The sequence below is a fragment of the Camelus bactrianus genome, chromosome 19 (assembly GCF_048773025.1).
Source record: "Camelus bactrianus isolate YW-2024 breed Bactrian camel chromosome 19, ASM4877302v1, whole genome shotgun sequence".
Classification (NCBI taxonomy): Eukaryota; Metazoa; Chordata; class Mammalia; order Artiodactyla; family Camelidae; genus Camelus; species Camelus bactrianus.
Genome location: NC_133557.1, coordinates 9932052 through 9997201, shown reverse-complemented (window position 1 = coordinate 9997201; position 65150 = coordinate 9932052). Strand labels below are relative to the sequence as shown.

The 65150-nt window shown below is 39.3% G+C and overlaps 2 protein-coding genes, 1 non-coding gene and 1 pseudogene across 3 annotated transcripts; 3 read left to right on the top strand and 1 right to left on the bottom strand.

Moving 5' to 3' along the window:
* Window positions 1-4472: 4472 nt before the first annotated feature.
* DEFB121 (defensin beta 121) lies at window positions 4473-5637 on the top strand. The gene is made up of 2 exons (XM_045521104.2): window positions 4473-4530; window positions 5477-5637. Exons 1-2 carry the CDS (start codon window positions 4473-4475, stop codon window positions 5635-5637), a joined length of 219 nt encoding a protein of 72 aa, XP_045377060.1.
* Window positions 5638-18497: 12860 nt separating this feature from the next.
* DEFB119 (defensin beta 119) lies at window positions 18498-27544 on the top strand. Its single transcript, XM_010960906.3, has 2 exons — window positions 18498-18604; window positions 27294-27544. The coding sequence occupies exons 1-2, from the start codon at window positions 18547-18549 to the stop codon at window positions 27485-27487; spliced, it is 252 nt and encodes an 83-aa protein (XP_010959208.1). The 5' UTR covers window positions 18498-18546; the 3' UTR covers window positions 27488-27544.
* Window positions 27545-56365: 28821 nt separating this feature from the next.
* Window positions 56366-57442, bottom strand: LOC105073639 (E3 ubiquitin-protein ligase RNF14 pseudogene; annotated as a pseudogene).
* On the top strand, window positions 57422-57528 carry LOC123618539 (U6 spliceosomal RNA). The gene has a single exon (XR_006726971.2). It is a non-coding gene; the product is annotated as a U6 spliceosomal RNA (small nuclear RNA).
* Window positions 57529-65150: the final 7622 nt, after the last annotated feature.

The window sequence follows — 65150 nt, the reverse complement described above, 5'->3', positions numbered from 1 at the left end:
TAACCATCCTGCCCTTTGTTGACTGCCCCCATGTTTCTGGCTTTCTGCATTCTAGGCTCATGGTAGGATTCACTTCTTGGTCTTCTTGTGGTTGGATGGGGCCATGCCACCATTGTAGGCAGTGAGTTATGAACTATACATTACTTCCAAGGTCAGGGCATATAACAACCACTTCAAGGCTGTCCACAGCTCTCATTCTCTCTGCCATGGTGATTAGCAACAACTGGTGGCTAGCGAATCAGTCTGTGATCCACAGTGAGAAGATATGGAGCAGCGTCTCTAACAAACCAGCAATGGATATGCAGCATCAGTGTAAATTAAACCTTTGTTCTTTTTTTAAAAAATATTTTTGTTGAGGTATAGTCAGTTTACAATGTGTCAGTTTCTGGTGTACAGCACAATACTTCAGCCATATAGGAACATACATATATTCGTTTCAAATTCTTTTTAAACACAAGTTGCTATGAGATATTGAATATAGTTCCCTGTGCTGTACAGTATAAACTTGTTGTTTATCGGATTTTGTGAATATCCTCCTGTATTTTGAAGCTAGAGACGTTCTGCCAGAGTTCAGTAGGTGTTCTGTGCAATTCAGTGGGTTTGTAGATGTAATTCTCGGTGTATTTGTGGGAGAGGGCGAGCTGTGAGTCTTTCTACTCCACCGTCTTGACTCCTTCCTCTAAACTTTTGTTCTTATAAGCCACCAAGATTCTTTTTTTGGGTTACTGCATCATAACCTACTTTATCCTAATATACTTGGCTGTTAGGGACAGTATCCTATACTGCTCCATATTTCTTATGCTCAGTAGAAAGCCCAATATGTAGTATATGCTTAATCAAGATTCAATTTATTTCGCAAACATTTCTTGAGTGGTTTTGAAAGGACATGGAGTTCATTTATAAACGCTTGCTTTCCTTTTCCTGAAGACAGGAGGACGGGAACCCTCTTAGACACTTCTTCCTCCACTACCTCCCTAGCACCTCAGTCTGCAGTCCACAAGAAACTCAAGATGGCCTGAGTAGTTTCAGATGGGGGCAATTAAACGAGGACATTCTAGGAGGGATGAAAACATCACCTGACATGGTGAGATCAGTGGTTGGTTCCTGGGAAAGAAGACAATGAAATGAAGTATTGAAAGAAAGAGCAACGTCTTGAAAAGTTTAGGTAACAGTAAAGATAAGAAGCTAGGGAAGACATCCTGGGTGGAACAATGAGTGCTAGGAGCAGGGATAAGCTTGGAAACACTCCCTGATAAAATGCTGGGAACCTTCCTTACCATCTTTCACTAGAGCTCGAACAGAATTACATTGTATACACTCCAGACACAGAGGGTGAGATCTGTCCTTGAGCTTGGATTCTGAGTAAGCACTCTGAGTCTTAGACCTGAGACCCAAAGTTTTGAAAACTTCAACCTTGATTTGAAAAAGCATAGTAAGCAGAGAGATCTCTGAATCACTGACAATCCTTGTCCTTTTTTTTTTTTTTAAATTGAATATTGACTATGTTGACAAGGAAGGAGAGCCAGGGGAGATTTAGGGAGGAAAGAAGTTAACTGTCAAATGCTCCAAGAAATCAAGGAAGGTGAAAATTCATAGTTAATAACATCAGGGGCTTCCTGCAGGCCAGGCACTGCTCTGTGTGCTTTACAAGTATTACCTCATTTAATCTTCATGGTAAACCTCTGAGGTCAGTAATATTGTCTCCTTATTAGAGAGGACAAAACTGAGGTTCAGAGACATTAATTGGCTTGTTCAAAGTCACATGGCTAATAAGTGGCAAAATTTGAACCCAGATATGTGTGTCTTCAAAGCTTATGTTTTCATTACCCCACACAGCCTCTGATGAGAGACTGTCAAACATCACTTCAAGTAACTTCACAAAAACCCCAAAAAACCCAGCTCACCCATTGCCATTGCTAATCACATTTAGCACCAGAAGCCAGAGTTGGAATGTAATAGAAAGTCAGTAAATCTCCAAGCCTTATTTGAATCAGTTAGTATCATTTTCTTTCCCCACTTCCCTCCAATATCTCCTGCCCCTAAAAACTATAAAGAAGTGAAATATAGAGGTATTCACTTTCCTTTGATGCAAGAAGCAGGGAAAAACCAGGGGTTGGTGGCAGAAATCTGAAAAAGGAATGGGAAGGGTCCCAGGCAAGATGTAATGACTCCACTGGATGCATAAGGAAGTTCGTTTTCTAGGCTAGGCACACTCCTACTGGGGAGGCTTATGGTCCACACTGGGTCAAAACAAGAGTCAACGGCCAGGCAGGAGACAGATGCAGAGTTTTCTGAATCTCAGACACCACCTTGTCTTGCACGAGGCTAGAGAAAGCAGTAGGACCCACTTCAGGCTCAGGGAGAGGTAAATAGTGTGGAGTGAAGGACCGCAGCACTGCAGGAGCCTTTTTAAAGGGATCAAGCACATCGGATTGGCCTCAGGGCCAGGTTTCTGATTACACCTTCAGCATGGGGACTTTGGGCTCCTGCATATTTCACAGCAAAATCCATTCATCAGTGGACTTCCTGCAACCTTGTCTGGAAAGCACACATTCCCACAGAGATTATCTCTAATCTACTCATTTCCCCCCCACCCCCGCTCTGCTTGCATAATTTTCTTTGCTCCTTTTCTTTTCTTACTTTATAGGCATTCACCTCACTCATCAAGTGTATATGACTTCACGCTTGGCAAAACAGAAAAGCTCAGATTTGTAGATATCAGCAAGGGAGGTAGTTATATTGTTTCCTATCCTTTTACAGTGGTTTCTCTCTATTAGCTAATGAATCAGATCCTTTTTCCCCAGTCAGATTATTTACTTGGAGAGCTTTGAATGAGAGCCACGGCAAAATAGTTGGTTTCAGCAGAAATGAGGAAGTGGAGATGCTGAAGCTTAAGAATGGCGGACACCCCAGAGATGGAGATGACTGTCTATGGCTCAGGTGTGGGGGAGTTCCTTTTTAGCTTGTGAAGCTAAACGAAATGAAAAGACGACTTACAGATTGGGAGAAAATGTAAACAATGAGACTGACAAAGGCTTAATTTTTAGAATATACAACAGCTCATACAATTCAATTAAAAAAAACAAACAAACCAAATAACCCAGGCAAAAACATGGGCAGAAGATCTAAATAGACATTTCTCCAAAGAAGACATATAGATGGCCAACAGGCACAGGAAAAGATGCTCAGCATCACTAATCATCAGGGAAATGCAAATTAAAGCCATGGGATAACACCTCACACCTGTCAGAATGGCTATCATCAAAAAGAACATAAATAACAAATGTTGGCAAGGATGTAGAGAAAAGGGAGCCCTTGTACACTGGTGGTGGGAATGTAAATTGGTGCGGCTACTGTAGAAAACACTACGAATTGTCTCAAAAAATTAAAAACAGAACTACCACAGTGGGAGGGTACAGCTCAGTGGTAGAGTGCATGCTTAGCATGCACAGGGTCCTGGGTTCAATCCCCAGTACCTCCATTAAAAAAAAAAAAAACAAACCTAATTACCTTCCCCCAATTAAAAAAATAATAATAAAGTAAAAAAAAAAATCACCTACCATATGACCTAGCAATTCCACTCCTGGCTATACATCTGAAAAAAACCAAAAATATTAATTCAAAAAAATCTATGCACCCCAATGTTCATAGCAGCATTATTTACAATTGCCAAGATATGCAAGCAACCTAAGCATCTATCACAGGTGAATGGATAAAAAAAGAGGCAGTGTGTGTACACACTAAATACCACTCAGCCGTAAAAAAGAATGAAAATTTGCTATTTGTAGCAACGTGGATGGACTAGGAGGGCATTATACTAAATGAAATAAATCAGACATGGAAAGACACTTACTGCATGATATCACTTATATGTAGAATCTAAAAAAATACAGCAAACTAGTAACTATAACAAAAAAGAAGCGGACTCAGAGATACAGAGAACAAGCTAATGTTTACAGGTGGGGAGGGTGGGGAGGGGCAATACAGGGGTGGGGGAGTGGAGGCACAGACTACTGGGTATAAGACAGGCTCAAGGCTGTATTGTACAACACTGGGAATATAGCCAACATTCTGTAATAACTGTAAATGGAAGGTAACCTTTTAAAATTGTATGAAAAATAAAACTTAAAAAAATTAAAAAATAGTAAAAGCATTTCCCCCTTCTTGGCTCCCCAGTTACATTATAAAACTCTTCAAAGGCAAGACTGTGTCTTCTCTTTAACTTCTCTTCCCCATCTCCTGGCCTCCCCTGGAAGCGCAGAGGAGGGTGGTGTGTCCAACAGCCATTCAACCAGTGTGGTTGATTACTTGTCTACCTAATTGTAGATGACTGTTCCCTTGCTGGTTCACTGATCATGGCTCTGCCACGCTCCCTGGGGCAATAAATACCAGTCTGGACTGCCCAGAATGGAGACCTCTGTCTGTCTTGCCAGCCTAGAAGCCTCCTATCTCTACCTGAGCCCTCATCATTCATGAAATTCCTTCTTCTGATTTTGACTGTTACCCTGCTCCTGGCCCAGGTCACCCCAGGTAACCAGGATCTCTCCCAAGGGAGAGTGGGTCAGGGAACCTGATGCATATTCAGGAAACTCTGGGAGCTCTAACAGCTTGGGCTGGGAGAATGGCCTTTGGATAGCTCTCCAGCCAAGGGGACGTTTGCATTCCCTAGTACTGATTTTTCTAGTGTCATTGGGTGACCACTCTAACCTCTTTCTGGTTGGCTCTGGTGAAGCTGAATATGATAATGGAATGGCAGGAGGGTACATGGAGGAGACAGACCTGGACATAGACTATAGGGGAAATGGGAGCTTTTCCAAGAACATTCCTTGGGGGAATTTGAATTTTGATCGATTGTTGCCTCTATAGAAATGGTTCCTGAATTTCTGATTGAGGATTCGGATTCCACTCTCAATGTATCTGTGCTACTTTAGGTTGTAGGTTCCCCAGAGCAATGATTCCTAATTATCTTGGCTTGTGAAGACCAGTAAAAAGCCCTGGGATGTTGTGGAGAAGAGTTTTACAGATACTCAAGAAGACTTGAGGATGTCCTGATGGGTGTATTTCAGATTCCTGTCCTCTTTTGTTGATAGGGTCAGAAAAAGGTTCCCAAAGGCAAAGGGAAAGGATTAATACCTGAGCACCTGTGTACCTTATAATATGCGGGAGATGAAACCCTGGAGAGAGGATCCCCTCTTGCCTGCCCAGAGGGAGCTGGCCAGGGAGGGGAAGCTGCCTAGCAGGTCCCAGGCCATGGAGTGGGGAGAACTTTGGGATTGTGCCTGGGGACACAAGTGGGAAAAGAAAAGATAGTGCCTATAATCTCCCTTAAACCCGGAGGATGTCTTGTGGGGGCTTCTCATGTGCCTCCTAATTTCCCTTATTACTGTCTCTTCTACGGAGCTTTGACTTCCCCCTTCCCCAGCCCTCTGCTTACTTCAAGACTGACCTGCCCTCTCCTTCTTTTTTTAAATTTCAGCCATGAAGTGTTGGAGTAAGCTGGGAAGCTGCAGAACAAAGTGTGAAGAGAATGAACTGTTCTATATATTATGCAGGGATGAGACTATGTGCTGTGTAGATCCCAAGTACGTACCTGAGAAAAAGGGTAAATCCTCAAATGCATCTGGAAGATTGGCATAAACTTCTGTGGCCTGACACCTCATCCAAAGTTGAGTCTATCATCATTGGACCCTACGGTTCTGTGAAATCATTCTTGACTCTACCCTGTTTGTGCCTGGCAGTTCTACCCAGTTATATTATATTTAGAAATATTATATATATATATGTATATATATATAATAAATAAATAATATAAGAAATAATTAAGGAAGAAGGGTGCACACGGGTATTAGGGAGAACAGGATGGACTAGTAGGTGGTCATAACTGCAGTCTTATACATAGCTCCTAGTCTGCTGGCCCACAGCTGCTCCCAGATGGTGTAAATAAGGAATGTTCATTCTATCCATTTGATCTTTGTTTTCTAGGCCAGCACTGCCAATAGAACTTTTTGCAACAGTAGAATTGTTCTACCTTGTTGTCCAATATAGTAACTACTAGCCACTTCTGGCTGTTAAGCACTTGAAGTGTGGCTTGTGTGCCTGGGGAACTGAATTTTTCATTTTATCTACACTTAAATTTATATAGCTAATGTGGCTAGTGGTCACTATATTGGACAGTGTAGCATTACAGTCTAGAGATGTAAGGCTGAGGCAGGCCCTGGGGCTCCATCTTAGGGTATTTTAGGGGAAGTCAAGGAGGCAAGGAAGGACCTGCGATGAATGCAAGAATCTGTTCTTAGCCTGCTGGTTCTCCTTCTCTACTTTCACACCAAAGGCTGCAACTCTCCCCTGATAACACTTGCAGTTTTGTCCTGTTAGAGACTCCAGGATTGTGGAATTCACCCTGGAGAGAGTTGGTATCAGGCCCCGTGTAGATTCATGCTTCATCTCTTTTCTCTCCCCCTTGTCAGGGCTGCATGATATTGAACTGCTAGTTGGTACTTTTCCAGGACTGGTCCTGAACTGAGACAACAGGGGTTTTACTGTATCCAGCTCCATGATTTGGGTCACAGCCCCAAGTGTTCCCAACCCATTGTTACTTATCTGACTAATCAAAGAGAACTTCATTCTTTATCCTGAGTTGGAAAGTTCTGTTTGGAGTCACCTGTCTACTATCTAGTCCCTTCAGTATGAGAACAGTGAACCTGGCCTCAGCCTAGGCAAACCATTTAATTCCCTTCTGTTTTATTTTATCATCTCCAAAACAAGGACTTATCCTACCCAAAGTACAGGGTTATCATGAGAATTAAATGAAACAGGAAAGTGCCCAGTACAGAGTCTAGCATACATTTGATTCCAATAAATGTGAGTTGAATCTAGATTGATCTGACCCCCACCCCAATTTTCTCCTTTTAGACCCTGTATAGAAATACCCTGCCTGTAAAAAATTATAGATCCTCCTTCCCCAATTTGTCCCAACTCCTACTTGCCAGATTGAATCACTCTTAAAAGTAAATGAAGCCATTGATTTCATTACTTTTTCACTCAACCTCTCATCTCAACCTCCTGACTCCACTTCCCCCTGTACTCAGGCTGGATATCATGATTTAGCCCTGTAACAATTCTTCTGCAGAAAATCTCAACGCCCATGTTCCAAGCTGCCTGTTAAATTCCCAATCTGGTGGAATGCGACCGCTTGCTTGGCTTCTCCATATGTATGCTTTAGCAGCTGATTTTTCTAGGAGAAAACTATCTAGCTGGCCTCATCGATTGCATGGGAAACTCAGGGCCTCAAACCTCAAATAGCCCTCAATATTTCTCCACCTGATCTCTTGTTTCTTCTAGGAAGCTTGATTTCTTACTCTTTGAAGTCACTATTCCATGCTTTATCCTGTCTCCTCAATTTTCGATTACTTCTTCTCTCTAAAATATTACTCCTTGATTCATATTTTGAGAAAACTGAAACAATTCCTTCATCTTCTCTTTACTAAGTCTACATATTCTTTCCCCTGGTCCTACACCTCCTGTCTTCCTTTGGTTTATGATGGAACAATGGTGCCTACTCCTGAGAGACCAACCCTTGCTCTTGTCCACATCCCTCCTTTCTCCCTTACTCAGGGACTTCTTCTTCAATTATTCTCTTCACTCTCTCCCTCTCTACTGGACCATTTCTATCATTATACAAAGTTCTAGTACCTCCCATCTTAAAACAAAACATCCCTTAATCCCGCCTCCCTCTCTGGACTATGCCCCATTTCTTTGCAATTCTTTAAAGAAAAATTTCTCAAAATGTTGTCTGCCTTCACTTCTCTAGTTTCTCATTTCCCATCCAGTTTTCAACTCAGTTCAGTTTGGCTTTAACCTTGCCATTGAAACCTGTCTTGTAAAGGTCATTAACTATCTCCAGTGTTGCTAAGCTCAGTAGAGGCACACCGATTTTCTTTTCATTGACTTCTGAGCAGTTGACAGAGGGGCCACTACGTCATATTGAAATGCTTTCTTCTCTTGACTTCTAAGTTACCAGACTTTTAATTTTCCTTTAATTGGCTGGACAATTTCTTTTCAGTCTTCTAGATAGGCTCCTCCTTCCCTCCTTCCCGGTCACCAGGGCTTGTTTCTGGGCTCTTTTCTCTCTATTTTTCCCCCCACTGGGTGCTTTGAATACCTTCCATGTGCAGATCACTTCCAAATTCATATCTCCAACCCCAGACTTTCTTAAACTTCTAGACTGATAGATCTGCCTCCTCAAGTGACATCTCCATTTGGATGCCTAAAGTACCCAGAATGGGACTATTGTTGGGGACCTCACTTCGCCAAACTACCCTCTTATTTCCCTTTTCAGTAAATAGTAACAACACAGACCCAGTTGCTCCAAACCAAGAGGTCATCCTTGGTTCCTTACTTGGCAACATTCCATTCAATTTATCAACAAGTCCTGTGGCTCTACCTTCAAAATATATCTCAAGACCATCCATGCTTTTCCATCTAGTTCAAGCCACTGTTACCTTAATCTGAATTTCTACAGTAGTCTCCTAACTGGTTTCTTGTTTAATCCTCTAATTTTCAATACAGCAGCCAAAAGGTAAATCATGTCCTGTCACTGCTTGGTTTAACACCAAACTATGGCTTCCCGTTTCCCTAACAGTAAAATCCAGACCCCCTTCCATGGCCTGTGAGACTTTGCCTGACCTGGCTTTGCTCACCTCTGTGGCGTCTTCCTTCATCCTCACAGGTCACTCTAGCCTCCTTTCTGTTCCTTCATGTCAACAAGCTCTTTCCTGCCTTAGGGCCTTGTGAATGCCATTCCTTCCGCCTAAGAAAGCCCTTCCTCTGATATCTATGTAGTTGTTTTTGTCCCATCCTCCAGGCCTTAAATTTTTTTTCCTGGACAAATTCTTTATTTTCAGATCAGTAAACTGAAGATTTTTAATATAAAAATCTAAGTAATCTGATTAAAAAAAAAAAATTAAAAGGCCCAGCAACACGGTTACTCATTCTTGAAAAGTGTCAATCTTCTGGAACCTTCTCCAGTTTGCCATAGTCCTCACCACTCCCTAAAGTTTTCCTGGTGCAGAAGTTCAGTATCAGGAGCAGCACTAAAACCCCCCAAATGATGACTGTGGCAGACCATGGTGGTACACCTGGCCTTCCCCCTTCATTTGTGTTACTTGCCTGACCTGCCAGTCACTGAAGGCAAGTGAACTTGAGGCTTCATATTTGCAATTGATGTGTTTCTATGAGGTACTGGGGGGAAGTATCATTTACAAATCAAACTCCATCTGAAACGCATGTGGTTTCCTATTCAGAGGAATCAACTGTCAACTACCTCTTTTTTTACATCAAGTAAGCACTCTTGGTTATTTTTCTATTGCCTTGATAAGAGCTACAGCTTAGCATGTAATTCTGAGAGCTCCATTTGACCTATTGAAATTCTGTAAAAATTTCTTCCTTTCATTATTATGACATTTACTTTTGCACAGGGGAAGCTTGGGTTCAGTGTGATTGCTCTTCCTTTGTGAGTAATCTGTTTGGCTTTCTTTTCCTGGGTGGATAAGATCACATTTCTTAGACAACTTTTATCATAAAAATAAAACTGTTACCAAGACAAGTTGAAGACAGAGTAACATTAAATTAATTTTTGCCAGGGACATGGTGAACTCATTAGAGCTCTAAGATCGAGACTTTTTGTTTTCCACCCTAGCAAGTTTTCCTTTTTGTATATAGTTAAAAAAAATTTTTTATTGATATTTAAATTTCATATAAAGTTTACCCATGCCCATGCTAAGCGATACAGTTCATTGATTTTTGGTTTCAAAACATTTCCATCGTCCCCCATATTTCCTTTGTACTCATTTGCAATTAACCCCAGCTCCCACACCCCAGCCCTGGCCAAGCCTGAACCAGGAATATACTTGCCCCAGTCATGACCTTAACTTTGGGCAGGTACTGGTCCTCCTTAATCACTCATCACTGAGGTCAACACTCACACCAACAATGCCAATGGCCACAGGTGTTCAGGCTTTAAATTTAAATGTTACCCTTGTAGGGAGTGTATAGCTCAATTGGTAGAGTGTATGCTTAGCATACACAAGGTCCTGGGTTCAATCCGCAGTACCTCCTCTAAAAATAAATAAACAAGTAAACCTAATTACCTCCCCCCCCAAATAAATTTAAAAATAAATGAACTTTAAAAAATGTGGCTTTTCTCGACATATTTGACGATGAAACACCTTAAATTTTCCTGGATGTAATGGTTAGCATTCATCAGAGACCAACTTCAGCAGAAAGGGCATTTCTTGGAAGGATAACATGTAGCTCATAGAACTGACTGGAAGTCTAGACAAGTGGACTTGGAAGGACTAAGGGGGAGTGGGCAGCAGAAATAATCTACCAGGATCCCACCACCAGCACTGCCATCCTGGCACTGGACACCAGCACCACACCTGGACTCTCGCCTGAACTGCTCCTGTGGTGGCTCTGTCTGTGGGCCACCGTGTGAGTATTTTCTCCACTTGCCCTGTGGTTTGGATTTAGTCCTCTATTATTCAAAGTTTTTTTTGAGCTCCCAGTTGGCTGAGTCTGGGTTGTGTGCCTGCCTGCTAACACCCAAGGTGGCACCCAAAATATTTGCCTTTAGTGCTTTCTACAGTGGGAAGTCAGCCCTCTTTTCCATCAAGACCCAAAGAATGGAGAATGGTTCCCAGATGGAAAGGGGTTCAGATGCTGAGTGGCCGAAGATGCAGCAAATAATCACTACCATGGAATATTACGCTAAAGCCTTTCCCTTCACCTGGAGTGTTTCTCCTTCCACTTCGACCTTTCTGATTGCCATGGCCAGGACGAGGAAGAGGAAGTGGGGGTGCCCAGGGTGCAACATATAAGGAGGCACTCACTCTCAAGACTGCGCAAGGGTCTCCTTAAATGCTGAACCCCAGGCACCTCCTTCGCTCACCCTAGTCCTGACCTTGCCAACTGCATCCTGCATTTCCCCTTTGTAGCACCCACCACACCTGTACGTACGTTTGTTAAACGTCTGTCTTTGTGATAGGCTGTAATCTCCACGAAGACAGAGACCACGGCCGATTTATTTCCTGCATCCCAGAACAGAATTTGGCACAAACTGGGGATTCAATCAAGATCAGTTTAGCAATTGTCTGACTTAATGACTTGTATGTTTGGCTTCAAATAGGCAGCAGAAATGGCCTCACGAGAAAATTCCATCTTTCAGGGGTTGATTCACATTGGAAAATTGTAAGTGTTTGATATTCAATAACTACGGGATGATATTGAAAATACATTTATAGATGATAAGACAGGACACTTAGCAGGGATGGGTGACAGTCACACCGTCCATCACTGTGGTGCACTGGTCAGCGCTTCCATTACTGCTGAGGAGACTGAAAGGCATGCTTTTGTGAGTCAGGTGACGTCATCTCTGAATATCTGGAGTTCTTGAGGATATCCTGCCTTGCCCCAAGAGTGAAATTATTGCATATTAATGAGTCAGTGATACAAGTGTATTTAGTATTTTTTAAACAAGCACTGTTGATATAGTATGAATTTAATGTAGCAATTATCTGATAATTTCTTTTTCTGTTTTATTTGAAGAAGCATCAGCAAAAAAGAGTAAAAAAGATAATTTTTTCTGCCTAGGTATTGGAAGGAAGGCCAGGATACTTTGTATTCTCCCTTTTCCACTGGGGAATTGACAATGTGTGTGTGTGTGTGTGTGTGTGAGAGAGAGAGAGAGAGAGAGAGAGAGAGAGAGAGAGAGAGAGAGAGTTTGTGCCCTGATGCCAATCCTTTCTCTCCCCCATCCTTATCTTCATTAGGGAGGTCAGGTACAAGAAGGGCAGTTAGACTGGATTGTCTCAGGAATGGGATGAAGGTTTTTTTGCTTCAGGTTCAAGACAGGAGGAGTAGCCTTGTATTTGGGGGTTTTGAATTTCCACAACTGGGAGAAGAGATGGGGTTTGATTTCAAGAGCGTTTGATAAAGCCCCCAGGGTGACAGGTACTCAGATGGGGTTGTAGGCATGGAAGGCAACTACCGTGGACACAACCACTATGACCGTGGTCCTGGGAGAAAAGCAAAGACCTTTATGGCTGGGCTTGTGGTCGGTGGAGAAAGCTACGGTGAGGAGTGATTCTCCAGCTGCCCAGAACTGCCAGGTGAGTGGCCAGCAAAGCCCATCGGCAGTATCCTGAGCATGAGGAAGGAGCAAGAGAAATAAGTATCATCATCATGGAATAAGCATCAGGTCCTTCTTCATTTCCCAGAACCAGAAGGAACAAGTGGAGAAAGTCAGGAAACCCCAGCAATAACTGACCCTGGACATCTCACCAACTTTGAGAGCGGTATCTTGGAGATAAATAAAAAAAGAAAAGAAATCTAGCATTTCCTGAGGCTTGAATGTGGTGGGGACATTCATAACTGGCATGTGACTATATATTTTAATGATTTAGAAGAAATACTTTTACTAGCATCTGTTTCTTTCACAGAACATTGCTTGAAACAAGGCACAGCTGGGGACACCCTGGTGTAGGGGTTTCTCTACCATCCAGACCCTCTTTAATTGTCCCACCCTACTTTCATCTTTCATGTGACCTTGGCCCCTGTATCACCTTTCTTGGAGCCGCAGACCCTCACCTGGATACTTTTCCCACGTTGCTGGGAAAGTGAGGCAATGACGTGAATGCATGCGAGTGAGAGATGCCTACAAAAGACTGATTTTATGGTTCTCCTTTCTATTACCTTCTTGCCCTGTTTTTAACCTCACAGGTTGATGGGAGGAGTAAATAAGGTACAAATCCCTACCCTGAGAACTTGGTAATCAGTACTTCCCTCCTCCTCTGCACTGTGGGATTCAGGCTGTAGAAATGGGTAGTCCCTTCAAGAACTTCAAAGTGTAACTTGTAAAGATTTCAGGGGTGGGTGGTGCCGGTCTCAGAGCCACTGACCGGGCCAGGCTGTACCCATGTGGGAAGCACTACAAAGGCCAAGGCTACAGTCTGTTCTGGTCTTGATGGGTCCCAGGTGATACCATGCAATAACCAGGGGCCGAGTTGGCTCTCTGACCAAAGTCTGCCTCTTTCCCTGTCTCCTGGCTGCTTCGCCCACAGTGGCTTCTGCTTACTGGCCACCTTGGAAGCCCCTGCTCCTTACTCTCCCTTTTCAGCCGCTTCCCTTAGCTTTGGCCCAGAATTCCCAGCTTAACAGAAAAATCACCGTGCAACTGTCATGTTCCAGAGTCATAGAATGTAGGGGCTTGAGGGGAAGAAAGGGACTGAGCTGTACAGAGTTCGGGTCATGGCATTTGATGATCGAAGAACAAACACACATGCACATAGGTACTCAAAAATCCACAGACGTCCCCCCTGACACACACTAATTACACCTCTACACACAAACTATATGTAGATATAAACATACACATATGCACTCAAGTACTCATGTACACAAAATACTTACAAATAACACGTGCACAAAATATACATGAAATATACAATATTTGAGCGTACACTGCTCTGCTCAAATTTATACACATAAACATAAGCACAAAAAACCAAAATGCAATACAAACATAAACCCAGACACCTAAACTTAAATGCGCCATAGCAATTAAACCATCTTTTTCAATTTCTCCTTGTCTCAGTCCAGGCCATTTCTCTGAATCACAGTAGGGCTTCTAAGGTAATCTGTGTATAAAGGATTCATAAGGGGCTTATAAAATATTGCAAAGAGCTGTAATCAGGAAGGGCCTGGCATCTCCAGGCTGGGAACTTCTGGTCTATTACAGTAATGCCAGCAGATACTTACATCACTGTCACTAAGTGTTGGGTATTATTCTAAGGGCTTTATGGGTATTCACTCATTTGATCCTCATTAATAACCCTATGAAGTAAATACTATCATTACCCCGCTGAGGACATAGGTACAGAGTTAATTAAAATTTCCAAGGTAACACAGCTGGAGACTAACTTCAGAATATAGGCTGGTCAACATTTTGCTAAGTTGTCTCATTCCATACTGAGTCCTGCAGATGCTGGGTGACATACTCAAGGACACATGGTAAGGTGCTCAGCCCCCAGTCCTGGACCAAACCAAACCCCCGGCATCTCCATCACACGGCTGGATGGTGCCCCCCACACTCCCTCATCTTGATCAGCTCTACTGTACACCGTGCAGGTCCGGAGAACACCGTGACTGACCTTAAACAATACAGAAGTTCACGGGGCTGTCCAAGTAATAAAGCAACACGCAATCTGAAATAAAAATGTACTTTCGTGAAATGATACAAAGTATTTTTTTCATGCTGAAATTAAAATGAGTTTTCAGATTTTCTGACTTTATTTTTGCCCTGTGCTTTGCTGGGGGTCCTGAGCCTGCCTGGGTTTTCCTGTTGGCCCAAATTCCCTCACAGGTTTTTCCCTCCCAGCTCTCTGGTGGTTCTCCTGTGTCACCCACTGTGGCTTCTCTAGACTGTCCATTTTCTCCAAGCCCTAGTCCCTCCAGCCAGCAGAGGAACTTAACTCCACATTCACTGAGGCAGCAGAGGCCAAATCTGCTCAGGGTTCCCATCTCCTTCTCTCTCACCTCAAAAACAAAGAATTGTAACTAAAATGTATTGACTACTTACTACCCGCCAGGCACTGTCCTGAACACTGGATACACAGTTTTGTTTTTTTTTTTAATCACTTAAAGGTTACGACAAACCACCAGGGAGCTATGATTGTTATCCCCAAATTGGTTAAACAACTTGCCCAGGGTTGCTGTATCCACTATGGTTTTTAGCGAAGGAAAACTTTGGCTGTTGGGCAGCTCAGAGAAAGAATAGAGAGTCACGCTGAGAAAACAATGGGGTAGGTAGAGTCAGAGTGAAGGGTCAGCCTACAGACCCAGTTCAGTGAGGACACAGCTGCCACTGAACCCCCTGCTTGGGACCCTGAGCTCCACCCCTACCTGCCCTGCTTCCCTGCTGCCCTGGACACTGGCTAGCACTGTGGGTGGGTTCTTTTGCTAAGATGAATCCTCCACTGTTCCTGCTTTCAGGAATTACGAGCGCCTGATTCAAAGAACAGAAAGGGGGCATCTGATTGGCTGAACCTAGGCCACGTGCTCACATCCCAGAGGGGCAGGAACACAAGTGAATTATGGGAGGTGGCACTGCAGGTCCCCAAAACCTCTAGGGTGAGGGGATTTATTCCAAACGGAAGATAGATTCAGATGTTAGACAAAAGCAAAACAAAACAACAAAACAGATGGATATCTACAGCAGCCACAGAAATAGCAAGTCTCTGAGGTAAGATTTGAATTCAGGTCTGTTTGACATAAAAGTTTGAGATTTTAAGTGCAATGCTATAAAGTCACTCTATAAACCCCCTTCTCAGAGGAGATCTCCCTCTGTTGAGGTCCTGTGTTTTCTATTAATTCTTTGACTCCATCTCCTTCTGCTTCTCTTGAATTTTTCTCTGACCAGCTCCTCTTTCTTTTATATCCCCTATATCTGATTATGCAGTGTATTTCCCCTTGGCTTAAAAAATGTGGTATCTCCCACATCTTTACAAACACATTTTCTCAGGACCTTCCTCATGGTCAGGGCTCTTTTGGAGAGAGTTGTGAGTTTGAATCCTGATCCCCTCAGTGGCCCTGGTTCAGTCATTTTATTTCTCTAAGCCACGGCTTCCTCCTGGGTCAGACATCCCTCCTTGTAAGGATTAACCTCAGGTGATGCTTAATACATAGTCGATGGTATTATTATAAATATTATGTCCATCATGGCTGGGGGTGGGAATGGGTAATGACAACAAATGGGTAGGAGGGATATTTTGGGGGTGATGGAAACATTCAAGATTGGATTGTAGTGATAGTGGTACTGTGAATTTACTAAAATTCACTGCCTTGTACACGTAATGAGTGGATTTTATAACATGTAAATTATACTTCAGTAAACCTGTTATAAAATAACAAAGGTCACAAACAGGTGACCTTCAGTTTTCTGATCTTACCTGCATCTTCTTTCTGCAGAGACTCCTCAAAATTTTCTAGGCAAGCATCACTAGAGGTTGCTTTCTGACTGGCTTCCTCCCTTGGCTGGGACCCCTGTGAGGCCAAGTCTGAAGAAACAATGGGAGACCAGGTTGCGGACAGAAGCCAGTCAGACATGGGTTCAAATCCTGGATTTCCCATTTGGACAGTTGAGCAAAATGCTTATGCTTCTGAGCTTTTGATTTCAAAGCAGTACAATAGGGGGGAAACCATACCTGGCTGCTGTGAGGATGAAGTGAGACTAGACCTGTGAAAGACTTGTCACCAACTTGACAGACAGTCAGTGCTCATGAGCGGGTTATGGTGGCTACTCCCACAGCGTGGGGGAGAGGTTCATCTCTGTGGGTTCCAGCTCACAGTGATGATTTTCTTCTCTCACATCCTTTACATTGATTTTTCTCAGTTGTGATGCAGACCTTGTAATTCCCTAGGGAAGCAACAGCCTTCTTATTAATCTTCCCTTGCTTGCCTCCACCCTGGCAATTATTTTCAACACAGGCTGAAGACAGATTTTTCTGGGTAAAAAGAAATCTGACCATGCCACCATGGTTCTCTCTAAAAGAGCTTCCTATTTCCCATTGCTTAGAGATGGATTCCAAAGCCCTGAGCATGGCATCGAAGGCCCCATAGGATGATTTGGCATCTGCCTCACCTCCCCGTCTGTCTCCAACGTTCACAACCACAGCTGCCTGCCGACCACTCTCCTGACATTCCTCTTTGAAAAATCTGCTTTCTGCTCTCCGTTCTTCTCCCCATCCAGGAGGCCGTTGAGCAGTTCACGTCACGTAAGTCTCAATCTTGTCACGCGTGAGATGGAGGCGTGTGACTTCCACTTCTGAGGCTGGTTCTGAGGATGACAATAATAACAGTGATGAAAAATAATAATAATGATAGTGAATCATGGTTCAGCACTACTATGTGTCAGATCCTTTGCTAAATAGTTTACAAAAGTTATTGCATTTAATTAAATCAGGAGCTATTATGATTGGTATTTTTTCATAAGAGGATCAGAATGTTTACCTTACTCCAGTAGTCTAAGATTCTGGAATTCTCTTCTCTCTCTGTCTCCCCTCATAGTCTCTTAAATTCTGCCTGACGCTGAGCCCTTTGTCAACTTCTGAAGCTCGGCTGAACGGGCGCAGTCCCCAGGCTTTCTCTACGCTCTAGAAGGACTTGGGTTGCCTCCCCATTAGATCACTTCTTACAGCCTTATTCAGTGTATATGTTCTTTGTTCAGTCTACAAACACTTATTAAGCACCTGCAGCATACCCAGTGTGTCAGAGATTGCTAGCTCCTCCCCAAGACCTGTCTTTCCCATCTTCTTAGTAAGACCCCCCTCTGAACTTTAGCTAGTGGCCATGGTTGCCCAGAATAAAGAAACTATTTCCAGCCTCCCTTGCAGCTAGATATGGCCCTCTGAATGAGCTCTGGTCACTGGACTGCAATGGAAGCAACGTGTGCAGATTCTGGGTGGGGCTCTTAAAGGGAAAGGTGCGTACTTCATTTCCTTCCTTCCTTTCTCCCTGACAGCTGGACTGGGGACTCGATGTTGGGAACTGGAGCAGCCCCCATGGATCATCAAATGAAGCTGCCTGATAAGGACGACACAGCATCAAGCCAGGTGGAATCTTGCTCCCTGCTGAGTCATGAAGCTGCTACACTTGACTGCTGGCCAGACTTTTATATAAGAAGGAAATCAGTATCTGTCTTTTGGAATCATTGTTTGGGGAGGACGTCTGTTAAAATAGTTGAAGTCATTTCCTAATTAATACGTCAGGTGATGCTACGGGCACTAGGGTTACAGGGCAAATTTCTGATGTTCTAATGGGAGAGACAAAGTTTAAACATGTAAAATAAATTTAAAAATAACAGATAAATATATGAAGGTCACAAAACAAATTATTATGACACAGAGTGACTGTGGGTGGGAGAACCCTTATCTAAGGTGACCCAGAAAAGCTTCTCCAAAGAAGGTGACGTTGGAGCTGAGGAGACTGAATGATGAGTAGGAGGTGGCTGTGGGCAGCGCTGAAGGCAGAACTTTACAGGAAGAACAAATGACACACACTAGAGGTTTGAACTGGGAATGAGATTGGCAAGTTCAAGATTCAGAAAGACATACATGTGTGTGTCTTTCTGTTAGAAAGTTGAGAATGAGTATTTTTTAAAAATTAAGTGTTTCTTGAGATGTATTTGTGCATTAATTAATTCCTTTGTGGATCTCCAAAGGCCAAATGGCTTTAATTTGCCTGTCTCCTTACCAGGAGGGAAAGGCACTTTGGGCACAGTTGCTGGCCAGTTTCCCACACTCTCATCTTGTGCTTTGCTACGACATCTGCTACACACTGTCCTTTGGCCTGGCTGATCTGATATAAATCCTCTTCTGCTATAATTCACTGCCCACAGTCCTGCCAATAAAAGCAAGGCTCATCCCTGCTGCAGAGAACTCTATTTCCATACCCAGCAGCACAGCTGCCTCCTTCTCCTGTGACCTTCCAGCCATGAAGTGTCTTTTCCTGTTTCTTGCCATCCTTCTGGCCACAGAACCAGTGGTATCAGGTAACTTGGGTGTCTCTCAGATGTCTGGGATCCTGGTCACAGACTTCTCCCCTCCCCCTCCTTTTCCGCCTAATTGGGCAACATCTGAAACCTTTCCTTATTTCAAGTGGTTTTGGGAGGTTTTCTCACAATCATCTCATGTCCACATCTCTCCCTGATTCTTTTTGCCAAGGTGGGGGGATGATAGAAGTTTGGAGCACATGAACTTAACGGCAGGCTAGTATTCTGGTGGGATCTTGGGAGAGGACTTAATGGTGAAGGGTTTGGTGCAGGTTTGGGACTTGCTGGGAGCTTTGGGAGATTAGATTGAAGGCTGGGAAGGGGAATTATAAGGGGGTGGAAAGACTCTGGGGTTGAAGTGATAGAGGGAAGATGAGGATGAGCTAGAGGTAAGGAGTTGGGCTTTCTTGATGGCTTGGAGCAGGCTGGAGGAGGGCATGGGGTTTTGGGTTGAGTACAGCTGGTGTTGGGGATTAGGCTGGGCCTTGGGCTGAGGCTGGCAGGTGTACTGGATGGTGCGGGGTGTTTGAGGTTCAGCTAGGTGATGGACAGCTGCTCAGGACTGAGTTTGGTGCCTTGATTAGATTGGGGTTTAACTTGGAGTTGGGCTCCAGGGGCACTGGGTTTGGTACGGATGGGAGTTCTTATTAAGATTAGACTGGTATTTGAGTTTGGCTTGGGTGAATATGGGATCAAGGAGGACTGGAGATTGGGTTGTGGCTGGAGCTGGGACTTGTTGGGCTCAAGCTAGACAAGGTCAGGCTAAGGATAAGGAGCTGAGTCTGTTGAAACGTGGGTGAATCTCTTCCATTTCCTAGTATTACAGGTGTTCACGGTCCTTTTCCCATTATTCCTCAGCTCCATTAGGTGGGAACTTCATTGGCTTCATGTGATTGGCTTCAAAGTTAGGAGTAGGAGCTTGGGGGATATGAAGACAAAAAGGGGGGATTCTGAAAAAGGCTTTTGTAAAAACCTTAAGTTCTCAACGTTGGAACAATTGCCTCAGTTCTCTCCCCTTGCGAGACCTCTTCTTTCCTTTCCTGGGACTGGGTCTAGCATTACCTACTCAACTCTCTCCTTCCCTTTTCCCCTCCTGCCCCTCCTCCTCTTGTCTTTCCATTGAGGGATACTAACATCCTTAATGGTTGTTCCTATGCCCAGTAACAGACTGTTGGCTGAATGGACATTGCCGGTTGGTGTGCAAAAGTAATGAAGACAGCGTCACACGCTGCTCAGATCGTAAACGGTGCTGTGTCCTTAGTCGTTATTTGACGATCAAACCAATGACAATTGATGGAGTCCTCCCCTGGACCACTCCTCGCCCAACAAACAAGTAAATCATTAAAGCCAAACTTGACAATTCAGGGAAGACACATGGAAATCGTGGATAAAATTACTTTGCTTCAGTTTCCTTAGTTCCCACATTCCATTAAAACTCGCAAATCTGTTTCTTGTGTCAGTCAATCATGAGGAAGGTTATTCCAAATGGATTGAGGGTGGGGGGGATGGCAGATGGGTGTTAAGAATTAGCAGAGAGATATCGATGGGGTTGGGCCACATCCGTGGGGTAATGATTTCAGTCTTGGACATAGTTCCTCATCTACTGGCTTCAGGAAAGGCTATTGGATCAGAGTGGACTGAGAAGAACATATGAGAAGCCAAGAGACTTAAAGACACAGCTAATACCTTGAGAGTGGGAGAATCCTTGGGCTGAGAGAGTTGATCCATCTTGGGGGTGAGTGAGCTGGGGTGGACAGGGACTGAGTAGAGCCCAAATCCTTGGATTTCTAGGGAAGTTGGCTGAGATGCCTTTTTTTTTTAAAGATTACTTTTTTTTTTTCAGGGGGGAGGTAATTAGGTTTACTACTTATTTTATTTTATATTTTGATGGAGGTACTAGGGACTGAATCCAGGACTAGCACTAGTACATGCTAGGAATGCACTGTCACCACTGAGCCATAACCTCTCTCCCCAAAATGCCTTTTGATGCTTGAGAGCCCACAGCCCCAAGGATCAGAAGGTTTCCAAATACCAAAAAAAAGATAAAGCACATAAATTTACTCATTTGTAATCAAATTTGTTCATCGTTTGTTTTTTACCTTCTTCTGTGGATTCATTGATTCATTCATTCAACCTCAGCTGTCCTGTCTCACTTATGAGTCAGACTCCATGCATATACACCTCTCAGAACTCCAGCTTCCCCATCTGTGAGATGGGGTGAATATAACCTATCTCAGGATTGCGGTAAGAATGAAATGGATAATGCAGAATGCAGTGCCCTGTCCATAGTAAGCCCCCAATAAATGTTAGCTGTTGTTAATGTTCATTGATTTAAGCATTGGAGGAATATGTGCTGTGTTAGACTGTGAGGAAAACAGATGCCTGTCTCATTTGAACTAAGAATTTAGCCTGGGAGAAGACTAACCAGTCGGGAACAATGAAGAATTCTGATTGGACAGCTGGAGGACTTGGGGCTCTTCCTAGTCTTTGTTATCTCAAATCCTATTCTCTGGGTCTCATTTATCCAACACAGTTGTTCACCCCTGGACTGTGTTCCCTGCCGTGAGGTCAGAGCCCGGAAGTACTCTGAGGCATGGTGCCTGTCATAGAGACAGAGAGACAGAGTTCACTTTGCACCATGGAGATAATTTGCTCTCGATTCAATATTTCCATTCTTAGACTCTGGAAAGAGAGACCCCTCCTCCTCTGATCATGGTCCTACTCTGGGCTTCCTCTGGCTAAGTCCCTCCTCATGGGTGAGGAGTTTTTGGGGGTAAGGGGGCTTGATCTGCCCAGAGATCTGCCCAGACCACCTGCCCATGGTCCACTAGGCCATGCTTTGAGTAGCTGGGGTCTGGAACTCCCCACCCAAAGAACCCCTGTGCTTTCAGGGACTGCATGGACTTTCCCTCCAGGTTTACCCCTGGAAGGTGGGGTCTATTGCGTCTGCACATCTAGGCAGGAGAAATGCCAAGGGACACTCCTCTTTGCAGGGGCTGAGGGCAGAGCTTGGAGGTTCAGGCTGGAGTGTCCACGACTGCACATGAGAACTGGGTGGAGCTGGGGACGGGCAAGAAGAGATCTGGGCTGGGAGTTGAGCCAGCTCCTCTCGGGCTGCATGGACCTCTGACTCCAAGAGTTATAAACTCAGATCTGACCTTCCAGGTTATTCTGAAGGGATCTTTCATAAAGGGCAATAAGGTATATTTTATTTATGCTGCTTGTTAGCTTGATTCATAACTACTAACTATTCAGGCATAGGATACATGAACCTCTATTTGAATTCTTGTCTAGAAACCCACAACTGTTAGGGTTGAGCCTGGAATTCAGATCCTGCTCTGGCCTCACAGCCCACCTCCAAGCCCACTTCACAGCCTTCATGTCTGTGACCTGGGGTCTGAGGCTGCACACCAGAGCTACCTGTGCCTTGAGGCCCTGGATGAGACCATCCAAAACACTTCCTTGCTGGCCTCCCTGCCTCCAGATATTCTTTGCATTAGTCTCTGTTATCAGGAGGATTATTTCTAGGAAGTTCATCTGACTGTGTTGCTCTCCTGCTTACATATCTTCCTCTGGTCCTCACTGCCCCGGGGTTGGGCATTCAGGACCTTCACGTGGTGGCCCAGCCTCGTTTCTCATGACTGCCACTCTTGGGCTTTCTCTTCAGCTCCCACCATCCTCCCCTGCTCCTCACGTTGCTTTGGTCCATGGGTCCCCACCACCTTGTCCCCATCACCAGGCTTATCTCTGGGATGAGCCCCTCACCCTTCAGAGCCCAGTTAATGCCCCACCCTGGAAAGCCATCACCCAAGCTCTGTCTCACTATTTCTTAATGATTCTAATGATAATAGCTATATAATAGTTGTCATCGACACTTCTGTGCCAGGTGCTGTTCTTGGTGTTTATAGGCCTGAAATCATTCTCTTCTTACAACAACCTTCTTCTTATCCCTATCTCAATGGATGAAGAAACAGAGGTCTAGGAGGTGATATAATTAGCCAAGGTCACATGACATTAAGAGAGCAGGGATTCAAACTCAGCTCCGACTGGCTTCCCAAAGAGTCACTCTTAAGAAGGTATGGCACATATCCTGTTAGTGTGGAATTATTTGTCATTGTCCCCTTCCCACCCATCCCCAAACATACACATACCAGATGGAAATCCTCAGGGGGTGAGAAGACAACTTATTTACATCTGTATGCCTGGTGTTAAGCCCAGGGTGGCTCAGATGTGACTTTCTGGTGAACAACACTTGTTAAGATCCTCCTCTGTGCTTTACGTAGAGACAACCGTGGGGAATGGTGGGATGGTGGGGTGAAAAAAGGGCTTGGAACTCACTACTAAGTCACTGTAAATTTTCAGAAGATACCTAATCCCCTTGTCTGAATGTCTGGACTTAGGGTCTGGGCAGGTGAAATCTTGAAAATTTCGTCAAATTATTCTTTTGGGAGATAAGATTCCATTTCCAACTGCCTTGTCAAACTTTCTTTATTCCAGATAGCACTCAAACTGTGAGAATCTCTAATCTAGGCAACTTTCTCTTATCTTCCCATTTCACAGATGAGGAAACTGAGGTCCAAGGAGGAAAAGTAGCCTATGTTCATAAGTAGGTTCAAAACAATGACGGCATTGATAAGCAGATTTTCCTCTGAGTTCTGGTGAGAGGGCTACAGGGACATGGAAGGTGACATTAAGTCACTGTGGGTGGTGGCACTTAGTGATATAGGCCTGGTAGGAGGGCAGGTGGGAGGAGCTGCAGCCCCCCTGACAAAAGCTTTCCAGTTAGTTTGAATATCTTTGAAACTCCTTTCTGGGGTGCCGTGGCCTCTCTCCAGGGGGGAAGATTGAAGCAGGCTGGCCTGCCTGCTCTCCCATCTCAGATGTATCCTCTGTACATTCTTCTTCTTCTTCTTCTTTTAGAAAGGTGTAGAATATCTATTTTCTTTCTTTCTTTTTTGGGGGGGTAGTAATTAGGTTTGTTTATTTATTTATTTTTGGAAGGGGTGCTGGGGATTGAACCCAGGACCCTGTGCATGCTGAGCCTGCGCTCTATGACTTGAGCTATACCCTCCCTGCTGTACAGTCTTCTTTTGGACGCAAGTCCCACATTGGCCTTTCTTCTCAAGGAAAATGGAAAAGGATCTCATCTCCAGGGGATATGACAGAAAGAGTGGTGTTTTTGCTCTTGTAAGGCTTCCTGGAATCTCTCTTTTCTTCCTTGTAGGCTGAGGAGTGAGGATGGGGATAAACTTTGTCTGTGGAGAGCAGGCACCCCTGAGATGAGGGGTTGACCCGGCGGTTGTAGAAGCGTTGACCCCAAAGCAAGGATGGCTGGGCACCTGTCCTGGACCTTTCCTGGGACTGATACACAGGCCTGCTGGTGTAGCTTAAGCTCAAGTCAGCCTCTGTTTGCACAGCAGTGTCCACAGTCTGAGTTACATTTGATACTTGGATGAGGAATTCATCTTTGATTCTTGTCCAAGCACCACACGAATAAAAATATTTCCTCCTTATCTCTCCTCATCCTTGCTTGGACAACATATGTTCTTTGGTGAAAATAAAATTGAATAGATCCCTTTTATTCAATGCAAGGGTTTAGGTTTTCAGTGTGTGTTTGAGTGTGTGTGTATTAAGCCCGTTTGGACATAGGGGACCCTATGTTCTTAGCAGCAAGTTCAAGGCCTGGCAAAGAGTGGGTGCCACTAACCATTTGAGGAATGAATGAGAGGCCCTTGAATGCCAGTTCAGAAGTTTGGGTTTGATACTGAAGACCATAGAGGGCCAGGGGTCCAACTGTCATTATCTAAAAATCAGTTATACTTCTATATCCTATCACTGAACATGTGAACATTGAAATTAAAATTACAATACCATTCACAATCATTCCAAAAAAATAAAATGCTTAAGTGTAAGCCTAATAAAACATGTACAGAAATTGCAGGCTGAAAACTATAGAATGGTGATAAAAAAATCAAAACTATAAATAAGTGAAGAGACATAGTGTGATTATAGATTGTAAGATTCAACTAGGAAATATGTCAACTCTCCATAAGTTGAAAGACACATTTATCACAATTGTTATCAAAATTCCAGAAAGCTTTTTTTGTGGACATAGGTGAGATTATTCTGTCTGTATCTCGTCTATAAAGAAGTCCACAAAGGAGTGGGCATAGCTAAAAACAAAGAAAAAGTCAGAGGAATGATTCTACTAGGTTTCAAGATTTATATAGCTAAAGTAACCAAGACTGTGTGTTCCTGGTGGAGAGACAGCCACATAGATCAGTGGAACAGAATAGGAAACTCAGAAATTGCCTTACACAAGTACAACCAACTGATTTTCCACAAATTAACCCCAAATAGATCACAAACTTAAATGTAAAATGTAAACTTGTAGAAGAAATATAGGAAAAACTTTCAGACCTAGGGCTAAGTGAAAAGTTCTTGGAAACGAAGAGCGTTAATCCAAAAAAGAAAAAAAATCAATAAATTGGAAGTGTAAAATGTAAAACTTTCACTCTGTGAGACCCTGTGAAAAGGATAGATGGAAAGACAAACTACAGACTGGGAGAAAAATCACACATCTGGCAAAGAACTTGTATCCAGAATATAGAAACAACTGTCAAAACAGTGAAAAACAAATGATTCAATTTGAAGAAAAACATGAAAAGATATTTCACTGAAGAGAATATACAGATGGCAAATAAGCACATGAAAAGATGTTCAACATCATTAGCAATTAGGGAAATGCAAAACCACAGTAAGGTTCCCTACATACCTATTAGAACCACTAAAATTAAAAACAGCGACACCATATAATCCTGCAATCCCACACCTGGGAATATATCTGAAGAAAACTCTAATTTAAGAAGGTACACGCACCCCCATGTTCACAGCAGCACTATTTACAATAGCCAAGACATGGAAGCAACCTAAATGTCCACTGACAGATAAACAGATAAAGACGATGTTATACACACACACACACACACACACACACACACACACACACACATACACTGGAATACTACTCAGCCATAAAAAAGAATGAAATAATGCCACTTGCAGCAACATGGATGGACCTCAGGATTACCATACTAAGTGAAGTCAGTCAGACAAAGACAAATATCATATGATATCACTTATATGTGGAATCTAAAAATATGATACAAAGAAACTTACTTACAAAATAGAAATAGACTCACAGACACAGAAAACAAACCTATGGCTACCAAAATAGAAAGTGGGGGAAGGATAAATTAGGAGTTTGGGATTAAAATAGACACGCTACTACATATAAAATAGATAAACAAGGACCTACTGTACAGCACAGAGAACTATATTCAAGATCTTGCAATAATGGAAAGGAATCTGAAAAAGAATATATATACATATATACATATAAATGAATCATTTTGCTGCACATCTGAAACTAACACAACATTGTAAATCAACTATACTTCAATTAAAAAGTAGTGACAATACCAAATAGTGGAAAGGATGCAGAGAAACTGGATCTTTTATACACTGTGAAATGGTACAACCGTGCCCTGGAAAATTGTTTGGTAGTTTCTTTCTTAAAAAACTAAATATGCAATGACTATACTACCCAGCCAATGCACTCTTGGGCCTTTATTCCAGAGAAATGAAAATTTAGTTCCAGCAATTTGTAGGCAAATGTTCATAGCAGCTTTATTTTCTAAGGGATTCGTTAAATAAAAAGTTATTTTTTTAGACCAGTTTTAGGTTCACAGCAAAATTGAGAAGGGACGGATTTCCCGTAGCTTTTTGCCCGCATTGCTGCAGGACCACTCCTATTTTCAACATCTGGTACATTTGTTACAATTGATGAATCTACATTCAAATCACCCAAAGTGCATAGTTTACATTAGGATCCACTCTTGGCGTTGCACATTCTATGGGTTTGGAAAAATGTATGATGACATGAATCCACCAATATAGTATCACCCAGAGTATTCTCACCACCCTCCAAATCCTCTGTGCTCTACCTACTCGTCTCTTCCCCTACTCCAATCCCTAGTAACCACTGCTCTTTTTTATTGTTTCCTTTTCCAGAATGTCACATAGTTGGAATCAAACAGTATTTAGCCTTCTCACTTTGGCTTCTTTCACTTAGTGATTAATATGCATTTAAGCTTCTTCCATGTCTGTTTATAGCTTGGTAGCTCATTTCTTTTTTAGCGCCAAATAATATTCCATTGTCTGCATGTATCACCATTTATCTATCTTCTCACCTACTGAAGGGCATCTTGGTTGCTTCCAAATTTTGGCATTTATGAACAAAGCTACTATAAATCTCTGTGTGCAGATTTTTTCCTGGACATGAAATTTCAAGTCCTTTGGGTAAATACCAAGGAGTGCAGTTGTAGGATTATAAGGTCAGATTACGTTTAGTTTTGTAAGAAACCACCAAAATGTCTTCCAAAATGGCTAGACCGTTTTTCATTCTCACCATCAATGAATGAGAGTTCCTGTTACTCCACTTCCCTGCCAGCATTTGATGTTTTCACTGTTCCAGTTCTGGGTCATTCTAATAGATGTGCAGTGGTATCTCTTTATTGTTTTAGCTCTTTATGTTTTTACTATGCTCTCTGACTCATCAGATCTATGTTACTGCTAAATAGAAATTAACTGTTTTTGTTTTTGTTTTTGTTTTTGTTTTTTTGGCCAGGCAGACGTCACATCCTTCGATGCATGGGTAACTTGGGAATCTGTAGACCCTCTTGCAAAAAGGCTGAACAGCCCTACCTCAACTGCAGAAATTATCAGTCATGCTGCCTCCAGTCCTACGTAAGGATAGACATTTATGGCAAGGAGGGGAAAAACGACTGGAGCCAAGAGAACCGCTGGCCAAAAATATCTTGAGTGCTAGTGATCACCATCCTCAACCTGCTGCCAATACCCCTCATTAAAATTCATGCACCTGCCAACCTTGTGTGTCTTTCATCCATTGGAAATCGCAGTGAGAGACTGGGTTTTGCATGGTGAGAGATCTGTCCCACTCTGGATCCAGACCTGTGAGAGAGAAGGCTGGAAACAACTGGAGTGACCAAGAGAGAGAGAATCTAGACACATCAGTGATGATGGGGAGAGAATGTGCTTGAGCCCATTGAGGAGGGGTTGCAGGGTGCAGGCAGAGCCGTGACTTAGTCTGTGCTATGTTGGACTCAGTGGTGGGGACCAGAACCAGTGGGAATGATGCATAGGGCAGTAGACGGAGGTCCTGTAACAAATACATCCTAGTCCACGGAAGAACTCCCTAACCAGCTGGTGTAATGTAAAATAAGTCTTCCTGTCAAGGTTTCAAGTTGTGATGCTGAATGTCTGTTTGGTGATTACCGTGGAAGGACCTGAAACATCAGATGACGTTGCTCTTTCTGATGATCGTTAAGGTCTTTTACTTCTTGAGAAGCTAGGAGGCTTGTGCCCTCAGTTACAACCAACACTAGCTTTTAAAGGTAAAATTCTAATTTGACTTTTTAATGTCTTACCTCTACTAGTATCTTATTTTCTAATATCTGCTAATATTTCCATTTTAGTTCCACATTTTGTCAAAAGGAGAGTAGCCGAGCTTGCCAATTATCTTTCTCGATTTCTCTGCTTGTCCTCAACGCTTTACAATTTGCTTTTGTGGTTATTGTTCTACTGATTCTGGCCAAGGTCACCAGCAGAACTTGTTTTTAAAAGTTTCATATTTGTTGCTCAATTTCTATCTCACTCGGCCTCTTGGTAGCATTTCCAACCACAGTTCATCCCCTCCTTGACAATCTTAACTTGACTGGCTTCTGTGGCTTCACTCTTCTTTTTTTCCTCCTAACTTTTGGGCTGCTCTTCATTTATTTTGGGGTGTTCCTTTTCTGTCCTTTGTCTCACTGCATTCCTCCGAAGTTTCTCGTCTCTTGTGAGAATAAAAACCCTCCTCCTTCCTGGGAAAAGGTTGACAGCTCTATAGCCATGATAGTAAATAAATATTTTGAAAGGTTTTAAACCTTTCTCATTGAGTAGAGACAACTTGGTTTAGTGAACACACCTCTGAAAACCAAATTCTCGTGGATAGCATTATGCTTTGAAGGTCAGCCAATCAACGCTGGATTCACTTCTGTGTATACACTTCTAAATGGACGTCACTCAACCCCACATCTGTAACCAACACCACTCCCCAAAAGGCTTCTGTCAAATGCTGTAACAGTTCAGCACTTTGCTCCACCTAATGGCCTATGCATGACCAGGATGGCTCTATTTTATTTAAGAAAGCAATGTTTCAACATTTTGGTTTCAGACATTGACAGCTTCATCCTTTGACAGTTACCTTCTTTTCTCCCTCCATCTGTGCTGCCACACATCCTCTCACGACCACAATGCTTACAGCCTGGAGAAAAGTGTTGGTTCTGGACCTCTGTTTCTGGCAGAATGATAATCTAAGAATCCAGATTAACCCTCCCATTGAAAATATCTAAAATAACTTGTTGAAAATATACCAAAAAAATAAACTTAAGTGTCCTCGATTTTGAAAGAAAAAAAAAAAGATAAAGACTATAAAGGCCAGTGAAACCAGGTACTTTTCTGAAGGCAGTAACTAAAGTTGGCTTTTGTCTTGAGAACATTTGCGGAATCACGTGAACTCAACCTTTGGTTTCCATGACTTTGGCCAATGTGGGAGTGGGCAGGGGAGAGAAGACAGTAGTGTCTAGGGTCTGAAGAAGTGTGAGTCTAACAGGGGACTCCTACATAAATCTCGGTCCTGAAAGTTTTATCTAAGCTGTGTAAAGATGAAACAGATACAATGTTCCTTCTCCTTTACCTTCGATTTCTCAAGGAAAATTGCTTGGTCTTGAACCTTGGTACTTAGTATATAGGAAAAAACTCCATTGAGAATTTACAGCCTCAAACTGGCTCTCACATAGTCTCTTAGCTTGAAGTCACAGTGTACGAATGGTCCCAGAAAAATCAAGATGAAGATTTAGCTTAAAGTTGTCCCAAATTCATAGTGACAAAGACATCTGACAGAAGCAAATGAAAGGATAGACTTTTAGGACAGGACTCAACTAATTTACTCAGATAAGTTTCCAAGGAAAATGCAAAGATCAGAGCCCCAAATCATAAAACATGCAAGGAAATAAGGTACCTTGAATTTAGGCCAGCAGAAACCACAGACCAGAGATTCAGACTTTCAAAGACTGAAAATATTAGAATTACTAGTAATTCGAATGATCTGCTAGCACCAGCCAGGAGTACTGCATGACAGCCTGATTTAGAGGTGGCCCTGAAATTAGACAGCGAGTAAGGGAAATCTTTTCAGTAGAAAGAGGGCTAGTCTAAGGTATGGATCTGTAGTAATTCATGGACAGTGACAGAGGGTTGACTGGTGGGTTGGTCAGGGTCTCAGAAAGAGCAAGATTAGTAGATTTGTAACACTGAGGTATTTGGTGAAGTTGTGTGGCTGGACCTCTCTGAAAGGGGATGGGGTGTGAATATATTTTTGCGCCATCACAGGCAGATAGATAAAACTCTCAGTAATAAGGGGGACAAAACGATCCATCTTTTCACCCACAATTAAGGGGCCATCTCTACCCTTGGATGTCTATATGTGGTCAAGGCTTGGTCAAGGAGACGGACCTATGCAGCCAAACTTTCAACAGCTTCTCTTCCGATCTGAAGCAACTGGGGTAAAAACGAGTCCTCCCAGCTCCCACCTGGGCCGGCCAGTTCCCTACAGTGAGCGAGAACATGGGGCATTAGGGCCAAAGACAGCTGTTAAGATGGTTGCTTTCACCTGAGGTGTCTGCGGCTATAAAAGGAAGCCTTCATAAGGATCCTAGAAGCTCCTTTCCCAAACACAAAGACTTGGAATTTTGATTGTGGTCATTTATATTGCCATCGAGAGGCAGGACTAACACACTGGCTGCCTTTGGGATTCCAAAAGACTTGCTGAGAAGACAGAGGGACAAATGGAAAGACCAGTGTTGGACTACTTTAAGTAGTTAAGGCTGGGCATAGGTAACCTGCAACCGGGGCACTGAAAATGGATGTAAACTTGTGGAAATAATTTGAAATTTCAAGAAAAGCACTGAGGAGTTTATCATTGGAAAATTTTGGACTTCTTTACACAGCTGTTTTTGTGTTGGGTCATGGTGGTATGTTCAGTGCATTAATCTATATGACTTAATCTATCCCTTTGAGGATGGGGTGAGTGACAACCAAGAGGAAGTCATGAACTTGGGTGAACTTCTGGAAGAGAGAGATGAGTTTTCACTGCCGGGTCAGACTTTTCATCTCCTTTATTCCTGAGCTTTATTCTCAGTTGGTTGTAGAGGGCCCTTCTGTTGCAATTTGATCTATAATACCCGATACCAAATCAGGTGAGGGTTTGTAAGAAGTGACAGTTTCCTCGTTTGAGGGCATTTGCTCTTCGACTGGAACACAGCAGGATTGATGATTTTTACATACTGCTTTTATGACTTCGTCAGCATTGCATTTTTTCCTGCAGCGCCCTGAGTTATGCCAGCATTTTTTTCCACCACGATAGGCTGAAATACAAAAGGAAATACCACTGATTTTAGGATACCGGTGCTCTCAATTCTACAAGCATGGCTGTGCACTTGACATCCCATGACAACATCACGGGTCATAATTAGAATATGGCCGCGAGGTTCCCGACTCAGGCGTGGTAAATACTGTGTTTCTGAAAGTATCTGTTCCCAAACTCATATCTGTCCATTTTTAAAAACTTTTCTGAAAGTGAGATGCATTCTTACCATAAACGAAAAGACACTTGCTAGTCAGAAGGAATTGGAACTAGTTATAAAGAAGCCACTGGGCCTGTGTGAAGCTACCCACATAAAGAAAGTTCCTCTTGTCACTGGGATTGAGTTATTTGCATTGCTCACATCCTACGTGGCTAAATTTCTTTGAATACTTTCAAAATATACATTTGAATAAGTATATAAAATATATCCTTGTACTTTAAAAAATAATAAAATGAACACCCATGCATTCTGATTAAGAAATAGAACATTATTAGAGCCTTACCATGGTCTAGGTGTTCCTAAGAAAGATGCAGGTATTAGGGCTTCTTAAACTTCGTAATTTGCATATGAATCACATAGAAGCCTGGTTAAAATGCAGATTCTGTTTCAATTGGTGGGAAAGGGTCTGAGTTTCTGCTTTTCTAACAATCCTCTAGGTACCAGTACTGCTAGTGCACGGACAACATTTTATGCAACAAGGTTTTAGTCTGTAAAAAAAACCTTAATACATTCCATTTGTTTAATAGCCTACATTCTATATTTTCCAACCAAATGCAATAAAATTAGAATGAAAAATCCCATGTATCTGAAAATTAAACAATATGATAAAAAAATAAGACAAATTAGAAGCGTAGAAATAATGAAATTAGAAATAATGAAATCAGAAAACGTCTGGATAGACTGATTAAGAAAAAAAAAGGAAAATAGAAATGACACCATTCATGAAATGGTGAAATAAAACCACATACAACATGTAAAAAATAACAGAAAAGAACTGTCAACAATTCTACACTAATAAAATTAATTAAAGTCTAGATGAAATAGGTAAATGCCTAAAAATATTTGAATGATAGCCTAGGAAGAAAACACAAACCTACATCAATTAATCAGTGTTTGAAAATTGAAATGTGAAAAAAACTCTTCTTCCTCAAGGCCTCAGCCCTAGATGATTTTTAACATTTTTTTATTGAGTTATAGTCATTTTACAGTGTTGTGTCAAATTCCAGTGTAGAGCACAAATTTTCAGTTATACATGAACATACATATATTCATTGTCACATTTTGTTTTTTTCTGTGAGCTACCACAAGATCCTGTATGTATTTCCCTGTGCTATACAGTATAATCTTGTTTATCTGTTCTACATTTTGAAATTCCAGTCTGTCCCTTCCCACCCCCCACCCCCTTGGCAACCACAAGTTTGTATTCTATGCCTATGAGTCTGTTCTAGATGATTTTAAAAACTGCAGTGATACGTATAACATAACATTTAGCATCTTCACCATTTCTAAGTGTATGGTTCAGTATAATTCACTTTGTTGTGTTGCCATCACCCACAGAACTCTTTTTTAATCTTGCAACAGAAACTTTGTACCCATTAAAAAAATACCTCACCCCCACCACCTTGGCAACCATCATTCTGTTTTCTGTCCTGATAAATCTGACTACTCTAAGTGCCTCATGTGAGTGGAATCATGCACTATTTGCCATTTTGTGACTGGCTCCTCCACTTAGCATTATGTCGTCAATGTTCATCCACATGCAGCATGTGTCAGAATTTCCTTCCTTTTTAAAGCTGAATAATATTCCACTGCATGTGTAGACCACAGTTTCTTTATCTCTTCATCAATCAACAGATATTTGGATTTCTTCCAGCTTTGAGCTATTGTGAATGATGCTCTTATCCTAGCTGATTTTAAAAATAAGTTCTACTAATTTCACAGAAGATCCAAATACTAATCTTACATAAAAAGTTCCAGAAAATAGCAGAGTGAGGGAAAGAAAAGCTGCCTGCATCATTTTATTTATTTATTTATTATTTAATTCTTACTTTCTATTGAAGTGTAGTCAATTTACCATGTTAGTTTCACATGTAAAGCAAAGCAATTCAGTTATACCCATACATACATATGTATATATTTCAGATTCATTTCCATAACAACTCATTACAAGAAATTGAATATAGTTCCCTGTGCTGTGCAGTAGGTCCTTGTTGTTTATCTATTTTATATAAGGTGATATGTATATACTAACCCCAAACTCCTTTTGTGAGACAACTGTAACTTTGATTCTAAAACTAGAAAACAATAGGTTCATTTTCTTTATAAATGTAGATTTTAAAAACCCTGAAGTATCAGCCAATTGAATTCAACAGTGTATTAAAATATATTATGATCAAGTAGGGTTTAACTCCAAATGCAAAATATTATCCAACATTAAAAGATCCTTCAATGAAATTTACTACCTTTATGGAATTAAGGAGATAAATAATAGAATTATATTGTTTTATGCAGAAAAATGACTTGATAAAGTTCAATGCTTGCTTATGATGAAAACCTGAGGCAAAGCAAGAATAGTAGGAATTTCCTTAATTTGGTGAAGGTTATGTAGTAAATTCTAGAACTAACATTATCTAATGGAGAAACGAATTCCCACTAAGGTCAGGAAAACAAAAAGATATTCTCTATTATTACTATTATTTGAAATAATAGTCGCATACCTGGCCAATGCTTAAAGGGGAAAAAAAAAAAAAACCAAAACACCAAACCAGAGTATGAGGATTGGAATGAAAGAGAGAAAATTGTCATTCATTCTAGCAGTCATGATTATAATATAAAAAAGGGACCAACAAAATATAGTTAATAGGGGTTTAGAAGTTGTGTCACATCAACCTACAAGACTCATTAGCACTTCTCTACATCAGCCACAACTAACTAGAAAATAAATTAACATACACAGCAGAGCTCTGAAATACCTTGTTTTAAACTGAGAATATCTAAGACCTCTATGGTCTTAAAACTATAGCAGAAGACATGATCTTAAATGAGATGACTTAATTATATAGATTCACTTCCCTATAAATTAATCCACAAATTTAACGGAATTCAAATCAAAATCCTAGTGGGATTTTGAGGAAACTTCATTTTACATTAAAATTTATAATGAAGTATAAAAGCCATCAATTGCTAAGATTATGTTTTTAAAAAGCAAGACAAAAGCTTGCCTTTCTAGACACTGACAGCCTATCAAGCCATGGTAACACAAAAAATATAGTAGATTGTCACCAGAACAAATAGATCAATAGAACAGAATAGACAGCTTGAAATAGACCCATGCTTAAATGGGGAACCTGATACACAATAACAATTTCACCGTGAATTAATGGAGAGGCATAGATTATTTAGCATACAGTGTTGGGCAAACTGGTGAACTCCATGAGAAAAACAAAAGTGGATATACACATTCCATCTGGTGGCTTAAAGATCTAAATGTGAAAGGCAAAGTTAAAAAGTTATTAGAAGATAATGTCAGAGATTTCCTTTTAGACACAAGAATGGGAAGAATTTCTTTAACAAAATCACCAATCACAACCCACAAGGCAAAATACTGTTGAATTTGAATAGCCCGGAATTAAGTATTTCTGTTCAGTTGAAGGATATATCATGGGCAGAATTTATAGACAGGTAGATGACAGATTGGGGGACAATATTCAGGGACTAAAACTGATGAGATAATAATGTAAAATATAGATAAAGATCTCCTGCCTGTCAACGAGAAAGTATCACTTGCCCAGTAGAAACTGTGGGCAAAGGATATAAACAGGCAATTAACAGAAGTGGAAAAAGGCACAAGTTTATTCATTCAACAAATGTTGAAGGCACTGTTCAAGATACAGGGGCTACTCTCATTAGCGAAATGAGCTAAACTTTCTGCTCTTACGGGTATCTGTCTTCTCAGGAGACAGTAAATGAGACTGTAAGTAAGAGAAAAAATTGAGACCTTTTTTTACGTCAGATGTTGTTAGCATAGATGATAAGCATTCTGGAGAGCAGGAAGCAGGGAAGGGTGAGTAGGAAGTGTGTGATTAGAAGGGAAACAATAAAAGACCCCATTAAGAAGGAAGTGAGAAAGTGAGCTATGACACTAACTGGTGGGGGAAGTGTACCAGGCAGAGGAAGCAGCAAGCAAGGAGGCAGGAATTATCCCAAAGTTTCTGCAAAACCTTTAGGTTGCTATGGTGACTGCAGACAAAGTTGGGTGGAGAGAATTAGAGAAATATAATGGAAGTTGAGAGCTCCCAGGGTCTTGCAGGTCACTGAAAGCAAGCCGTTCCTATACTTTGATCCCAGTAAGAGAAATGCAAATAAAAACAGCCGTGTGATATTCCTTTATACCCATCAGACAGGTAAAAATAATGCTGAGCATTGGAGGGATTATGGTGACGTGGTGACCCTGGTGCACTGCTGGTGAGAGGTACGGAGATTTCCCTGCCCCTATAAATATCACTGATTTTTATTCTTCTTTCTTAAACATAGGGATGGTCCAAGATAAAATAGGAAGACATTATGCTTCCTTCATCATCTCAACTATTCCCCCTAAGGGAATGGTGCCAAATTTATCTCTTACCAGAACACTCAGACTTAAAACCCTAGAACATGTAATATTTCCTTTGCTCCCTACATGTTCCATTTCAATGATTTATGGATTGCTCTAACAAGATCTTTCATATCTGTGTCTTTCCTAGTCTCAACACCACCACCAGAACTCAAACAGACACACTGGTCCCATGTGGATCATGTGAAATTGTCCCTGATTGTGTCTGGAATTGCACCTGGAGAATTATACTCAAAACCTCTCGAGATCTACTTATTTCTACTGGCACTGTCCTGAAAGGCGTACACAGGAGGAATTAATGGAATAAAATATTTCACACTTACCTTTTGATTTCAAAGCCATCTGATTTCAAGGAAATCTATTTTGTATAAATCCTTATCCAAATATGTAGAGATATTCATACAAGTACGTTCCTTGATGGGTTCTTAGAAAACTGGGGAATTCCCAAATGACTGCTCATAAATTATGACTTATTCCACTGTGGAATTTTACAACTTTACAAAGAATGAGGCAGATCTTTAGGTGGTGACATGAAAAGATGGTCACAAAATATTATTAAGTGAATGAAGAACACAGCATAACCACATGTATGGTGTGCTTACTTTTTATATAAAAAAGGAATATATAGATTAGTTTTTATATGACTGTGTTCATATTTTGAAATGTATCTTGAGAGATTTACAACAAAGGAGAAAGCAGGGTATGCTGAATAGAAAAATTATTCAGGTCCTCCTCAGTAGCAATTTCAAAGTTCTGGTTGTGACTTTTGATATACTTATAAAAGCAGTGATTATTAAAAGCATAGACTTTTATTGGACAAGAGAGAAGGAAATTCAGCTCTATTTTTTTTTTTTTGCATAACAGCTCTGCAGATATTTTCTGACCTGTTTGCTCAATTCCAGGCTCTGAGAAAAGAGAAAAGAACTCATTTAAAGCTGTAACAGGATTTCTAGGATCAGGGAAACTTAGGAAAGTAGGCTTGGGGAATCCTTTTCAAGAGCTGGCACAAAGTGGAAAGAGAACTGAAATGAGTTAAGCTGTCATCTGGTTCCTTAGGTGGCAACTTGGAACAGAGAACCAAGGACAACTCAGATGTTGGGGTTGCCCCTGTTGATTGCGGATAACTTGTCTACCTTCAGGTCTACCCCTGCCAGGGAATGTAGTCCCAATATGGGGGCTATGGCGTTGCTCAGATTAGGGGGTACAGTGACACACTGTAATTTACATGGGCCAGAGCCTATTCTACCTCCATTTTCTCAGCTTCCCTGGGTTCTGATTACCTGGGATCACTTGTGGTAGGAACACAAGCACAGTAAAAGTCAGGAGCAGAAGTCTCATGGTCCTTGGGAAGTAGGAGGCAGTGGATCCAGGAGTCCAGAACACGTTGCGCAGTATGAATCTGAACTAGAGTTTTATTGGCCTCTCTAGGGTGGGGGCAGAGGGATGGGGCACTGAACTGGACAGATCTGTAAATGCTAACCCATGCAGAACAACAGTCTGTTGGCTGGTACATTGATCAAGCATCGGATACAGCCACTGGGAGGGCACGCAAAGGTTTTATAAGTCACGGGCTTTTAGGAAGTGTTTGGAGATATGGAGACAGAGGGTTGCTCAGAGATTGCTACTTTGCCATTCTGAGATTAAGAGGATCTGGCTGTATTTCAGACCATGTTAGATTCTGTTAGCTTACCAATACCCATGTGCTTCTGCATTTTCCAGCCTTTCTTGTAGCTAGGTTAGTGTCATGTGACTGGGCTCTGGCCAATGGGAATAAGTAGTAAAATGATGAACGTCTTCCTACCTTGGCTGTTAAGGACAATTTATATGATCATCCAGCCCTTTTCCCCCTTGGTGTGATAATCTTAGATGCCACATATTTCAGATGCTGTAATTAATGACAAGTTGGAGAATGTCTGAGTGACCCACGTTGGACTTTGTATAAGCAAAAATAAATTACTGTTTTTAAGCCACTGAGATTTCCGGGTTTATTTGCTATTGCAATATATTCTATCATATCCTGACTATATTTTCTTTGTATCCTCTCCTTAGAACATTGTGCCTAAGATACTTTTTCATGGCTATTTGTTTCAGGCTTTAGCTTGAATGTCACATTCTCAGAAGGGATTTCTCTGAATATTCTAAAGTAGGCACTCTTACTCAGTTGTTATTTGGTCTGAGTCACTTTCTTGTTTCACCTATAATAGCAACAAAAAATTCATCATTTTTCACTTGTTTATTTTCCACTTTTTGCTGGATAGAAAGCTTCCTTGGATCAGGCAACAAACTTGGCATCTTCAATACTGTAGCCCCAGTGTCAACCACAATGTCTTTCAATATCATTGTTATTTGGAAAACATCTGTTGAATAATTAATGAAATGGACCCTATTTGGCATCAGTTTTCTTATCTATGAAGTGTGATAGTACTAGCCTCCATGTCACAGTTAAAAAAATTTTTTTTTTAGTGCTGCTATGTTTTGAGTAGTGATTTATTCTTAGAGCTCAAATTTAACTGTTGTTCAATTTCCCAAAAGGGAAATAGAGCTCCTGATACTTTAACATTTGAAGCTTAGAAAGAATCATATCTGCAGGGAACTTATAATTATTAACAAAAACTGGTTGGATGAGGGCTACTCAGTGAGGAACTTTCTGCAAGACTGTGGCCAGTACAGCAGGGCTTAACCTCACTTGCTGCTAAAAGCCCTTCTTTTTATTTGGGACAAGATTTTCTTACAGGTTCCCATAATGTGAGATCATTACATATTCAAACCATGAAGGGGAGCTCAAGGCTTCTCATCTTGTTGAATCTCCAAGAAGATGGAGATGTGCAGAGATCAAAACCAATACAGAGTCCTTGAGGACTCCGAAGTGGCCCTTGGGAATGGACCTCTTGTAGGTTTTGGTGGGGGGGGAAGGGGGACAAGATAAGTGGGTTTATTTATTTATTTTTGATGGTGGTACTGGGGATTGAACCCAGGACCTCATGCATACTAAGCACACACTCTACCACTGAGCCATAACCCACTCTGAGAATGGGCCTCTTAATGGAGGCCACAAAAAGGTATCAAATGAACCTGATCTTGAGCTCTCTCCTCCCTTTGGTGTTTATGCTGGAACATTTATTTGAGGTTTCTGGGTTTTTTTTTTTCCTTTTCTGGGGCCTCCTCCCCTAACACAAATATGTTTAGGAAGACAAGTATTATCACACAGGGTTCAGCTACTTTCTACACAGGCCCTCGGATTGCCAAATATGGTCGGAGCTTGGGTCAAGAAAATAAGCCCCTGGAGCCTGCAAATCAACAAAGTTATCTTTGTTGTTTAGTCTTTAAGCAAAGGAGACACAAGGATTCCTCAGGGCACACTTCTGGCCCGGCCACTTTCTAGGGCAGGGCATCAGACAGAAGTTTGTTGGTTTATTATTTTTTTATTTAGACAAGTGTTTTATTTTTTAATTGAAATTTATTGGACACATAACATTGTGTAAATTTAAGGTATGGGACAGGTTGAGCTGATACATTTATATATTGTATCAAACATATATGATTGCCATTGCAATGATAGCACCTCTATCATGTCGCATAATTATCATTTCTTTTTTGTAGTGAAGACAACTATGATCTAGTCTTTTACCAAGTTCATTGAGGTTTTGGTCTGAATGTCCCTGATGATTAGTGATGTCCACTTTTTCATGTACAGGTTATTATTATTATTATTATTATTATTTTTTGCTACTGAATTTTATGAGTTCCTTATATATTTTGGATGTTAACCCCTTATGATTTGCAAATATTTTTTCCCATTCCATTGGTGGCCTTTTCATTTTGTTGGTAGTTTCTTTGGCAGTGCTAAAGCTTTTTAGTTTGATGTAGTCCCACTTGTTTATTTTTGCTTTTGTTGTGTGGGCTTTTGGTGTCATATTTGAAAAATCATTGCCAAGACCAATGTCAAGAAGCTTTTCCCCTATGAGTTTAACTGTTTCAGCTCTTAAATTTAAGTCGTTAATCCATTTGAGTTTGTTTTTGTGAGTGATGTAAGATAGGGGCCCAATTTCATTCTTCTGCATGTGGTTATCCAGTTTTCCCAACACCATTTGTTGAAGAGACTATTCTTTCCCCATTGAGTATTCTTGGCTCCCTTGTGGAATATTAACTGACCATACATGAGGGAGTCTATTTCTGGGCTCTATATTCTATTCTATTAGCCTAAGTTACACAGAGGTTTACAACCAAAGGTGAGTTAGTAATAAACAGGATGCATTTATCTGAGGCTCTTAATTTACAAAAAAACTCTTACTGTCCTGGTAGCTGTTGCAAAAAAAAAAAAAAAAAAAACCAAGGAACTACTTATGTTGAACCAGAAAGCAAATATAAAACAGGGAATTTCCCTTAAGCTTGCCAAACTCTGTTTGGGAAGGCAGAGGCCCAAATGGAGAGAATAATGCCTCTGACTTGGAATACTATCAAAGCAGATGCAGAAGAAATGGAATGTGTTTTTCTTGGGTGAAGTAATTTGATACTTGATGTTTCAAAAAAAATTCTTTGAGTATACTTTCATGGGAAAGTTTCTGGATTTCCTTATAACTATTTAATTTGTTTACCATTGTCTTGTTTAGAATTATATACTGGTGGGGGTGGGACACCATGGTATTTTCAGTGCTTTGGGCACCTCAAGGTCTTAATCCAGCCTTTTGAGGACGGAAATGAGTGACAGCGAAGAGTTTTTCATGTGCTTTAATGGACCCATGGAAAAGAGACTGAAGTTAACAGTCCCTGGCCTAAGAAGTCCCCCAAATTTTCGGCTTCACTCTAAATTCTTGCTGGTTCTATGATGACTCCTGGTACATGCTCCAAATGCAAAGTTCCTTTCAAATTATTATTAAAAGTTTGAGATTTCCTGATAGGTGCTTGGAGTGGTCCATGGTGCTGAGAATCTGTCTTCCTTGGAACACAGCAATAGTCACCATTTCTACATGGCTTTTTAATCTGTTCACCAGATTTGCAGTCTTGCCTGCAGTGTCCTTTCAAGATCCAGCAAGATTTTCGGCCCCTGCAGACTGAAAAGAGTAAAGAAAGGCAATTATCTCAAGACATTGAGGCTCATAGTCATAACAATTAGAGTGACCATATCTGTAATCTTCACAATAACCTCGTGCTCATTAAGGGAGGTTGTGTAAGCAAAGCAAGGTTCAGTACACACTATATTTCTAAGCATCTTATTATCAATGTCAAAGCAACTTGCTAGCTAGCAGGAACTGATGTTATTAAGTAAGAAGTTGTATCGTTATATGAAATTAACTGAGCAGAGTGGGCTAATTTAATTCCACCCGTAGAATCTAAAAAATCATACTAAACAGAAACAGATTCACAGACATATAAAACAAACTTATGGTTACCAAAGGGGAAATAGAAAGTGGGAGGGATAAATTAGGAGTAGGGGATTAACAGACGCAAACTAGTACACATAAAATAGATAAGCAACAAAAATTTACTGTAAAGCACAGGGAATTATACTCAATATCTAGTAATAACCTATAATGAAAGAGAATCAGAATAAAAGAATATATATGCATATATATGTGTAGCCAAATCACTTTGCTGTATACCTGAAAATAATACAATATTGTAAATCAATTATACTTCAATTTTAAGAAGTCTGTGTCTTTTAGACAACATGTTGTTTGATCTTTCTTTCTCATTTGAGAGCCTAAGCCTTTATTTAATCCATTGATATTTATTGTAATTAAATTATATTTGGACTTATTTCTCCTATCTTATTTTACATTTTCCATTTATTGCGGTTTTTTTCTTATTTGCTATTTTTAATTAGAATAAATAAGGGTATTTTTTTCAACTGGTTTACAATGTATTTATTTTATTTTTACTCTTATGCTATCAGCAATAACATAAAGCCCATGTCCATGACACCTATCTTTATTGATTTTGAAACATCTATAATTATATCTTAGACCTTATCAAGGCAAGCACCTCAGCAGTGCTCTCACATTCCTTGACTTTTTCTCCACTGAGACTTGGCCATCCCCTTTCTAATCACGCAGATTATCTAAAATTTATGGAAATTATGGGATACATTTTCTTTGTCTATCCCTCCCATTCAGTCTACTTTTCTTTTTAGGTCAACTACAAAATTACAAATTAATTGATAATTCTTACCTCTCATTGCTAACATCCTTCTGGGATTTACTTCTCTTTTTATTTGAGTTCTTTCACCAACACTGTTTTCAAAGTGTGTCTTTGTGTGGCAAACATTCTGAGGCCCTCAGATGATGCTTGAGAATATTTTTGTTCTACTCCCACATTTAAATAACAGTGTAAATGGATATAAGATTCTAGGTTTAGGGTTCCTTTCCTTCACTATTAAATTATTTATTTTCCTTTCAGTGTTACAATTGAGAACTTGCCACAACCCTGATTTTTCCGGGTTTATGTAAAGAGTGGTCATTTGGGTTTTCTTAAGCTCTTTTGCCCTGGAAGGCAAGTGATTTCTTCTGGCTATGTCTGATCCAAAGGAGACATAGAGAAAGTGCTTAAGAAAAACAAAATTATAAATTTACTCTATCTAGAAAGTTGACCTCTAGGAACTTACAGAGAAATTTCTGTCCAAGTAAGTAAAAACATATGTGCAAGAAATCAGCTGCAGCTTTGTTTGTCTTATCAAATATCTGGAAAGAGCACATTTTACCTTCAATAGGGGTTAGATGTAGAAAGTATGATCTGTCCATATGATGGACTAGTATGTGACTTCTAGAAGCAACGAGGCCAATTTTTCTGTGCTGATGAGGAAGATGTTTATCATATATTGTTGCAGAAAAAATTTTAGAGCAATACGTAGCCATTTCTTTTGGTTAAAAAAAGCATAGGTACCTTCATATTTATAAATGCGTAGAAAGGTTTCAAACATCAGAGAGATGAAGGGAATGGTACCTTGTCTAAAAAATTATTCAGGCCTTCATAAACAGTAGTTTCAAAGTTTTGGCCACGTGTTTGTGTAATCTTACAAATCATGAAGAAAATCACAGACTTCAGTAGCTGGAAAGGAGCAGGAAGGACATGTGCTCCCTTCCACATGACTGCTCTGTAGATACCATCACCCCAGACTATGGGAACAGGGATTTCATATGAAGGGATAATAAGACCTAATGTCTAAGATATGCTTCAGGACTCCTGATCTGGTAAAGACTAGAAAGACAGCTGAAGTCAGACAGCTGCTTAGTTAGGTCCTCGGGACATAGATTGGGGCAAAGTACCAAAGGCAATTTTACACGCTGAGATTACACCTGAGTATTGAAGGGTGTCTTTTTCAGAAGACATCCTGCTCTACTCAGCTCTAGAGATCCTGGCCAGATATCAGTTTCTATATGGGACCTCTGGTTTATCCTGGGAAGAGAATATTCTGATAAGATCAAGAACATTTCAGGAGCCCTTAAAAACCCTATCTGAATGGACAGAAAGATATTAAACTTTCATGGGCAGTTCCCTGTCCCAGCTCTCTTTTCCTTCTTCCCTGGTTCCGGTTACCTGGCAACATCTGGAACAGGATCAAAAATACAGTAAGGGTCAGGAGCAAGAATTTCATGGTGTTTGAGAAGGCTGTGGCAGGTCCAAGAGTCCAGAACATTCTGCAATGGAGCTTGGGACTCAGATTTTTATTTGCCTCCATGGGGCGGGGTTCAGGGGGCTGGATCACTGATAATGAAACAAGGAGAAGTACAAAGAAACATTTATCCTTTGGCCAGTAGCATTACAACACAGAGCCTTAATTCTAGGTCCTCTGAGGGGAGGCAGAAGAATAGAAGAGAAGGTTAAAATATCATGGAAGTATATAAAGAGAGGATCCACACACCAGGAAGTCTTCCTGGCCCCCAGCCCACCCGACTCACGGGAGTGTGATAATCCTGTTCACAGACCCTCCCCCTCTATCCAGGTCCTCTTTACACAGCATTAAACCAACTGAAAACACACTGTGGGCAGAAACTGCCCATCTCTACTGTTTCCAGGATCAACGGCTTAAATTAAGAGGAATCCAGAAAACAACAGTTTAATGAAGTGAATAAACACATTTTAAATACAACACGTAACATCCTCCTACAGTTAGGATCTTGGGAATCAAGTAAGTCAGAATTCCTCATTTCATAGATGGAACATTGAGGTCAAGAGAGAAGAGTTGGGGAGAGGACTCTTATTAACAGGGCCTGATGTAATCAGAAAATCCCTATTCCCAGGATAGATGAAGTGTAGTACTGGGGATACTGCTTGTGTCGTGGGTATCCTGGGAAAGAGCACAGTAACTTCTCTGAACACTTTGACATAAGGCGCTGACTCTGCACCCAGCTGATGTACTGGATCCAGGTTAGTCTTGTCTCTCTTAGGCCTCATTTTTGCCCATATCAGCCCTTGCAGGAACAAGTCATATAACTTTATGCCAACATGCTTGCTTGGCCACAGAAGTACTAATAAATCTTCCGAGGAATTGTCTAATATCCCTGTTCTGGATGTTTCCAGGTGGTTTATTTCTTTTGGTCATTTTTGTTTCAGTGGTTTATTTCTGGTCTTAATGGACCATGGTGAGAAACTGGGTCCTATTATTTTTTAACTTTGGGAATGTAGTTGTAATTTCTTATTGCTAATTTTTTTTTTGTATAATCTGGGACAATGTCCCCTATTAAATTAAGCTTTTGCAATTTTAATCAATTTCCAATATTCTTATTAAATTTCTGTTTACATGAACTATGAAATCCTCAGATAATTGTATTAAAATCTTCCAAGTGTGATTAAGCATTTAATCAAATTCTTTTTATTTTAGACTCTACATTACAAATTAATTTTGTTGCTCTATTTTTATGGTGTGTCAGTTCTTACGACTTTCACAGCTTCTCTATAGATTGGAACCATTTCATTTTCATACTATTTTACTTTGTCTTGCCCTTGAATTCCTCTTTATTTTGGGGACTAACATAGAAATTGTACTCTGGCTGTGAAGCTGATTCAGAATTTGCACCTCCTTCAACAGTCTATAAAAATATTTTATTATTATTGTTATTTATTATTATAATATATTATATTATATTTCCAATTTCCAGAATTGTAGATGAAAAGTCTGATGTTAGTTTGATCCTCTTTCCTTTGTTGGAATCTTATATCTTTTACTTGGAAGCTTCTAATAATGTCTTTCTATCCTGGGAAGGCAGATTTTTTTGTTCTGCCAGTTTATGTCTAGATGCGTGCTTTCTCTCATGGATATGCCTGGGACTTGGTGAGCATTTTCAACGTAAAAATTCTTATTTTTTTTTTCAGTTTTGAGAAGTTTCTAATCATAATTTCTATATATTCCCCTTCTAATTCTTGATCTCATAATCTGGAGAAGTACTTAAACCTCTTGGAGTGTGTAGCAAAAGTCTTTTCATGAAAGCAGGAGGAAGGTGCAGGAAGAATTCCCCCTGCTAACAATTTTCATTTCATTGTATTTTGTTTTGCATTGTGAAATATCCCTTCCACTTCATCATATAGATCAGCAGTTTAGTACCTGTTGTAACCATCCTTTATTTATTTACTCAGTATTTGAGTTCTAGAAGGTATCTTTTTTGTGCTCCATTTTTATTTCCTTGAAAGTCTTCATTACTTAAAAAAATTAAAATTTCATGTGACTTTTCTATTAATTTCACTTCAAAGAGAATGTAGTAGGAGTAAATTGTTTTTGTCTGCACAGCGTGTCCCTTTGGGGAACTGCTTCCCTTGGTGGACCTGCTAATCACAGAACCATAACCCCCTAATTGTTGCTGAGGGCAAATGAGCTACAATGGGTGAACTGGTTTTCTGCTTGGAATTAGGATCTCAAGCAAAGAGAACACTGAGACCGAAGGTCACATGTACTCACCCTAGAGGGACTGGGATGCAAAACGTGGCCTCCCCTGCTCTGGAGAGGGGGATGTGATGCAGGTAATTTGAAAAGGTTCTTCTTACCCTTTCACTGCATCAAATTTCGTAATTTTTGTACTTCCTTACATTCTGGCACTACGTGTAAGATGCTTCAGGCTCATCTTATATACTTCCTTTCCAAGTCCCAGAATCAGTCATTTCCCTGAGGAGGCCTGGTTTCTTTTATGGAGAATAATACTGAAGCCAAGGTCTGGGCACTAGATGTTTCTATTGCTAAAGAGGTGTCATTTAAGCCCTCTCAGCTAGTAGAGCAAAGAAATATATGTAAGTATGTTAATGTTGTTTCACACATGCAAAGAACCAGGAAAATGTGACCTATTCTCAAGGGGAAAGACAATCAACTGATGTCAACCATAAATGACCTAAATGTTGAAATTCTCAGGCAAGTACTTTAAAGCAGATCTTATAAGCATGGCTCAGGAATTAAAGGTAAACACTTTCGAAATGAATGGAAAGACAAAAGTTCTCAGCAAAGAAATAAAAACTGCTTTTAAAAATGAGAAGTTTGGAAATGAAAAACACAACATCTAAAATAAGAAAATAAGAAAATCTAAAATACTCACTGGGTAAGATCAATAGCAGAATGGGAATGACACAGGAAAACTCAATGAATTTAAAGGTATATCAATCGAAATGATCCCATCTGAAAAATAGGCACAAATAAGACTGAAAAACACGAACAGGAACCTGTGAGCATGTAAGGGTCTTCTAACATTCATGTCATTCATCACTGGAATCCAAAGAGGAGAAAGGGATTGGTGCAGAAAAAATTTCTGAATAAATAATGGCAGAATACTTAATTTAGAAATTTGAGAAGCTTAGAGTCAAGAAATAAGTTGTCTCTATTTGAAGGTGACATAATTTTCTACATAGAAAATCCCAATGGGTCTACAAGAACAGCATACAAAAGTCTATTGTATTTCTACATACTAACAATTGGAAGAATCGGAATTCAACTTTTTAAAAGAGTACTATTGACAATAGCACCAAAAAAAAAAAAAAAAAAAAAAGGGAAGGCCTGAATAAAGGGACAGACTATGTCAGGGATTGGAAGATTCAGTATTATTAAGACATCAGTACAGTTTCAACACAATTCCAATCAAAATCGCAGAAAGATTTTTTTATAGGTATCAAAAAAATGATTCTGAAATGCATACGGAAAGGAAAAGGAACTAGAATAACCAAAATAATTTTGAAAAAGAAGAATAGAGTTGAGAAAGTCACCCCACTAAGTGGCATGCCAGAGATTCACTTAGTATTTTTAACTCTGTTTTCCTCAGGTGGTTGATTCTCGTCTTTCGTCCAGAGTTACAAGTTTGTTTTTAGTGGAGGTACTGGGGATTGAACACAGGACCTTGTATATGCTAAGATGCTCTCTACCACTGAGCTACCTACCCCCACCCCAGAGTTACAAGTTTTAATCAGAAGTGAACTTACTTCAGCTGGTTAGTATCTGAAACCTCAATCTTCTTTTTTGTTCAAATTATCATCACTGGCCAGTGGGCATCCTTCCAGTGAAATTCCTGTGTCCTTTTGTTCTGACCTCATTAAATTTTGAAATCTTCCTTCATAGACCTAAAATGACAACTTTGTTTTATTAAATACTATAAATACTATGATTTTCTTTGTTATACAGGAAAGAAATTGTTGGTATCTCATTATTTCCACATGAACAGAGGCAGTAAATAAAATGGTTTTGCTATTTGTTATTTCAAAAAAGTTTTTTGAAAGACTTTCATTATCAAAATTACTCTATGCAATAGATTGGCTAAACCAAGTATGGAATTTGGAGCTAACTATACACCGTCAAAGGAGAGCTAAGCTGTATTTCCATTTGGGTCTTAGAAACACTATAAAGAACCATTTTCCAAGAATCTATAAAGTCATTAGGAAATTTTTAAAACTGTTGTAGTTGTTGCTGATTGTGGATTTACGGCTTTTGCCCCATGTGTGTTCATGTAATACAGGTAGAGCTTTACTTACGAAGCCATCAGTGATGGTCTCAAAGGTGGGAACCCTATTTCTGTTCTCCTGCAATGAATGTAGGTTTGAGTGTTGATTAGTGCAGAATTTTATCTGCTTCCAGGTAAATGAGTTTTCTTACTTTGTGAGAATGTTCCCTTGTTTGGGAACAAGATGGCAGTACAGAAGATCCCAGAAACAAAGGGATCTTTGAAATATTGTTTGTCCTCAGTATCAGGGAACTGCTGCCCCCTAGAGGTCAAGTTTTAATTCACCGGAAGTTCAAAGCAGCTTGACGTGTTTTCTTGTCTGAATAGATCTTCATTTTTCTTCCTTTTCCTTGAAAAATAAGGGTTGTTCTATAATCTCCAGCTTGTCCAAGAATTTGTAGCTTCTTCTGTTGTTTGTGAGATTTTTTCCTATATGTGAGACCATGTGAATTGAGAGACCAGGAGTGGAGAATCCAGGAAGACTCTGTAATCAGAGTTTTTCTGATGCTTTCTGATGCTACCTAAGTAGAGTAAATACAGTTGCAGAAGCCACATACCTTTAAATGTTGATGTAGATATGATACAGCTGAGAAAAGAAAGGAGTTTCCTTTAAAATATATCTCTACATTAGATAGGCAAGGCTGCCCAAGGAGGTTATTGGAAGGGGTTTAGATGTTTTTATTAACACCCAAGGAAAATAAATAAATCAAGCCCAAATTCCTAATGCTTTAAATCTGCTAGCACTTTGAGAAAAAACTCTCCAGCCTAGGAGGCAGTGGCAAAGAATTGACCCATCAATTAAAACAAATGTGCAAATACATTAAATAAATTAAAGAAATCTTTGAGACTGAATCTTATAATCCTATAAATAATCTTACAATTTTATACATGAAAATGTTCTTTACAAGTGAAGAAATTAAAGTACTGAATTGTTTAAAATCTTTTGGCCAAAAAAAAAAAAATACACTTTTTCAGGAATAAAATCTTAAAAATATATTAGTAAAAATGTATAAAGAAATTTGCAAAATCACAAAGTTCTTAAAAATGATTTAAATGGAGTTCTTGTGTTCTAATATAAATTCTTTCACTTAACAATGTCTTTGGATGAGAAAAGGGAAAATCTAATTTTAGTTAAATGATCTAAGTGTTCCTGCTGAGTGCAATATTAGGAACAAAAGATATGTAAATTGACTTTAGGCTAACAATCAGTAACCATAAAAAGGCATTATGAAACCTTCTGTAAAGTTTTTAACACGAATTGGTTGAGAGATTTTATAGTTACATCCAGTTCCCATCAATACTCCCAAGCAAGGGAAACGTTTTTATTTTTTGATAAAGTTTGGGTTAAAAGAACTCATTTTTCTCCGAATTGTCTCAGTGGGAAATAAAAATACAAACATGATAGTTTTAGTTTATCTAGGCTTTTTATTTATTAGTTATAAAATGGTTAAAATAAATACCTAAGTTCTTTATACTTTGTAGATCAATTTTTACCAATTATAATAATATTTAAAGATATGAACTATAAACTTAGGTCTTCAATTCAATAAGCCATAACTTAAACATGTAGTGTTTATAAATTTGTTTCTTATAAATTTCAGATAATATTCCACTTATGTGGATTGATAGTTTTGCCACATATACCATCCAGGTACAGTTTCATGATTTCTTTACTTCTCCGTCAAATAGTTATTATGTTTATGATTTCATTGTCCTTTATTTATTTAATTTTCTTGTGGGGGAGTTTATTTATTTTAATGGAGGTACTGGGGACTGAACCCAGGAGCTTGTGTATGCTAAGCATGTGCTCTACCACTGAGCTATACCCTTCTCCTCTTCATTGTTCTTTAGAAAGTTAACTTAAATATGTTTTCTGAAATCTGTCATTGAATTGGGATCTTTAAAACAATTCAATAATATGGCAATTGGGTAGAAATCTTTGTTTATCTTGATACTTTAAGAAAATTAACATTTGGGGAGACAGAAATTAAAATCTCTGTTACTGCTCTAATAGCTCTAATTTTTAAAAACTTACGTAATCTTACTGATATAAATGAATCTGTTCTTCAAGTCATTCAAGTTAGGGTGGGTGTCATGGGTGTTATAATCAAAGTATTATATACATTGCCTTAAAATATGCTTGATAAGACATTTTATGTTTTTGACATTAGAGCTTACATAGTGTCATTTAATCATTGTTTGGTTAAGGGTATACTGTATATACATGTAAGTACATACCAAGATATATTAAAACTAATGAAAAAATTTTGAATTCAATAGGGGAGAAAGATGGGTAGATCAGAGAAAAGAAAGGTGAACTCCACCTATGTAGTCTGCTCTCAATATGAGTTAACACCTAGTTTTTGCTTTCTGGGTGTTTTGTACAGGTGGCAGCCTTTGTCCCTTCATAAAGTGTGTTTTCTCAAATCTAAAAAGAGCATTGACTCATTATGCATTTAGGGTATTTTATGACTTAGACAACTGTAAATACAGTAAAGACTCCTTTGCTTCTGGAGTAGCTGAAATTTCTAAAGGTCCTCCTCTGAGCATCTACAACAGTGATTCTAAAATGTCATGACTCCAATTATTCACACAGGCAAGACTGTGGCCTTCTCATCTCAAGCACCTGTGTTCTTTGTTCAGCCTCTTGTGACAGTGCTCACAGATACTGCCCAAATAAGGACTCAAATTTAGACCTTCAGAGTCTGACAGGCATCTTTCATATGCAGACCAGATTTGGTGTTCTTAAGTAACTAACTGCTTGTCTGCACCAAGGATTTACTCTCTCATTTTGTTTATGTAATCTATGACGTGATACACATAGAGGGAAAAAGGACATTTTAGCACCAATTAGGCTTGGGTAGTATGTTTTGGATTCTTTCAGAATTGCTCAATAGTATTACAAAAGTGGTTTTATTTTAATGGTGTTCAGCTGGAGAAAGCAGTTCATACCTACATTTGAACTGTAAGTGTTTAGACAGATTTTTTTTTTCTATGCATGAAGTGTGGCCCAGATAAACGTGTATTTTTTTAAATTGAGTACAAGTCTCTTTATTAGGACAGCTTTCTCCGCCCCATCAATCAATCAATCAATTAATTTTATTGAGATGTAACTGACATATAACATTACCTTGGGTATGGCAGCTGTCAGCAGTGGCATTCCTGGCAGCTAGGGAATGAAGTCTTCGGTCCTGATGGGGATTCTAGGTGGTGCGATGTATAGTTTGAGACCTTTCTGGACGCCTCTGGAGGTTGACCAGTTAAATCTAGTGAACACTATGAAAAAACCCTGGGTAACCAGAGCGCTTGAGATTTGTGCTGTGCAGGAGGCTGGAAGAAGAGTAATGGCAAAAATTGATTCCCAAAGATTAGACTCTCTTTTCTTTTCAAATGCATGCAGTGATTTATTAAGTAATAATTTACTGGCTGGACCAAGGAAGTAGCAGTCTTGCAGATGATTGTTAGCTTTGAAGTCCCATTTATAAATCCTCACCCAGAATGGGTGTCTCGAAGAACTGAGGCTTGCCATTAATTGATCTCTTCTACAAATTCACGTATAAATGAGAGCTATGCAGTGACTTTTATCATCTGATGAAGAGACAATTAAGACGTTTTCAGAAAACTTTGCGTGTATAAAAGGGAAAATGGAGGAGGAAAAGAAGTGTGAAGGGGCCCTGAGGGAGGAGTTCTGGTAAAAGGAAAGTGTATATAGACGGTAATTCCTAAAAAAAAATTCAACACTTGCAGTATAGTAATGGTGCTGGAAGAAACAGTTTATATTAAGAGGTGACACTTATGGAATGTTGCATAATTTGCAGTCTTGACTAATGAACAACAAATGTTCTCACATAGATTCCAGTGCAGTCTAGAAAAAGAAGCCCAGTGAAAGGGAGCTCAGGCATTTTCTGCAAATTCAAGGCTAAGGTAAATTGTAGTGGCAACAGAGAAGGAAATTGTGAATGTAAAATGTTACATGCTCCATATTTTATTTGTTAAAAACCCTCTTTTGTCTCTGTCTCTCAGTTTTAAACTTGCTTTTCCCTCCCCTTCTTAGTAACTATTGAGATTCCGGCACTTGAGATCCTGGGAACTGTAAATCCTATTCACTGTTGGTGAAATAAATATCAACAAGATAAGAAGAAAATGTTCCTTCCTCCTATGCAGTCTGCTAGGAAAGCAGATGATATCCAGTTTGATAAAGCTATTCTTATGATGATTAACGCTGACAAAGATGTTTTGCAAACCACTCAGACTTCAAAGTTTGCTGCATGGCCTATGAAATTAACCTTAACCTCCACGAGTTCTGTAATTCCACCTGGTTGTTATATTTAATTTGTCATATTTTATCTTATATTTTATCTTTTCTTAAAGATAAAAAATCAGAAGGGGATCACTGGCTCTTCCGACTCCTCTCATACAATGAAACAGACAAGGAAAATGATCCCACTGGTTTCTTATCTAAACCAAAAGTTGGATATGTTTGACTTAGTAATGACCATTAAGAAAATATTGATTCGACAGTATCATTTTATAAATATCTTTTCCGCTGCCTCCACCCCACCCTGTCTCTGTGAAGAAAATGTACTTTTCTCAAGACTTCAGATAAATCTGCATTCTCATCCTTTTCTCAGGAGCCAGTGACCTTGGGGAAGTTAACACCTCTCTTTGAACTTCCATTTCCTTATCTGTATCTATTGTACAGATTGTTGTTTAGAACAGAGCCTGACACAAAATAGTTGCTTGATAAATATTAATTGATCTTCCCACCTTCTGTCTTTCTTTTTTTCCCTCAACTTTGATTCCCACCCCTTTACGTTCTTTGCTCCTAGCAGGAGCCTGAATGCATGAGAAGTGCTCCATAACTCTTTCCTGACAGGTGGGCAAAGACAATTTATTATTTTAAATTCTTGTCTTAAAAAAATGTCCATTATTATTTGTGTCTCACACAAAAGGACAGATGGTTTTCACTTGTCTGTTTGCCTTACTAGGAGGGAGAGCTCACTTCTGTTATGGGTGTTGGCCAGTATCCAGCTCTCCCAAATGGTATCTAGTGAGGACATATGTCTGTCTGCTTGGTCAGTTTCAGGTAAGTTTCTTCTGTCTCTCTCTACTTCACTGACCAAAAGCTATCTTGCTTCGGCAGTTAATAATGTCCGAGTTCAGCCTTGCTGCAAAAATGATTTTCCATTCTTCATGAATCAGCCACCTTCTTCTCCTGGTACCCTGCAGTCATGGAGTTTCATATCCTGATCTTTGTCCTGGAAGACTTCCACAGAGAATTGTCCCTGAAACTCAAATGATATAGGGCTCGCTCAGTAGTACCTCTGATCCTGTTTTAGAAGACTAGTCTAAGGGCGGCAAGCAACTGAAGCCTGATTTCAGGCATCTTGGGAGAATTTACTTCCATGTTCATTTCACATTAGCATCTCTCTCTGGCACTTTTCTACCAAATTAGATTTAAGAGATTGGTGCTGCTGCAGCAGTGGAGTAGTAGAAGGTTTGGGCATGTGTCAGCATCAAGGCTGGCACTGATATCTATGCCACTTCTTAAGCTATTGCCTCTTGTCCCTCAGCTTCAAATCCAACCTTCTATACACTCTGCTTTGCGCTGCTAAGGTTAGCACTCTGCAAACCACAGTTCTTCTTTGCTAGTCACTTCATTAAGCTCTGCCAGTAGAGGTTGCTAGAGGGACACTTGCTCCATCCCATTTGTTTCCTCAGGGCTTCCTGTCTATTTCCTGTCACCATCAGCATTACCCTCGCCTGGCTTCTTCACCCCAACAGTGGCGAGGCATTCCCTCAGCAGCTGCTGGACCCAGTTTGTAATTTCCATCATTTACAGAGCCAGCCTTATTATGCTTCACAGAGATACCAGCTTTGGCTGAGGAGGGATCTTTCCTTAGGGGTTTGAGTTTCAGCTCTGCAGATCTCTTCCTTCAAGTTTCTAAGCTTTGGTAACTGCAGTCTCCTTTCTTGCTGTCCCAGCCCTGGGAGTGGCAGCTGATTCCTGCAGCTGCTATCTCTGTGACTGCTCTGTGTTCTTTAAAAACTTTTTTGATTCTTAAATGTCTAGTTTGCAATTCTTTATATTAAATTTAAAATTAAATTAGTTATATTTACAAAACAGAAGCAGACTCACAGACGTAGAGAACAAATTTACAGTTTCCAGGGATAAAGGGGATGGGAAAGGATAAATTGGAAGTTCGAAATTTGCAGATACTAACTACTATATATAAAATAGATAACAAGTTTATATCGTATAGCACAGGGAACTATACTCAGTATCTTGTAGTAACCTATAATGAAAAAGAATATGAAAACGAATATACGTATGTATATGTATGACTGAAACATTATGCTGTACACCAGAAATGGACACAACATTGTAAACTGACTATACTTTGACAAAAAATATGTAAATACAAAAATAAAAAATAAAAATTAAATAAAAAAAATTCTCATCACAAGAAAAAAACTGCAATTATGTGAGGTGATGGATATTAACTAAACTTAATTGTGGTAATCATTTCTCAATATATGTATATATCAAATCATTTTGTTGTACACCTTAAACTAATACATGTTATATGTCAAATATATCTAAATAAAACAGGAAAAAAGAAGAATGTGCAGCACTAGATTGCTATACCAAGGGTTTTTCACTCTGAGACCAAAGCTTTTCCCACTAGTACATGTTCATAAATTGAGGACTATATACACAAATGGAGAATAATGTCTTTATTATCACTAATCTCTAGTTGAAATATGAACATTTCCTTGATTTACAAATTTGTTCAATAAATTCATTAGTATTAGCTACCATTTGCCTTTATCACCAATAGAAATAAAAATAATTTTATACCATATTAAAAAATATACCTCGAAGAGGGGAGGATATAGCTCAGTGGCAGAGCTCGTGTTTAGCACGCACGAGGTCTTAGGTTCAACCCCCAGCGGCTCTACTAAAAAATAAATAAATAAATAAATAAATAAATAAATAACCCCATTACCTCCCCCCAAAACAAAAGCAAAAAAACAGTTAAAAATATACTTTGCGATATCACTTATGCTTACCACTATTTTGAAATTGCACTTCTTATCAGACCTAATGCTTAGACTTATTTAAAACACTAATAAATATGTCATTCAAAAGGACATAGGAACCAGCTGGAAGAAATTTCTACTTAAAGTTATGACCATGTTGAGCATCAAAAATAAAGCCAAATATAACTGACTGAAATACACTGAATCAGTGAAAAGACATGATTATGTAATGATGTTCAGAGATGGATAACCAGAAAAACTCATATATTACCATTTGAGGCAACCACTAAAAAAACTGACTTTGGAAACCGGTAACTCATTTGAACGAGTTAAGTATTTATCTTGTGTCTCTAGTAGGAGCTGTATTTCTAGCAACCGAATAGATCTAGTTTATAAGGGAAAGTTCTAATCTAGAGTTGTATCTTGCAAATCCTAAAGAATTTATTGACTCAGTCAAGGACTAGAATTTGTGATAAAACCATGAAGTGTATCATCAGCATGGAATCAGACATTTGTGTAGGCAAAAGTAGCATCATATAGATTACCTTGAATATAAAGGAGAAAACCAGAACTGTGGTTTCTCAGTGAAGCTCAATGAAAAGAACAGTCATCACTTTAACTCAGTTATGAATCTGAACATTAAATGACATCCAGATATTAGGTGACTCCCGATGGGTTGTCATCTAAAGGACACAGCTTCACCTCTGATGCATTTTTGCCAAAAATATTAACTTGAATCGGTAAAACCCTTAGAACTAACCTCCTATTTGCATGATATATTGGTGAACAAACTAAAGAAAAGCAGGTAAGTGGGTCACCATAACAACAACTGGCCCAATGTCTTCAACAAGTCAGTGTGTGACAAAATGGGGACTGTGCTAGACTGAAAGAGATTGAAAGGATATAAAAGTTACACATAGTGCTTTGGGCATGCCAGCTTTACGGAACACTTTGCTCTATGACGAGCAAATATGCATAATCAATCTGAAAATACTTCAAAGAAAACGAATCCATCAAAAGCAGTGCTGCAAGTAATGAAAACCTGAATAGATCAACCAAGCATGAAGATCCCGACATGGCACTAAGAGACCTCTCCTCCCACCAGGTCCCACACTTATAAAGTGTTAACACTGAGTTCTAGTTTGTTTTGCTTAGAAGAGTCTTTGTTCACACTCTCTTGCCATGGCATAATTATTAATAATGCTCTCCTTTATTCTTGAAAGTGTCCTGTTTACATTAATTATGGATAAATCATATGGTCACCTCAGATCTCGCAAACCTTGAGGGAACAATTAATTTCTGTCTTACACAAGTTGTTCCAGAAAATAGAGGAAATGTAAAAGTTGCTTAGATGGAAAAAAAAAAAAGGTGCTCAGATGATTTTAGGTTAATATTATGTTGATTTCAAAACCAGCTAAGAACAATAAAGAACAGAAAACAATAGACCATATCTGTCTGTATGTATATGCCAAAATTCCAAATAAAATTGTAGATAACCAAATTTAATCATGTGTTAAAAATATACAAGGAGTGATCTGGATATATCTAAAAATGTGAGGATGATATAATATCAGAAACTCATAGCAGACTCTGTCTCTGGGCATTGCCCTCTACTGAAAGAAGCTAACCATACCCAAGGTAATGTTATATGTCAGGATCAGTGAAATGTTTTATAAGAATTTGCTCTAGAAAGAGAAGCCAATCCAGCAGACGTGTCGCACACGGGCGGTACATGTCATCTTGTCACATCCATCTAATTTCTCTATGGGAGTTCCACAACACGGCAGCCACTCCATACTTTCCTTTTCTTCCAGTGCCTTCAGAATAACCCTCTTACCATACCTTTGTTCCCCAAATCTTTTATTGGTCTTATCTGCTTGCACATATTCATTTTATAAGCCTGCAGTCATCCTTCATGAAAAGACCCCATGGTAGGTCAATTTGCATAAAGTACAGAAGGTAAAAATTGCAGCTGGAGCAGATGCAGGCTCCTGCATCCTAGGCAGCTGGCAGCATGGGAAGGGCAGGGCATCACATCTGTTTTGGGTCCAAGGTGGACTGGAGAAGAAACTGGTCATGACCAGCTTGCTTTGCTTCCACTAGTCATTTGACCTGGCTAGGAGTGGCCACCAAGGGGCAGTTGAGTTCTGGGTAGCTGAGGTATCACTGAACTTGACCATCTCTGATCTGGATTCCAAAAGAGTTCTTCAGACAGGCTTTGCAGTTCACTTGCCTGCACTCCAAGGCACATCACGACCCAGTTTCTCACAGAAACAGATATTGCATAGGAACAATTTACTATTAAAGCATTTTATCTGCTGAGCTTGATCAAAGTCCAAGATTTCATGGATCAGACTCAACAATGATCCCACATCCTGCCTGGCTCTTTCATCCACAACTTCCTCTTGGTCTACATCAGATCTAGCAGCTCCTCCAAAATCTAGCAATGTGTTGAAAGAGGCTTGAGCTGTCCTTCTTTGCACTTTTTTTTCCTCCTGAGTATCCCTCTTGAGCTCAAAAGGAGACATGATATTCAAGTATGCATCCAGGCAAATAGAACCGTGCTGCCATGGTGTCCTTCCCACAGGTTGTCTAAGTGCTTATGGGAACAGACAGTACTCACAAATACCTTGAAATTTTGTGCAGAGTCCAAATAGATGCTGGTTTCTCCATCTTGGACAGACCCTGCTTCTCTAAATTCATCCCCATCGTAGCGCTGGCTTTGGCAGCACATGTACTAAAAATGGAATGATCCAGAGAAGATTAGCATGGCCCCTATGCAAGGTTAACATGCAGAGTCGTGAAACGTTCCATATTTTTCTTCAATTAAAACATCTATCATAAATAGAGGCTGGGCTAGCAACTCATCCTCCAGAGCTTCTTAGTCTTCTGACTATGTTTAACTTTCTAAAGAGCCGAAGACAATCTAACACTGCAGTTTACATTTCAGTTCACTTTTGAAAGTTGTTCTTTGGAAAGAACAAAAACTCTTGAAACATAGTAGGTGCTCGTTAATTGTTAGCAATCATCGTCATTATCCTTCATAACCTCACAAAACCCCTGGCAAGTAGGAATTAGCTCCCACCTGCATGTATTTGTAGAAAATTAAGAAGAATCTACAAATAAATTATTAGAATTAATAAGAAAGTTCATCAGCTTTTCTGGATACAGATCAAAAGTCATCAGAAAATGAAGTTAGACCATACAGTAGAAACAGAGAAGAGTGGTTGCCAGGGGCTGAGGGTGGGTAGGCGGAAGTGAAGAGATGTTGGTTAAGGGTACAAACTTACTGTTACAAGTTCTGGGGATCTAATGTACAAGATGGTGACTAGAGTTAATATCATATATTTGAAAGTTGCTAAGAGAGTAGATCTTGAATGCTCTCACCAGAAAAAAGAAACTATGGAGTATGATGGCGGCATTAGCAAACACTGCCATGATAGTCATTTTACAGTACATCAGTGTATCAAATCAACACACTGTACACCTCAAACTTATACAATGTTATACATCAATTATATCTCAGTAAAGAAAAGAGTTATTAGGAATACTTCAGCTATTTTCTCCCTTTTTAAGAAAAATTATTTAAATAAGTGCACAAAAAAATTCTGCAAAAGAAAAAAAAGAAAGGTAAAAGAAAAAACACATTTACAATGGAATAAAAAAATCAAATAACTTGGAATAAATTCAAGAAAGATAAGAATTCTATGTGGAAAACCAGTAAAGAATATTATTGAGAGAAATTAAAGAAAAACTAAACAAATGAAGGGCTCTATCTTCTACATGATGCCAGTACTCTCCAAACTGATCCATAGATTCAGTGTTATCACTATCAAAATCCCATGTGTTTTTGTGAAAATTGACAAGCTAACTCAAAGATTTCTAAACATAAGTGGGGAAAGAACAGTCAAGATAATCCTGAAGAACAAAGTTGTAGGATTTATATTCCTGGATGTTAAGATTTATTGTAAAATCACAGTAATTGGTAAAGTGTAATATTGAGGCAAAAATAAATAAACTAAAATAACAAAATAAAGAGTCCAGAAATAGACCTAGTTATACACGGTTAATTAATTTATGAGAAAAGTGACATAACAGAATAAAAGAGAAAGGATAGTATTTTCAATAAATAGTGCTTCATCAATTAGATATCCACAGAGAAAAAAAGAAACTTGGCCACTAAAAACAATTCCATGTGCATTTTAGATCTCAATAAAAATGGTAAAACAGTTAAGTTTCTAGAAGGAACATAGGAGAATATGTTTATGACCTTAGCATAAGTAAAGATTTTGTAAACAGGACACAGAATCTACTAACTATAAAGGAAAAGAGATAAATAGAACCTCATTAAACTAGGAACATTGGTTGAACAAAAGATATCATTATGACAGTGAAAAGAAAAGCAATAGAATTGTGGGAGCTATTTCTAAAACACATAATCAACAAAGATATTGTATCTAGCTATATAAAGAATTCATACAAATCATTAAGAAAAATTCAGACACACTACAAGAGGAAAGAAGGCCGAAGTATTAAACAGACCTTTCGCAAAACAGAATAGCCACATGATCAGTGATCGTAAGAAAAGACTCTCAATCACACTGGTTATTAAGGAAATGCAAATTAAAACCATAGTGAGCTACCATTACACATGCACGTGAGAATGGCTAAAATTAATAAAGACTGACAACACCACATATTGGCAGGGATGTATTAAAATGGTAATAACCACTTTGGGAAACTGTTTGACTGTAGGTACGAAAGGTCATCGGGTACATATGCATGATCTACCAATTTCTCCGACAGAAATGCCTACATATGTGCATAAAATGACATGGATAAGAATATTCATAGTAGTATTATTCCTAATGACTCCACACTGGAAAATATCTGATGCTTATTACCACACGAATCTTACAAACATAATGATGACTGAGACAGTCAGACACAAAAGCACACTTAAGTCTAATTCCATTTATATAAAGGCAAAACCAATTAGGATATCTTATCTATGAGAGAATTAAATTCAGGAGCATGATTAACTTTGGTGAGGGGTGTGTGGATAGGGGCAGGGTAGGAACACTATCAGGGCTTCTAAGTTGCAAGTAATATCTTACTTCTTGACCTAAGTGGTGGTTACACAAGTGTGTGCACCTTGGAATGATTCCTGCTCTGCACAATTTTGATTTCTGTACTTTACAGAATGTAGTTTATATACTTCAATAAGACAGTTCATTTAAAAAGTTGTGAGCAAATCTGAATGAATGTTAGGTATGTAAAACATAATATTCATATCACATGGTTTTAAACCATAAAAACATGACAAAGACAAGATATAGTTTGAAAGAGGAATTTATGGGTTATATTGTTTTAAAGCTCTTATATTATCTAAGAAGTGGCAAACTTACTAATTAATATTACATTTATTTTTTAATTTTAATTTTAATTTTTTAAACATTTTTTATTGAGTTATAGTCATTTTACAATGTTGTGTCAAATTCCAGTGTAGAGCACAATTTTTCAGTTATACATGAACATAAATACATTCATTGTCACGCTCTCTTTCGCTGTGAGCCACCACAAGATCCTGTATATATTTCCCTGTGCTACACAGTACAATCTTGTTTATCTGTTCTACATTTTGAAATCCCAGTCTGTCCCTTCCCACACCCTGCCCCCTTGGCAACCACAAGTTTGTATTCTATGTCTATGAATCTGTTTCTGTTTGTATTTATGGTTTTTTTTTTTTTAGATTCCACATATGAGCGATCTCATATGGTATTTTTCTTTCTCTTTCTGGCTTACTTCACTTAGAATGACATTCTCCAGGAACATCCATGTTGCTGCAAATGGCGTTATGTTGTTGGTTTTTATGGCTGAATAGTATTTCATTGTATAAATATACCACCTCTTCTTTACCCAGTCACCTGTTGATGGACATTTATTGTATGTCTTGGCTATTGTAAATAGTGCTGCTATGAACATTGGGTGCAGGTGTCATTCTGAAGCAGGGTTCCTTCTGGATATATGCCCAGGAGTGGGATTCCTGGGTCATATGGTAAGTCTATTCCTAGTCTTCTGAGGAATCTCCATACTGTTTTCCACAGTGGCTGCACCAAACTGCATTCCCACCAGCAGTGTAGGAGGGTTCCCCTTTCTCCACAGCCTCTCCAGCATTTGTCATTTGTGTATTTTTGAATGATGGCCATTCTGACTAGTGTGAGGTGATACCTCATTGCAGTTTTGATTTGCATTTCTCTGATACTAGTTTGTATTATACTTATTAAAGTCAAAGATGTATAATTTAAATCCTGGCGATATGACTAAGAAAATAATGAATGGATTTTTATTGACAACCTAATAGAGGGATAAATAGAATAATAAAAATACTTAAGCCAAAATATTGTTTACTTTTAGTAAAAGTCTGCAGATACCCAATTTGCATCGGTAGTTACATTGATCTTACTCTCACATCCTGTTTTTTATAATTCCTTATTGGACTTGCTTTGATGTTCTATTCTCTAAAATGCTTTATCAGTACCTCCTAGGGTGGCCCCTAATAGTGTAAGTTACACATAAGATTAGTCATATCCTTCAACATGCCCCAGTAAGCTGAAGTTCATTAGTAAGGTTAAGTTAAAGTTCAGTTTCCCACAATCATTTCCTCTTTTGATACTGTTTTGTTACAGCAGATTCTCCATACAATTTGCATTGCATTGTTGATTTCTCTTTGAGCTGTTATTAATATTCTATACATCCAACAAACCCCCATAAGTATACATGATAAAACCATGATAAATATTACAAAAGGATGATTTTTTTATTTTAAAGAATATTGGTTTTTAGTGACTAGCCTTTGAAAATATCATATTAGTGATGTATATAGTTAAAGCAGATTTTTGATTAGCTACACATAAGAATTCTCCTTTATCACATAACAGCTTTACAAATTGATGATTAGTTTTACTAGCTTGTTTTTCTAAACATTTTACAATTTGAGAATTTGTCAGTTCTCCTCTTAGCTTAACCCAATTGATACCTAGTGGATAATCAGCACGTAGGGGGTGGTAGGCTAAAGCTTTGTGTAAAAATGTTTCTTGGATGGGCCAACATATTCATCAGTTTTGCAAGTTATATTATTCTTGTAAGTTAAACCACGGCCTATAGAAATAGTCCCTGGGGGGTAGGTTATAGCTCAAGTAGTAGAGAGCATGCTTAGCATGCACAAGGTCCTGGGTTCAATCCCCAGTACCTCCTCTAAAATAAAAATAAATAAATAAATAAACCTAATTATCTCCACCACCACCAAAAAAATTTTTTTAATAAAAAAAAAAAGTCTCATCTTCCCAAGTAATGCTTCCAATATAAGATCCAATAAATTATATCATTGATTATTAAAGTTCCATTATGAGGTGCCCATTGGAGGGAACATAAAAATCTATTAGATTGCGAGGAAGTGGGCTCAGCTTGTTTCAAATCTTGGGGACAAACATATCCAATTTGCCATTTGTAACAACTGTCAATACCAATAGTAACATCTGAATTATAGTACCTGTCTGTTTGCGTGCCTGGATCCTTAAATGACAGGCACTCATCTAACACATTTGTTCCATGTCAGTAATGGAGAAAATTATATTATATTGGTACGGTTTTAAGGAGTTTCAATCTGTAAATGCCAATTTTCAGCTTTCAATCTATGATATGATCAGTTTTTTTACACTATCTTTTCATCTTTCCATAGATAGTACTGTGCCCAGTACCTAATTGTTCCCTTAAGTAGGTACAATCCAGTAATTCAGTACTAGTAAGTATATCCTGTAGTTGTTGACTAGTAGTTGTTTGGTTTGACAGGTGAGGGCTTATGACAATTCCTTAGCTATATTTTATTATAACAGATTTCATTTTTAGCTGTCAATTTCAAATTCATCCTCAGTATCATTCTAATTTTTCTCCTACTGCTAAATCCTGTATTAGATGATTAGTCTATCCTGTTTGCCTCCAAATTACACATTTCTGCAACTGCCTCAAGGTATTAAGTTGTTAGTATATCTATATCATAAGAGTTTGCAGTTCTGGTCCTGGTTTTGAGTCTTCATAACATAGTACTTAATGTCTCTTTTAGTTTGAACATGGTCCTTCTAACCCTTCTGTAAAAATTTTCCAAAATGGAAAAGCCTATTGCATACAAGTAAAATGGACTCATTTTAAGATATAGATACAGTTCATTTAATTTTACCAGGGGCCTTAGATATGAGGACTGAAGATGGCTAGGTTATAAACAGGGTAAACTCACTTTTATGGGAAGATGTATGTTGAACCTTTTGGAGAAACCATTTCCACCATTTGGGTTCAGATATTTTTTCTTCATCTTTAGGCTTCAGTGGCTATGAAAGATAATGAGTAGTAATGTCCTGTGGAATATAATTTGAGTATAGTTATATTCTGCTTGATTAATTAATAAATATACCTTCCAAAAGATGTATTTAGTAATACAATAGGAGGTGGTATTGAAGATTATATTATTTAACATTTGAGTAATACTGATTTAAGTCTGTGGAAGATTTGAAATTTTCCATTTCCTTTAAATTTAAACCACCCAACCAGTGGGTCTGAAGTGTTACAGACAAATGAAGAGCTTTTACTCCATATTCAGGACAATTTCTAGTTGGTAGAAAATTCCGTAAGATTGAGCGAGATACTTACTTTTTAAACAAGGGGGAATAAAATTATAAGCTCCATGTTTAACTGGTAAAAACAAAATACTAAAATTATAATGGTTGCTCTTCCTAGAATAAATTTTGTTTACCCCTAAATAAATAAATAAATATTATTTAGTTTAACCAAAAAATGATAATGGTTAAGATAACTAAAAATAAAGTAACACTGGTGTTACAGTTTATCTCTTTTACCATCAGTCCATTAGAGGCTCTTTTCTTTCATCTTGCATATATATATATATTTTTATATTATATATAATTTATATATTATATTTATATTATATATAATATATTATATATATATTTCATATTATTGTAAATTACTGTCTGGGGAATATAACCCATGGTTATATATGGTCCTTAATGGTAGTTAGAACCCATTAAGTCACTGATGCGAACTATGTACCCAGCAGTGCTGCTCCTTCACTTTGACAGTGGTGTGAGCTATCAACATGACCTGGTTAGAGCCCTACCTGGGGAGGGTCCTACATCCCTCTCTTAATGACAATGCAGCCTGCCATTAGAACGCTTTACTGCAGACTGTCTTCTAGTCTATGTGGATGATACCTTCTCAGGGGGAAGTCTTCCATCATCTGGCCACACGATGGTGGAATGAGCCTAGGGAAACAAGCAAACCCTTTGATCAGGCGTGTTTTTCACTGTTACTAGGTAAGGCACTACACTTAACCTCTAAATTCAGAGTTTCCAAGCATTAACTCAATGAGAGAAATACCATGCTTGCTAAAGGGAGTTAATCTTAACTTTCATAGAACCAAGGTAAGGCTGTTGGTCACCATAAGCCAGTTGTATAATTTAGCCAAAGAATTCCTTAAGGTAAGATTCATTCATTTCACTTGTTCAGAAAACTGGGAATGATAAGGAGTATGATAAGTTATTGGTATTTGTAAGGTTTTACAGAGCCCCTGATTTTCTATAAAACAAATCCTCTATCGGATTCCAGATGTTCAGGAATTCTAAAGACTTGGATGATATAATTCAGTAGGGCTTTGATCACCATTTGAGGATCTGCTTTAGCCGATGGGAACACTTCTGGCTGTCCAGACACCACACATACCTTTACTGAACAGTCTTTCTTATCCTTTGATGGCAGAAGCTCTACAATGTCCACTCGCCACCAGGTCCTAGGTGATGTTGGCCTCAGTGGACTTTCTTGACATAACTTAGATGTTCCCTATAAAGACATTTTCTAACAAACAACACGTCTTTGTATTATTTTACTGAATTGTCTGGTCCTTATTTAGGAATGGTATGATTCCAAGATTTTCATTATATTCATTTCATTTGAATGATATTGCTGCTTAGATTATACAAGAAGCCATGGATGCATACAATTGAGGTACAGACGAATAACACCACTGAGTAATCCCATGTTCTATGGTGCTTTTCTTAGCTCCCTTTGTATTCCAACTTTCCAATTTGGGAGGAGCTGCATATTAAATATTTCTGAAACTGTGAATAGGTGTCCCTGGATAGAAGTAATGGGACTTTAATTTCCCCAGTCCAAACTTTAGTGGATATTTTTGTGTATATTCATTTAGATATTTCATCTTGTTGTCCGGTATGGGTTCTACAATGAATTACATAAATCAATGACTCTAATAAATCAGCTATTAGTTCCCATTAACATTTTAGTTCTCATTGATGTTAGAAAGTCTCTATTTTTCCAAATTTGGTCTTTAGTATGCAGATCCCACACACATATTT

Excerpts from the sequence above, each read along its gene's own strand:
- DEFB121 (XM_045521104.2), top strand. The coding sequence starts at position 4,473 with ATGAAATTCCTTCTTCTGATTTTGACTGTTACCCTGCTCCTGGCCCAG. Across the intron at positions 4,531-5,476 it reads CCTGGCCCAGGTCACCCCAG|CCATGAAGTGTTGGAGTAAG; the intron begins GTAACCAGGATC and ends TTTAAATTTCAG.
- DEFB119 (XM_010960906.3), top strand. The coding sequence starts at position 18,547 with ATGAAGTGTCTTTTCCTGTTTCTTGCCATCCTTCTGGCCACAGAACCA. Across the intron at positions 18,605-27,293 it reads CACAGAACCAGTGGTATCAG|GCAGACGTCACATCCTTCGA; the intron begins GTAACTTGGGTG and ends TTTTTTGGCCAG.